Source organism: Ambystoma mexicanum, chromosome 4q (assembly GCF_040938575.1).
Source record: "Ambystoma mexicanum isolate Mex_15411 chromosome 4q, UKY_AmexF1_1, whole genome shotgun sequence".
Taxonomy (NCBI): Eukaryota; Metazoa; Chordata; class Amphibia; order Caudata; family Ambystomatidae; genus Ambystoma; species Ambystoma mexicanum.
The window spans coordinates 1051392511-1051464599 of NC_090928.1; the positions used below are offsets into that span (position 1 = coordinate 1051392511).

The 72089-nt window shown below is 45.7% G+C and overlaps 1 protein-coding gene across 1 annotated transcript; it reads right to left on the reverse strand.

Moving 5' to 3' along the window:
* Positions 1–19113: 19113 nt before the first annotated feature.
* On the reverse strand, positions 19114–19890 carry LOC138467319 (ensconsin-like). Its single transcript, XM_069607299.1, has one exon. The coding sequence runs from the start codon at positions 19888–19890 to the stop codon at positions 19114–19116; it is 777 nt and encodes a 258-aa protein (XP_069463400.1).
* Positions 19891–72089: the final 52199 nt, after the last annotated feature.

Below are 72089 nucleotides of genomic sequence, written 5' to 3' on the forward strand. Positions count from 1 at the left end.
AGGTTCAGGGTGAGTGGTATCTAGTTAATATTAGCTCAGGCTCACTCTTGCAATGATTCAGGAATGATTAGCAGGTTAAACGAATTTCTGGCAAATGGAAGGCAAGCAGCAGCTGAGTTTTACACGTGAAGAAATTTGCAAATCGCGGTAAAATTCGCGAATGCGTTTTTCACGATTGCGGCAAAATTAAAGGGGGAAGGAATGCGGTTCTAGGTTCGTAGGAAAGCCACGATTCTAAGCTTTCATATGAAAGTTATTGCAAGTCTCTAAGACAAACGGTCGCGGAGATATGAGCGATTTTGTGAAGGTCGTTTTTCAGATTTGAAATTTTAAAAGCTCAAAATGACAAGTGACAGATTTTGCAGCTAGAATGACAAGTGACAGCTATGCAAATGACAGGTGACAGTTAGGAGACAGTTTTACTTAGATTAAGCTAGATTGAATTATATTATTTTAACTAGGAGATTGGTTCTGCACAGTTTTCTAGGTACTCACACTATATTCTTGAGTGAAATGGGCCTCGCCATGGATCTGGTCAGGTTTTAAACTCGCCTCTGGTCTCTGCACTTCACAGTGATCTGGGTCTGCTCTCTCTCTGGATTCTGAAGATTGAGGGATTTAAAGTCTGGATCTTTCTGCACAGCTTTCTCTGGAGATTGATGGAGGTAAAGTATGGATTTTCCCGGCAGAGCTTCCAGCTGCAAATGGATTTGAAGGTCTCTACCTAAGTTTCAGTGGTCCATTTATATGTTCTGCAAGTGGGTGTGTGTGTTGGTCATAACTAAACTTGCCCCTCTCACTTGTCATTGGTCCAGCTTTCATTCCTCACTTGATTGGGGAAGGAACTGTGAGTCAGAGTGATGTCATCCATTTATGATCTCTTGAAAAACCTCCCCTGTCATCTGTGCACCCAAATCTATATATGATCAAAATCCATATTTCACAGTTACACAGTTGTTTGAAATTACATATACATGGTGTGGCTGAATTTAGCCATGTCTCTGTCCAAATCTGCTGTTTCTAAGAGCTTGCATTCAGAAATGGCAGATAATTGACTTTTTAACTGATTTTTCAATTTCTGACATTGACCCAACTTTACATACATGTGCGCAGGGAGTATGGACATTAACTGATGAAGTTTCAGATTTTTAACATGCATACATTTAGAGTAATATCCACTTTTCCGCTAACACCCCCCTGAACATACCACCGGTTCTAAAAACCTCTTAAACTGTGGGCAGAAAAATCACAAGAATTATGGTATCATTTATAAAATTTTCACATGTCCGCACCATGAGTTATTCATCTTTTTCTAAACAATATTCTGGCTACAAAGGGGTGTGGTTTCCCAGGTCACATGGTGGAAATACTGGTTTATCCAGTTCTGCCAAGCCAGCTTGCTCTCACAGGCAGTGCCCCTCCTAGCTTCTGCCAAGAGGAAGCTACATTTTACGACCGCTGTAATAAAACCTTTGCCTGAGTCAAGACAGGCTTTGTTCAGAGCTCCTTTATTCTGTGGGGCTCCCCTTAATTCAATTATCAGAGAGATGGCATATCCTTAGTGTGGCCAGCAAAAGGCAGATGGGCCTGGGAACACAGTTGTGACTCAAGTTTCACTCCTGATGGGGGTAGCTGTCAAGCAAAATCAAGTTCCTTAAGCCAGACTTTCAGCTAACTGTCATGTTTTTTTTTGTTGCTTTTTAAATTAACTTGCAATTTTACACATGCAGCTAGAATGCTGATTCTAAGTGCAAAACTATGACATTTCAACAGTTACAAAGGCATGTGACAACAAACATAGGTCACTCATTTATCTAAACATTTTCGATTTTAGTGTCTTTAAATCCAGTGCAACTTAAACTGCTGACTCCATAGCAGTTTTGTTATAAGCATTGTTTTGGGCTCTTCATTTCCCAGATTTTGTAAGCACACAAAACTCCATTCTGCCAAATGTCTGCTGGTGTTCAGTGAATATTTTGCACATGTTGCAATGTTTGAAAATAGGCATTTTGAGCCTGCCTTCAGAGAAACACAGGGTGGTTTTAAAACGCCGGCTTTTGGATAGTGGTGAGTACTGGTACTGCACCCATTTTTGGGATTTAAGAAATGAATTCCCCACAATTCTAGGTTGCATTTGGCAATCAGCATTGCCATTCCCAATGGTTTCAGATTACTGTGCGGGTAGTCCAATGGTGGTTTTAAAGCGCTTTGAAGCTAACCGGCGCTACTGTTTTTCCTTTGGCAACCCATTTCCCTCATGGCAACCCGGCCTTTCATTCTCGCACTGGTGGGTGGCAAGTGAGGCAACCATTTTGGTGTGCGCACAAACTGCGCAGCTTTCCTGGATTTCGCCGCACATGTGGGTTTTCCGCCATCTTGAATTTTCTAAGCCCACAGCACCAAATGTTGTGGCATGATAGCTTAAACGTGGGTCAGGACACCCAACAAGCCCCCCCACGTGACTGCACTTTGAATTTGAGTCGATGGGGAGTCGCGTGCCCAAGGGTTTTGACCCACGCACCGGTCTGTCCGCATAATCTTCTTCCTACTCTGTAGATGGCATAGTTCAGCATCTTCTTCTCCATCCGGTACTGATCGATCGGTTCTCCTCGCCGGTCCTGATGGGAATATTGGGCGGTCCACTGGGCCCATTGGATCTTCGTTCCCGGTCTCCGGATCGCCCTCCTTGGCCCGTCTTCAGGTTTTCTTTCTCCTAGGACGACAAAGGAAGAGCGGCAATACCTACTCATAGACGTTTTTCCACCACTGTTGAGATAGTGGGGCAGCATATGCATTTCATCATGACGAAACATTACATTCTTATTTTGATAAAAAAACAGTATAACTAAGAGACAGTTTCATGCAAATCACAATATTTAGAGACTAGATGTGGTATGTTTTATGATTGGAACTGAATTAGTCTGAGACAGTACCCGCTAGGATTCCAGGGGATTCCTCCAGTTGTTGCAGAGTGTGCCTGGGATGGCAACATTTCAACTGGTTTATGTGGACCCACTTGTCTTCCCCCGCTGCCAAAGGACCTTTGGGGATGTGGATTTTGTAGGCCACAGGGGAGATCTTGTCGATGATCTCCAAGGGTCCTTTCCATGTAGGCAAAAATTTGCGCTGCTTGGCCTGGTTCCTTTGGAAGTTGTATAGATAGACCCGGTCTCCCACCTGATATTCCTTCCTGGAAGTTTTCAGGTCATAATGGGTCTTCATGCTATCAGCTGATCTTTCTAGATTCCGCTGAGCATAAGCAAAAGCATGTTGGAGGTGTTTCCTTAAATTCTCTACATACTCATGAGTAGTGGAGGCATTTATCAGTGTCTGCTCTTGGGTCCTGTAGAGCAAATGCTGAGGAAGCACCATCTTGCGCCCAGTCATCAACTCAAATGGTGACATTTTGGTTGCAGATGAAGGGGTAGATCTGATGGCCATTAGGACCAGAGGTAATCGGATATCCCAACTTGGCCCAGAATCTGCCACAAACTTCTTTAATATGCTCACAATGGTTCGGTTATATCTCTCTACTGCCCCAGAAGAAGCTGGTCTATAAGCAATATGCAGCTTTCTCTTGACCCCCAGTATCTCCCACATCTTTGTCATTACTTCACTGGTGAAGTGGCTACCTCTGTCTGACTCAATCCTTTGAGGTAGACCAAAACGGGAAAAGATGTGGTTAATCATCAAGGCAGCTGCAGTTTCTGCCTTGCAATTTGGGGCTGGGAGACATTCCACCCACTTGGTAAACAAGCATGTCACGGTCAACATGTACTTATTCCCCCTAGCCGAGCGAATCACAGGGCCTACAAAGTCGATTTGTAAATCTGACCATGGCAGGGTCATCCCCCTCTTTTGTAAAGGCGCCCGGTGTGTGAGGGATGTCGGCTGAAATTGTGCACACACAAGACAACCCTTCAAATATTGGTTGAGGTCCTGGCCCATGTGTGGCCAGTATGCAACCTCTCTTAAGATTTCCAGTGTTGTGTGAAACCCCCTATGACCGGCAGTGGCCGCATCATGGGCGTGACTTAACATCAGGCTTCGGAATGAGGTAGGAACCACCCACTGATCGTGGCCAGCTTTGGATTTCCTTACCAACACCCGTCTTGGATTCGGAACATTTTTGGACATTTCATCAACACTCTTAGGTCCTCTTTCCCATTGTAATCGGTATCCGTCAGGGGAAAGTTCTCTGGGTCCTCAAGATGCTGGTAAAATTTACCAATTATTGGATCCCCCTTCTGAGCAGTAATCAAATCAGCATCAGGGGTCTCCTTACTCCATTGTGCAATTGAAAGGTCGTTGTGAGCATTTGTCTGGGACCTAGTGATTGCAGTGACCTGGATTTCCCCCAACAGGGACTCAATCTCAATTAGATCCCCTTGGATGGCCCCGGTTTTGGCCAGCTGATCAGCTAAGTCATTTCCAGTTTTGTCTGGTCCCTCTACTTTGGAATGACCCTTGATCTTTTTCCAATAGATGGTCATCCCATTCGATGTGACCAGATCATCAATGTTTTGGATCAACTTCCCATGTTTCAAGGGTTTGTTGTTAGCACATAACATGCCTCTGGTTTTCCAATTAACCAGGTGCTCCACGAACCCGTTCCGTACATAATCCGAATCTGTGATTATGACCAGTTCGTGGAGTTGATGCTGGACAGCAGTGAGGATGGCCTGATGCACAGCCATCAATTCTGCCACCTGACTACTTCGGGGACCAATTTTGTATCCAGCGGAGGGTTCTGGGGACTCATTCACCCATGCATTCCCTACGCCAGCCACCAGTTCTTTCTCCCCGTTGTTGTCAACATGGTAAGAGCATCCATCCACATACACAGTGGGCATTCCCTCACACTTGTCTTCTTCAAAGACTTTGTGGGGGGAATTAAGGTATGCCTCCATGTTGTCCTTTATTTTTAGACTTTCGTCCTCGAGACAGTTTTCTCTGGCACAATCATGCAAGTCAGCCAGACCTTGCGCGAGGGGACTCTTCTTGTTTTGGCCATATCGGACCTCCACAGGAAAGCCTTGCATTGACAGAATCCAGGAAGTAATTTGGGAATTACTCACATTTCCGGCCCGGATTCGGTCCCTTTGGAGATATTGCAGAGGCTGGTGTGGAGTCTCCACTATGATGTGTTCCCCCTGGATAAACGGGCGGTAATTCTTCAATGCCCACACCGTTGCCAGGAGTGCCTTCTCACAATCGTTGAATTTTTCCTCCACAGAGGATAAAGTTTTGCTCGCATAGGAGATTACTTTATTGACCTTGTCATGCTTTTGATATAATACTGCCGTCAAGCACGTATTAGAGAACCCCGTCTCCAGAAAGAACTCCTTGTTTCTGACAGGGTAAGCTAGGCAAGGCGCTTGTGAGAGGCTTCTCTTGAGTTGTTTTACCGCCTCGGCTTGTTCTGGACCCCATTCCCACTTGACCCCCCCCTTCAGGAGATGAATCAGGGGTCTGGTGATCTCTGCGTAGCCCTCAATGAACTTTCTGCTGTAATTAGTCAGTCCAAGGAGGCTCCTTAGTTCCCGCAGAGTTGTGGGGTCTTTCAGTTTCTGAAGTGCTTCCACTTTCTTTTCCTGGGGACAGAGACCCTGAGGAGTAATCTCATGCCCCAAGAAATTAACACGGGTTCTACTCCACTGTGCTTTCTGAAAGGAAAGTTTTGCTCTGGCGGCCCTCAACTGTGTCAGAACATAACGGATCTCCGCTATGTGTTCCTCCACAGATGAAATTTTGATGAGGACATCATCTACATAAGCCAGGTTACCCCTCGCACCCAGGTCGGGCATGGCCTTATGTAGGAAAATGTTGAATTCATTGCCGGAGTTGAGGTATCCGAAGGGAGTCCGGGTCCATGTATACTGCTGGCCCCCAAAGGTAAAAGCCAGTTTGTATTGGTCCTCCCTACTGACAGGCACGGTCCAGTATCCATTGGTCAGGTCTATTGCAGTGAATACCTGTGACCCCTGGATCTGGGCCAGCCCTTGGTCAATGTAGGGCAGAGGCCATCGGGAAGTATGGACCCGTTTGTTGAGCTCCCTGAGGTCGGCGCAGAGTCTCCACTGGCCGTTTGGCTTCAATATTCCCAGCACCGGATTATTGAAGGTGCTGTGGACTGGACGGATTATTCCCCTGGACTCAAGGTTCTTAATTATTTCAGTAAGGGACTCCATTGATGCGAGAGGCAAGCGATATTGCTTCACAAACACAGGAGTCATGCCAGGGTCCGTGGGGATTGTTGTGGTGTGGATGTCGGTGCGACCACAGTCATATGAGTCTACCGCAAAGAGATCTTGGAAATCCAAGAAAACTTGTTTCAACTTTTGCTTTTGTTCCAGAGTCACACAGGCATCAGCTAGGTTGACTCTCTCTTCCACCATCTGCCTGAAGCCTGGAAAGACTTCTGGTTTGGCTATTTCAGCGGCCTCCTCCAGCTGGGTGGAGAAGTCCCTGGTCAGAGTGCTGATTTGGACTGGAGGCTTCAGGTGGGAAAGGCAGCCCTCATGGACCTGGAAAATCACCTCATCCCTCCTGAAGTCACAAGTCACATCTTCCTTACCATAGGGGCAGGAAGTGTACACCAGGAAGTTCCCCCCATGCCGGGTAAAAATCCTGTCTGGTGTTGTATTGTCCTCACTGTCACTGTCAAAACAGTCCTTGGGGATTGGTCCTAACAGTACATTTACTAAGTCGATGGAAAAATGTCGGTCATCAACCGCCATTCCAATAATGGTGCCTGCGGCTAGGGTAATACTCTTCAAGTCGCTGTTATCCACCTCTATTGGAATGGTGTCATGTTCTATGTTGACTAATGGTGTTGGGTTTACCCCTAACCCTTGCTGTTGGAGAGAAGCATTTAGATGTATGTAAGCATCAGGGTTTTGCAAATATTGTCCTCTTTTAACTTTCACTTCCAGGGAGAATTGTCGGGTCCTTTCTGGGATGGTGATTTCCTCTTTGATCTGAATTTCAACTGCATAAGGTAGCAATTGAGCTGACCTAAATGCTTTTTCTGGATCATCAAAGCCCATGGGATTATCCGCTAATCGGGACCAAGCTTTGAAGTTTATTAGGTCCAAACTAATGGCAAAGCGATTGAGAATGTCACTGCCTAAGTAAAAGGCGGCAGGGACGTCTCGCACGACCCAACAATTGTGGACTATGCTCTTGTTGCCAATGGAGATTTTGAGCATGCACCTGCTTGGCAGGAGATGTTTGGAATTAGGTGCTTCCAGGTCCATTTCCCATTTGTCTATCAGTTTGAAGGTGGGAATGGCTGGATCCTTTGGGAGTTGGCGAAACATGGCTTCGCTGATGAAGCTCTTACCATTGTTCACGCACACTCGAGCGAGAACAGAGTCCTTCCCATCATTTAACTGAACAGGGATGAACAACTGCTCTCCAATTTGCTGAATATCAGCCAGGCTCTGAGCTGATTTCACATCTTTCTGGACTATAGGAGTGGGAGTTTCTGATTGTGGATTAGTATAGAATTTCAGAGTGTTTCCTTCCAGTGTGGAATACCACCTTAAACTGGAAGGAAGGTTGATTTTCAGAAATAGAGAGGACCCCCCATCACCAGTCTGTTGTCCTACTGCTATTACTGTCACATCTGGAATCTGGTTGTTCTGGAAGTGAAATTCTACTTGGTCAGATTTTTGTTCAACCATGTGGCATGTGCCGTTTAAACTAACATGGTTGACACTCTGTTTTAATTTTATTGGTCAGCTAGTCTGGGTCCAGAGGACCTTGTTTACGCAATCTATTAGGGGTGACAACCTTCTTAGGAGGTCATTCTCTTGTAAACAAGGGGTGCCCTCTGGGGTCACAACTATGACCGGGTGTTTCAACTTGTGTCGCCCGATCTTAATGTCCAAGTCTGCAGTCCCCTCAACGGGAATTTCCTTCCCGTCAAAGTTCTGTAGTTGTCCAGGAAGAGAGGTGAGAGGAATTTGGTAATTCTCTCCCCTTCCTGCATTCAGTTCGTCAAAAGCCCTTCTGGACAGAAGGGTAGCTTGAGATCCAGTGTCCACCAGTGCCAAGATTGTACCCTGCCCCTGTACTTGTACCGGGGCATAATATCTTCCCTCCTTCTCCTCAAGGGGGCACAGATAATGTACATTTTTGGACAACTGGTGGGCTAATTTTCTGGTTTTGGACATCGCGAGAGAAGAATTTTGGGCAGAATTCTGTGGAGAGCCTTGGGAATCTGAAAGAAAAATTTGGCAACTGGAGATCAGAGCCATTGTGGGTTCCCCTGGTTCCGGTTCTGGGCCGCCCCCCGCCCTTTTTGGAGGCAGTTCCCAGGATGGGTTTGAACCAGGGGATTTTCTTGCTGTTGGTTCTGGGATGAGATGGTGGGCGGCGGTAGCTCAGTCTCCACATCTCCCCAGTCTGGATTTGCATCCCTAGGGACCCATTTTTCTTTGGGAGGAGTTCCCCCCTCTCTGAAGGAGAAGATCCTTTTCCCAGGATCCTCTGAGGATCCCTCTCCCTCAAATTGGAAGATCTGTACCTCCTCATCAAACTGAGTCTGTTTGGGTCTTTTGTTTCTCCTACCACCCCTCTGCTCCTTAGGAGGCAGACTTTCAGGGGCAGGAGATTTTGTTTCCGGTTCCTGGGTTTCCAGGGGCTGTTTACAAGTGAGGAAGGAAGCTTCCTCCAAGGCTTTACACCCCCCTTCCCTTTGTGCCTCCTCCCTGGGAACCGGTGAGTTATCGGGGTGCTGCCCCCGTCATTGTTCTGGAGCACCAGGTCCAGAGTTGGGTGCGTTCTGCGCCGGCACGCCCATCTGAGGGTTCTGCTGAGCCCTCAGTATGTGACCCAGATCCCGCGCCATGTTTTGAACCTGGCGCTCTAACTGGGAAACCCGCTCAGGCTGATACGGGGCCCTGTTTTCTCCCCTGGGCTGATCCCGGGAAGGGTAGCTGTCCCTCCTCTGGTAATACCCCGGGTTGGAAAGATTTGGGTACCCCTCCACCCTTGGCCTCCCCTCTCCCGGATTCAGTGGTCTGGGCTCAGGGAATTGGGGAAAGAAGGATGGATGGTTTTGGGGCTGAAAGTCGGGTGGATATCTTGGGAAAAAGTTCTGCCCAGGGTTTGGTAAATTTCTGCCCTCCTGTGGGAAGTTTGGAGGGAAGTTCCCTGGGTTAGGTGCTTGGCTGGATCCCCCCCCTTGGGCTGGAGGAGTCCACACATAACCCAGGATGGGTCGATTTCCCTTGTAACGGGGACTTACATAATCAGGAGAGCGAGGGACCCCATTTGTGGGGCTGCCTCCTTGGCTCCCTGTCTGTGACTGACCCGAGGACCTCCTGGGCCTAGCATTATTAGGTGCAGGTAGGTTTTTAGGGCCCCCCATCTCCAAATCCAAAACGGGGGTGACCTTTACCTCTGCCACCTTGGCAGCAGCAGGGGTGCTGTTGGCTTTGGGGTTTTTCTGGGCATTACTTTTGCTATCTACCGGTTTCTGCACCTCATAGATCCGGGTAGCCTGTTCAATGACCCAGTCTAAAGATCTTTTCTCGTGAAAATCCCTCACGAGCTGGGTCATTATGTATTTGGGCAAGGCATGAAAAAATGTATTGATGTATTCTCTGCTATCCGTGCGCACTCTTCTTGTGGTCTGTGCAAAAGCACGCTTTAACTCCTGCACTAATTCTTGTGGGGCCTGATCCTCCCCACATTGCAAATTGTAGGCTGCCTTGCGAGCCTCTTGAGGATTTCTGTGAACAGAAAAATGTTTCAGGATGGCCGCCTTATAGGTGGACCATCTTAAATGATTTTGGTCCTCCAGCCCCGCAAAGAAACTGGAGTATTCCGGGGAGAAGGTCCACTTTACATATTGAATACAGCTTTGGCTGTCCTTCAAATGGAAAGTCTCCATCATTTGCTCAAACAACTCTAAGTGCTCCCAAACAGAATACTTAGCGTTCTTATGGTAAGGCGTGATGACGCTCCTGAACGCCTTAATCTGCTTTAAGGGGTCCTTAAGCAAGGCCCTTTTTGCCTTATTGGCCTTTTTGGTTCGGGTAACCCTTGTCCATTCGTCCTCGGACTCGGAGGCACTGCTCCCAGAGGTTCCCGTCTGTTCTTCCAGGTTTTCCCGGATTCTGCGAGCCTGGGAATGGCTGGCAGAATGTGGTGACCTGGTCTCCTGTGTCCTGCGCAGTTCAGAGGAGTCTTCAGATTCCTCCTTGCTGCCAGGATTTGATGGGTACCCCCCCACTGACCTAACTGGGCAGAGGTTTTCAGGATGCCCTTAAGGGGCCTACTCTCCTGGGGTTCCCCACTGAACTGTACTGTACTTGGGTGCCAATACCCGGATGCCCAGCCCTCCATTCCTGGGTGGTACTGGCCTATGAGCCCCATACTCTTAGCTGGATAGTAATCTGCCATCCCTGTGGCCCTGTGCTCACGTGCGCCAGGGGACATGGGGGTGGCAGAGTCCAGGGACTGAGAGGTATGAGGGCCTCTGGTACTAGGGCTCCTGAGGTTATGCTCCGGAGTTTCCATTTCCCAGTGAACCTCATCTCTATCCGCCCCTGCTCCCTGTTGCAATGCAAGAGCCTGCATTTGTGCCTTCAGTTCCTCAGTTAAGGCCTTACTAGACTCTATCAGTCTCTCCTGCATCGCTACCTGTTGTTGGAGCCTATCATTGTGTTGACAGAGGGCCTCATTTTCCCTCTGTGCTTCCTGGTTGGTCCTGGAGAACTGGGCCAGTCTTTGCTGCAGGAGGTTTACCTCCTGAGCTGTGTCCCTATTGGCCTGCTCCTTTCTTGCTAGAGCATCCTCCACCCTCCTGGTGTGCTCTAACAAGTTCTGGTTTTCTTTTTGGAGGTCACCCAGCCCCTGGAGGGCCAGGTGATTTTCTTCCATTTTCCTTTTTAAATGGCAGACTTCCTGGCCTATGGCGTCTCTTTCCTGACTAAGAGCCTGCATTTGTGCCGCCAGGTCGTCCCTCTGCCTTTGGAAGGCACCAGCTTTCTGGCGCTCCTGATCAAACTCTGCCTGGGTATCCAGGTCTTTCAGAATCAGTTTATTGCTCTCCTCTTTCTCTCTATCTAGCTGGCTTTGCAGGGTGACTACCTGCTCCGCGCATGCCCTGTTGAAATTGATCTGTTGCTCCAACTTTTTCTGGTTCTGCAGTAAGGAGTCCAAACTGTCTTGGTGCTCCTTCTGCAGGGCCAGAAATCTGGTATCCTGGTCTGTCTTTTCCTGTTGTAGGATGCCCATATCCTCTTTTATTTTAATGATGTACTGCCTACTATCATTTTCTGACTCCTGGCTCCCCTGCAGCCTCTGCTCAGAAGAGACCAGGTCAGATTGGACCTTCTCTAACACCACCTGTTGCCTATTTGCCAGATTTTGGCTTTCAGCACATCTATCCTGCATGTCTCCCATATATAGGTACAGGTATGCTGCTATCCTGGCAATCTTATTGTGTTCCTCTTTGGCTTTAGGAGCCATATATAGTTCACTCAGGGCCACATGTAATGGACCCTGATCTCTCCATAAGTCTGACCCTGTTTCAGTGACCTGTCGCGTGATGGCCTGCAACCAGGCATCCTGGCCCTGCTCAGCCCATTCACCTCTCACAAATAGTTTATGTAAGAAGTGCTCTCTGGCTATTTTCATATCTACCAAGGTCGTCATTCTAGAGATTGGTCTCTGTCCTGACTTACAGAAGTTTGTATTTTATTTTTGCAGAACAGAACTTTTCTTGGAGTGTCCCTTTTGAGGAATGCTTCACAGCGTAATGCAGCGTGGTGGTCCGACCGGATGTATGTATCCCGTCAGTTAGCACACTGTATTAAGCTGCACAAGTGGTATTCTAACCCAAACGTCCGGCCGAGCCCCCAGTTTGTAAGAGGATTCAATTCAACACTACAGCTAAGTCAACGCCTAGTCTAGAATACTGAATGAAAACCCTTATTGATATACCTTTATGTCCAGTTCATGCGTTCTGGATGACTACCCCTATATAACACCCCTCCCTTGGAATCCCCCTGACCCCACTGAGCCAAGAAGTAGTTCTGGTTTGCAAATTAAAAGGTTTATTCGATAATTTAAACAATAGATATGTATATCACACTTTATAATAAATTAATAATTGAATATCACACTTAATCTGATATGATAAATATTAACAACAGAGAATCTGGCACTAACACGCTTCTCTATAATCAATAAGGAGTTGACATAAAATGGATAAGGTAGCACACAGGTGAATAGGAACAAAAGAAGAAGGTGGTACAGAATGCTTTATGTAAGCTCAGGTGGATGCAATATTCAATGAATGCAGTACAGAAAATACTCAATATGACTTCAACCAAACAATGTAATCACTTTTCTCTGGCTATTCCCTCCCCCCCTCTTTATGCAATGCAAGGAAATGGAAGGAAAACACACAGTTCTCAGAAATGCAATCAAATGTGATTCAGTTCACCCCAGCAAGCTTAGACTACAGAAGTTTGAAAACACAGGCAAAATGCTTTGATATGTGCTGGCAATTCAGTGAAAAGTATGCTAAAATGCTTTTGATTCCCTCTCAGAGGTTCAGGGTGAGTGGTATCTAGTTAATATTAGCTCAGGCTCACTCTTGCAATGATTCAGGAATGATTAGCAGGTTAAACGAATTTCTGGCAAATGGAAGGCAAGCAGCAGCTGAGTTTTACACGTGAAGAAATTTGCAAATCACGGTAAAATGCGCGATTGCGGCAAAACTAAAGGGGGTAGGAATGCGGTTCTAGGTTCATAGGAAAGCCACGATTCTAAGCTTTCATATGAAAGTTATTGCAAGTCTCTAAGACAAACGGTCGCGGAGATATGAGCGATTTTGTGAAGGTCATTTTTCAGATTTGAAATTTTAAAAGCTCAAAATGACAAGTGACAGATTTTGCAGCTAGAATGACAAGTGACAGCTATGCAAATGACAGGTGACAGTTAGGAGACAGTTTTACTTAGATTAAGCTAGATTGAATTATATTATTTTAACTAGGAGATTGGTTCTGCACAGTTTTCTAGGTACTCACACTATATTCTTGAGTGAAATGGGCCTCGCCATGGATCTGGTCAGGTTTTAAACTCGCCTCTGGTCTCTGCACTTCACAGTGATCTGGGTCTGCTCTCTCTCTGGATTCTGAAGATTGAGGGATTTAAAGTCTGGATCTTTCTGCACAGCTTTCTCTGGAGATTGATGGAGGTAAAGTATGGATTTTCCCGGCAGAGCTTCCAGCTGCAAATGGATTTGAAGGTCTCTACCTAAGTTTCAGTGGTCCATTTATATGTTCTGCAAGTGGGTGTGTGTGTTGGTCATAACTAAACTTGCCCCTCTCACTTGTCATTGGTCCAGCTTTCATTCCTCACTTGATTGGGGAAGGAACTGTGAGTCAGAGTGATGTCATCCATTTATGATCTCTTGAAAAACCTCCCCTGTCATCTGTGCACCCAAATCTATATATGATCAAAATCCATATTTCACAGTTACACAGTTGTTTGAAATTACATATACATGGTGTGGCTGAATTTAGCCATGTCTCTGTCCAAATCTGCTGTTTCTAAGAGCTTGCATTCAGAAATGGCAGATAATTGACTTTTTAACTGATTTTTCAATTTCTGACATTGACCCAACTTTACATACATGTGCGCAGGGAGTATGGACATTAACTGATGAAGTTTCAGATTTTTAACATGCATACATTTAGAGTAATATCCACTTTTCCGCTAACACCCCCCTGAACATACCACCGGTTCTAAAAACCTCTTAAACTGTGGGCAGAAAAATCACAAGAATTATGGTATCATTTATAAAATTTTCACATGTCCGCACCATGAGTTATTCATCTTTTTCTAAACAATATTCTGGCTACAAAGGGGTGTGGTTTCCCAGGTCACATGGTGGAAATACTGGTTTATCCAGTTCTGCCAAGCCAGCTTGCTCTCACAGGCAGTGCCCCTCCCAGCTTCTGCCAAGAGGAAGCTACATTTTACGACCGCTGTAATAAAACCTTTGCCTGAGTCAAGACAGGCTTTGTTCAGAGCTCCTGTATTCTGAGGGGCTCCCCTTAATTCAATTATCAGAGAGATGGCATATCCTTAGTGTGGCCAGCAAAAGGCAGATGGGCCTGGGAACACAGTTGTGACTCAAGTTTCACTCCTGATGGGGGTAGCTGTCAAGCAAAATCAAGTTCCTTAAGCCAGACTTTCAGCTAACTGTCATGTTTTTTTTTGTTGCTTTTTAAATTAACTTGCAATTTTACACATGCAGCTAGAATGCTGATTCTAAGTGCAAAACTATGACATTTCAACAGTTACAAAGGCATGTGACACCAAACATAGGTCACTCATTTATCTAAACATTTTCGATTTTAGTGTCTTTAAATCCAGTGCAACTTAAACTGCTGACTCCATAGCAGTTTTGTTATAAGCATTGTTTTGGGCTCTTCATTTCCCAGATTTTGTAAGCACACAAAACTCCATTCTGCCAAATGTCTGCTGGTGTTCAGTGAATATTTTGCACATGTTGCAATGTTTGAAAATAGGCATTTTGAGCCTGCCTTCAGAGAAACACAGGGTGGTTTTAAAACGCCGGCTTTTGGATAGTGGTGAGTACTGGTACTGCACCCATTTTTGGGATTTAAGAAATGAATTCCCCACAATTCTAGGTTGCATTTGGCAATCAGCATTGCCATTCCCAATGGTTTCAGATTACTGTGCGGGTAGTCCAATGGTGGTTTTAAAGCGCTTTGAAGCTAACCGGCGCTACTGTTTTTCCTTTGGCAACCCATTTCCCTCATGGCAACCCGGCCTTTCATTCTCGCACTGGTGGGTGGCAAGTGAGGCAACCATTTTGGTGTGCGCACAAACTGCGCAGCTTTCCTGGATTTCGGCGCACATGTGGGTTTTCCGCCATCTTGAATTTTCTAAGCCCACAGCACCAAATGTTGTGGCATGATAGCTTAAACGTGGGTCAGGACACCCAACAATACTCTCCATCTCTATATTTCCTAGATCCATTTGTATTACTCTGTTAAAGATGGATGGTGACTTCCAGTACCCTTGTGGCAATCTAGTGTGTTTCCACTTTGTGTTGCGGTATGTGAAACTTGTTAAGTATTGTGAATCAGGGTGGAGAGGTATTGAGAAAAAAGCGTTTTTGAGGTCGATCACAGTGAATCGTGACGCCTCTGCTGGTATTCCACACAGTATTGTTGCTGGGGTAGCTGCTAATATGGTACTCTGTATCTACAATGTTGTTGAGGGGCCTGATATCTTGTATGAAACACCAGGAACCTCCCTTCGCCTTGCGCACAGGATACACCACAGTGTTGCATGGTGACTCTGATGGTATCAGTATTCATCTATTCACTAGGGCAGTTATTGTTTCGTAGATCCCCTCATCAGCTTCTTTGGATAGTGGGTACTGTTTCACTCTGGGCAGCATTGCACCTTTCTTTAGCTTTATTTTTACTCCTCCAATGCTCTTTATGCAGCCTACGTCATATGGACTAGTGGTCCATACAGAGGCGGGCACTGCTGCTAAATCTTCTTCGTAGAAGGGTACCTGGGTAGGGGTTGGTGCTTCTAGTGCCATTGCCATTTTTGTGCTACCTCTTTGTATGTCACTCTCAACCAAATATAGACATTCATCTGGAACACCATCTCCCCATCTCCTGCTTCATCTGAAAATAGCTCCTCATCTGACATCTGTGTTAGCCTGCATCCTTCTGCCCGTGCTATTACTGCGCTGCATGCTTTCCCCTCCCCATCTTGTGCATGGACTACTATGTAGTCTGTGGTTACCACAATGTTTTCTATGTCAACTGATATGATAGCCCATTCCCTTTCACTTGTTGGTGTTTCTGGTCTGAAAAAGTAAGCTGCTGGTCTCCTCCACACCTTAGCCTCAATTCCTGGTAACCATGCTAGTGCCATGTCTGTCCCATATTGGAAGAGGCCCCCATCTACCGACTCTGCCCTCGCTACTGTTTTGCCACAGTAAGCCTGAAGTATGTGTCGTGCTGTGAGCATGTTGATGCCTGGTGTGGAGCACACTATTCCCTCGTCAGTAAAGGATATAGGGCCTCATTACACGGTAGGTGCTGGTGCTATTAGCACCATGGTTCATGCCGGTAATTTACCAATTCCGCCATGGCAAAATGGGGAATTACCACTCCATTCCGAGGTTGGCGGGCAGTAATTCCCCATGCCGCCATGACCCATTCCATTTTTGCCCCATAGGGCATAATGGGAGTGGGGAAGGCGCTAATTACGGTACTGCAAATTGCGGTACCGTAATTAGCACCAAGGTCCCTTTGCGGGTCCCTACTTTAACGGCTGATCTACACCAGCCGTTAAGGTCGGGTCCCGCAAAGGGACCTCGTAGTAAGGCGGTAAGGGTTACCGTTAACCCTTACCGCCTTCCGTGTAATGATCCCATAGTCATGCTCAACCTGCTCATAATGTCTCTCCCAAGTATGTTTACTGGCGATTGCTTTGAGTATAGCAGTGGTAGATGCAGGCCGTGATCTCCAACAGATAAGGAGATTTTATCAGTAAAAGGAACCAGCCCTCGAGCCCCAGAGAATCCTTGAGTGTGCATAGCTTCGCCTGACAAATTGAACTTCCCTTCCCTAATGCAGGACCTAGTGGCCACTGTGTCAAATAGGAATGAGAATGTTTTGTCACCTATCGCCACCTTTATGCGTGGTTCCTCCTCAGGGTTAGGTGTTACCGATAGGATGGGACACATCAAGGACATCTGTGAGCTGTCCTATTGTGGGTATAGTGACTGTCCACTCCCTGTGTATGGGTTGTGACCTAGTATTGTCACCCTCCCCAATTGTGTCTGTTGTATTTGTGTGTCCACGCGTAGTGATTTGTCGTCCTGTATTTGTGTGAGCTTTTCTACTGTCTTGACGTGTTGTTGAGCTGTTGCCACTTGCTGTTGTGCTTGTGGTTGTGGTTGTTGGTACTGTACTTGCTGTTGTTGTGTTGTGTATATTTGTAATTGTTGCTGAGGATGTGGTAGTGGTGCTTACTGTTGTATGAGTGCTCCTGTCCCTTGTTGCTGTTGTTGCTGTTGGTAATATGTAAAATTGTTGTCCCTCATTGTAACCCTGTTGCCCTTGTTCTCCCCAGCCTGCCTGTGCCTGTCTTGCTCTTCATGTGCATGACATGTGTCCACCAGCCCACATGTCCAACAAGTTGGTGTCTCCCGTGCTTGCCATGGGTACCCTCCCGTGTTGTCTGAATATCCCTGTTGCCGATATTGGTTCAGCCCCCCAGGACCCTCCCCCTTGCTGTGGTGCTGCTGGGCCAAATCCCCTCTCTCTCGTGTGCCCACACCTCCCCCAGTAGTTGTTTGTGTATCCATTCCCCATTTGAGGGCATCCACCTCCCATCTGTGTTGTGTATTGTGCTGTGTATGGTGGAGGTGGTGGCATGTGTTGTGTCGTCATCTGTGCTTGCTGTAGTGATGTTGTTTGTTATTGTGTATTGTTTGGTGTCGGTGTGGCCTGGGTGGGGCCTGTTATCAGTGCACCTTCCATGGCATACTTGGACAGTTTCCTTTGGACCAATTTCGCTTCTTCTGCCTTCCTGTTTTCCTCTTTCTGTTTCATCTTTTCTTGCCATAGTCTACAATGGTGTACTATTGTGAGCTGTATCTCGGGCTATGCCTTTGATTCCATCCCTTCCAATTTCTTTAATTGTCTCTGTACTGGCTCTGGGAGCCCTTGGATCATTATGTGATAAAGAATTGCTAGTGTTTTGTCCCACGGTTCTCGTGTTTCCAGGCGCCACTTCTCTTGAATCTCCTGGATGGAATCAACAGGATCTTCATTCTCAAGCATTTTGCGTGACGTTATTGCTCCTATGTCTGAAGTGTCTGGGTACTGCACCCTCGGTGCCTGCCATAGCGTGTGTCTACAATTTGCGAATGGTGCCCCATCATGTGAGGTGTCGTTTATAGTTACCCCTGGGAATCCCGCCCTCTTCCAAATGTCATCTGCTGCATCACCTAATATTGATATTAACAACCCCTTTACATCACCTACGGCTAGGTTTTGCCCTGCAGTGTGTTTTTCCATTTCATATATCCATTTCCCGGCCCCTCCGCTCAGTGATGGGAGTCTGCATTTAATATTTTCCTTGTCTGCATGTTTCCATGGGACATATTGTGGCCTTGCTCCCCCTCTCTCTAGTAATGGCATTAGAGTGTACTCCTTCACTTCCCCTGGCATTCGCCTGTGCGGGGATGTGTGAGTGTATTCGCTATCGTCTTCCATGTCAGAAAGTTCTTCAATTAAGTCAGTAATGTGTTGTGTTACTCTATCACCCCTTATGCTCTTGCTCCTCCTATGTTCGCCCACTTTACTCTTCCTGTGTGTATCATCTAATTCTTCCATTCTGCGTCTAGGGAGGTCTCTGAGTCTGCTAACATATGGCGTGTGTTGCGCTGGTGGTGTCAGTGGATGTGGCGTTCTTCCTCTTAGTTGCCTTTTTTCTTTCCTTCCATGGGTCTTCTTCTTCCCGCATCTCGCATTCCCACGATGACCCACAGTCTGTGCGGGTTATGTATAATTTGCTTAATCCCTCCCTGCTTCCATCACTTCATCCTGCACACGATCCTTCCTCCTCCTCACTGCAAAATCCATCTGAAAATGTCAATCCTGGGCCGGGCGCTTTCCTCCCACTGTAACGGTCCCTAAGTCTATGTCTGTGTACTCACCTTTCTTCTCCGTGCCCTCCTCCTGTGGTGCTGTCGCTACCTCCTTATTGCTACACATGTACATGACTGCCTCCTTATTGCTACATGCGTACGTCTTGGCCCAGCATTCCCTGTGCATTTCTCCTTGCGCTGTATTGTTTTTACTTGCCCACTCCACCACCTACTTCCGTTCATACTCTGCAAAGCTCATTCATTATTGCGTCAATTACCTGTTCTAGTATATTTTCTTCTTCCTCTTTGTTGCCCCATATTCCGCCCTCCTTTTCAAGTATACTCTCTATAACCTTCCCCTCTTCATATTTTCGTGCCCTGTCTGATTTAATCTTTTTCCTCCATAGTCCCATTTCTCTGTCATTTTCTTCTCATTCCTCCTCCCTTTTCCTAACCTCCTGCTGCTCCATACGTGCCACCCTTTCTAAGATGGCCCTTATGTGTTCCTCTTCCCATTTCCTCTCTACTTCCTCTTGCTGTTTTAACTCCACCTTGTCCCCTTGTTTCCCTTCTTCCTCTCCTTCCTTTCCCGTTCTTCCGGCTCGAACTGTTTGATCAGCTCGTGCTTCCCTCAATTCTGCTAGCCTTACCTCTAACATCTCCTCTTCCTCCTGTGTCATTCTCCCTTCCTCCACGCTCCCTTTCTGTGTGTATTCAGTCTCTTCTTTACGTACCTTCTTTACCGCCTCTTCCTCCTCCCCTGTTAATGTCCCTCGAAGCTTCAGTAGCACCTGTGCTGCTATCCATTCATCTGGTCCTATACTTGCTAATTGTACACTTTTTTCGCCCCCGGTGCTTACCTGTGTTTGTTTCGTCTCTGCTGCACTCCTTGCGCCCACCCCCTTTTGGTAGCTGTCTGCTGGCGCGCATGGTGGTGGGCTGTACGCAGGGTTAGAATATCCCTCGGCAGCTGTTAATTGTGACCGGGTAGCTTCTCTCAATTCCCTCATTGGATACAGCCCTTCTGCCTCCTTCTTCACTTCTTTAGTTATGGGTACCTTTTCTTCACCTTCCTTTCTTACCTCTGCAACTGTGAATGATCCTTCTGATTCTTCCTCGCTTTCCTCAGCACTGCGTGTATTCTGGGGTGCCTTGCACCCGCTCTCTCCGCTCACCTTTTCCTCTTTTACTCCCTGCACGGTGAACATCCCTGGTACCCCAGGTGCGCACCCCTGGAACATTTTCCAGAGATTGAAAACTTCCAAGTGGCCTGCCCATTTCTTCCCCTTGTATGTGTTATGGAGATATGCTAACAGCGAGTGTTGGGTGCACATATCAAAACTGCTGTTGGGCGGCCATGGTATCCTTATTTTATTGTCTGTGCCTTGTGTCCAGATGTGCTGGAGTTGTGTTGTTAAGGCGCTGGCCCTGAGCCCCAGCCCTGCTCCTGCCCCTATCCCGTAGTATGTGGACATGTTATGACTTCAATTTCTTAATACCACCGTTACCTGGCCCCGTAAATTGGGATCTTCCGACTTTACACTGCAAAGAAAAGCAATTTTTAATACAATAACTCGTGCTCAATGCCACCGCCCTCTCTATCTTTACAACAATGTCTCCGTCTCTTGTGCTTCTCCTTCTGGAGTTAGGGCACCCTTTGACCCGTGGCACACGGAGCCCACTGCGGCTGCATTCCCCGTGTGCGTGCTTTAAGCTGCCCCTCCTTTCCTGTGCCACCGCTACTTGGCGCACCTGCAACATCCTTCTAGCTCCTCCTCCTTCTCCTTTGCCCTCACTGCCTGCACAGTGTAGGCCCTTCTGATCCCCCTCCCACAGGCTGCACCACCTCTTTGAGTAGCCCCCGTTGAGGAGCACGTGCTAGCGTTCTCCGTGCGCGGCCGCCTCTCCCCCTTCACCTCTCCTTTACCGCCGGTCCACGTCCCCCTTACTCTCGGAGGAAAAGAAAAAGACTGCAGCGTCCTATGCAAGTCCTATGGGTGATGTCACCAACCACTACAAAGAACTTTTACCCGTACATACAATTTCAGCAATTAATCAATGCGTGCCACATTTAACACCCTTGTTCCCCGTTAACTCTACAGCTGTCTTCCCACCATGTCTGGAGTGTAGTATTCATGAATTACTTTGTTATTACAATCGTACTGTGCACGCTGCATCGCCTTGCGTGTGATACGCCCCTCTCTAGGGGAGCTTAACCAGCCAACTGTCTTCCGCACTGAGAAACAATCTAGCTACCTCCTGCGGGAATACGTCATCTATTCATAGAGTTAAAACACTCAATCAATAGGAATCTCTATCTGTTTATTTATCTACAATGCCAACTCATAGGAAAGCCACATCCCTTTACACAGGTGCCCGCGATCTAGACCAATCAGTGCGATCCGTCAATCACACATGGATGCCTAAAGCTCCACCCAGTCTGCTCTGTAGCCCTGGAAGGGACGGCCCTCGTGCCGGTCCCTGCTACAACTTACACACTAATCGCTGCTCAATTGCCAAAATCTCTCTTTAACACCCTTTAAAAACCACCCGCCACCCAAATTACACTGCCTCCCCCCTCCCGCACAACATTGTATTGCTGGTTGTGTGTGCCATACTCACATTGAGCTCTCGCCTGCCGGTGCCGCTCGACTGCAGACACCCCTCCCAAACAGCTTGCCGCCTCCCCTCATCTGGACCACGCCTGGACACTCGCCAACCGCGGGCGGGATACTTCTCAATTCGCCTCCCGACGGCTAATCTCCGGATTGCCCTGTCCAGTCGTCTCGCAGTTCCGCGATGATCCTGTAGCCCTCCAAAGGGGACAACGGCGGAGGGGGCGGCGTTGCCGGGCCACCTTGACGCAAGCGGCCTCGCTGCGATATCGCTCAACCTCAGTAGATCTCAGCAGTGCCTCCAACTTGTTGAGGTAATTTCCCGGGGCCGGTAGGGCCGTCCACGGACCTCTGGGGTTGGGGAGGCCCCAACTCTTCCCGCGTCCCAACAGAGTATGAGACACACACAAGAGCAAAGAGTTACTGCTGTTTATTACATGAAACAAGCAGGGACGGGCTCACAGGTCATGGGCATCCGAGAGACCTCTCACCCCTGGTGGGCTCGCAGGCCCTTTTTCTAACTGTATGACGGGGCTACGTGCGTCACCTGGGAGAACTAGCCCCCAAACCTAACACCACCTCGGATTGACTCCCTGAGTGGTGGGGTTAGTATAGACACATATAGGAAAGATAGTTAGTGGTGGATAAAGAGTCAGGTGGTACGCTAGGGCCATCCCTAATAATTTCTACAAGGGAATTGTTACAAGGGGACAATTAGTGATTGGCTAAACTATAATGGCGTCAGTGGTGGGCCCCTCGTATTCTGATTGGTTCACCCGCGAGCCCCCAAGCCTGGGACCATCGTTGTTCCCAGCTCGCGGTGTACCTGGTGCTGGCAACAAAGTATGACTATGTGCCAGTGGCAGACAATGGACAGGTCTGACTATTAGCTGGTGTGCGTGTCTATCCCATTGCTGTCCAATTTGTCACTTCATTGTTGCAGTCTGTGTCCCAGACGTGAGACCCCAGCGCTTCTCTGGTCCATGGAATTTGGCATTGTATCAGGTCGGCCTGGTCACGTGTTGCAAGACCGTGGCTGGATCAGAATTATGAGCATTTGTATTTCAGCTCGGGGAGCATTTAGCAGTGGCAGGTGTAACCTTGGTGCGGGGAGCGCGGCATGTAGTTTGCGACATTGCGGCCTTGGCTGTGGGCTCTTGTCGGGTCTCGTTCTGCGCGATCAGCACCTTGCAGTTTTGTCTGAGCTGCTCAGGCCTGGATACTCTGGCTTTGCGGCTTACCTTGGCCTGGCTTATGGGTGGTGGTACATCATCCATAAGATGTGGGTCACGAGGGGAGACAGAGATTTATATGCATTAGTCCATATACAGGGTTACATCTTCATGGTTTTAGTGGCGAGGAAGCATCTGCAAGCATGTACACGGGCTCTTCTGGCATCTTGCGTTTCTGCGAAAATAACAATGATGCATGTGTGAGTGCAAGTGGTCCTCTACGTCATAGCACTGAGTATGTTCTTCGTGTGGATTGGTGTGCATGACCAAAGTGCTTGGTGGCACGTTTTTTCTTGTCCGCTGGCTTTGTCATCATGGCATCTCTAATGATGATGGTATTTGTGTTTGCTATCTAATAGAGTTGATCCATATGGCTGATGTCGGCTCCATCTGAGGTTCCAGCACGTGGTTTGATTGACGGGCAGCTTCCCTGGCTGGTGGGGCGTGGCCACAGTGGATCTTCACGTCTGGGGTGGCTGTGAGTGGGTCGAATTCCTCTCACGGTGGGTGCTTGGGTCGTGACATACTAGGCCATGGTCTGGATAAAAATCGGGGGAAGGGATCATCCCATTTTCCCTCTTCAATAGGCATTTAACGTAAGAGCTTGAAATAGGGGCATTGAATGTAGGTTTGTAATGCTTTTCAATGCATATGATATATGAGGATGGATTTTTGCAGGTGAAGCATAATATACATTATATCTTGTCAATGCACTGCACACTAAGTGTTTTCCTCAACAATTTTATGTTGGTAGGCAAACATGTTTCTGTTGTCTTGCTTTCGGGAAGATAGGACACATCGCAAGATAAGCTCAGGGGCAACATGCTCGCCTTGGAAGCAAGACACGGAGCAACTGTGGGGTACATTTACCAGCCCAACAGAAATCCCCTGCATCGCAAGACTGCATTTAGGCAGTTACAAAAAGAATGGCTGTACTGTGTTTGCTGGACACATATGGGGTGAGATGGAACATAGACACCATGAGAATATCTGCATTTATTTTCTTCATGTGAATCCAAAGAGAAGAATTCAAAGGCAGAATGGCTCAGCGCTGCTATGCTGTCATCTCAAAACTCAAAATTGCACAAGAAAATGTCCTGTATTTAAAACGACCTTGCACTGTTGCTACTTTCATCTTTAAACATGACACCGTTTTGTTCTAGTAAAGCACACCCATGTCCATCTATTTCAGGTTGAACACCATCAAATGAGGGCCATACCTCATGAACAGCATTGTTTTGTAAAATAAAGTCTGTGAAGAGCAGGGAATTTCATTTCAGTCCGCACGGCTAGCATTCACTTTGGAAACAAATGAACACACGCAAAGCACTACAAAAGAAGCTCTCTCTCTCTCCTTTGCCTGGTGTCAGTTTCAAATAATCTATTTCCCAAGCATATCCTTGTGCATAGAAATTGACCAGAGCTATGAAAGACTTCAGAAAATAAAATGTTAGAAAAACCTCATTTTGTAAAATGTACATGAGCTAAGAAGCACACTTGTTAACCCACTTTTGCAAAGCAGTAAAATGACACTTTGAAAGCTAAATGTGAAATCATCCCAAATACTCACACAGAAACAGTATGTATGTGTGGGACTGGGGTGGTTTAAATGTATATTATATTTATTTACAAAAAGACTTGTGTTCTGGGGAAGAAAGAGAGAAAAAGAAAATGGGGTTGAAGACTCCAGAACCAGTTTGGCAAGGTAGGCACTTTGAAGGTACCCAGCCCCCTTGGGAAAGGAAGCCCCTTTACAAATGTGAAAGGACCAAGGTGTGGAAATTTGCGACCTTGTCAAACTGACCAGCGTTTCTGCTGCAAGGAACAATGGACCAAGGGGAACTAGCCCTGTCACAGAAGAGTGAATTCCTTTGACACCTCCCCCCAGATTCAACTGCCTAGGATCAAAGGGTGTTATGGTAACCATGTTGTTCAGAACTGACACAAAGGGGGAGGCTGGCTGTGGAGATTTAAATTACTGCCCTACAGTGACAGATGCCATACATTTGATTAAAACATCGTTTTACATTAAGACATTTATTTCAGTAATCTAAAGAAGCAGTAATGTGAAATCATGACAGTTTTAATGTAATTTTTGCACAAGTAAAATAAGACCATGTGGGTCTTCCTGACATGTGGTGGACGTGAACGGCAGTTAAAAGGCATTCATGCAGAAAGATACATGACACAGATGTAAAATTTGAAGAGAATATGCCGGACATTATTAGGTGTATGTGTAGCCATTTGTAGAATTTTAGTTAAAATGTTTCCCGTGAACAACTGTGAAATGGTGCCAGAAGGGCAAAGCAGCATCTCACAGACTTGGCAATTGAAATGGCATATTCCTTGTAAACTATGGGATCTGCCTAGCTGATTTTTATGATGATAACAATGGTAAATATAAGGGTTTTTGTCCCATAATTTATTTTGTCAAAAGGAACTGTGGTGAAACAAAGCACATCATAAAACACACACACTAAAACTGATGTCACTTACTTCAGTCCAATCAGCTCAGAGGGAGGTGGCGATAGGAATAGCTTGATCTATCCCATAAAAGAGATAGGTCCAGGTTACTTCCTCCCACATAGTAAAAATTATCTGATGTCATCCTGCTTATATAAGACAGAGGCATAAGGAATTCCAGAGATTCATCATTCAAAATTCAACCTGTAACTAGATCCAGGCAGAACCACCTATCCAGAACCTTCTATGTAGGCAGAACCACCTATCCAGAACTAAACCCTACAAAAATCCCAATAATTCAGGGAGAAAGGAGGTAAGGCTGCTGATCCCTTTGGGAGAATCCAGTGACTAGACCTGTCTTTGCCCAGCTGATGCATCCCACTATCCACAGTCACCAGACTCCTGTTGCCTTGCTGTTCCCTTAAAGGAGAGCCCAGCCACTGCCCAGTGACCAGATTCTTGTCCTGCTGTCCAGAGACCCGGCTAAGCCATCCCAATTACCCAAATCAAGTGCATTTTGTAAGTATCACCCTCCCCAGTTACAAAAACTGCATACCCCCCTCAGTTTCCTTGCATTCTGTCTAAACCCTATAAAAATCCTATAAGTACCCTAGTAACTTCCCAAATCATTAGACTCCTTTGTTTATCCTGTTCTTAGAAGAATCTGTGTTAGTCTCCATGTGTTAGCATAATTCTTTTCAAATCATTTCAGTCCTTTGTTTAAGTCAGTAGTTCCATTTTTAAATAAATTAATTTCCCATAAGGATGAACGTGGCGCAAATAGGTTAACATTGCAAATTAACCTCCTTGCGTGCAGTGTCTTTCTTTAATAATCCAGCGACTAAAAAATTGCCTCAGTAAAACGGATCATTTTGCTAACAAATCTGAGTTTGCCCGTGAAATAGTTTCCATTCTAAAACCCGATTTTTCTTTCTTATAAAGAAGCTCAAGTAACCCATACACTTCAGTATCCTATTTGTTATGTGCATTTATACCCCATCAGAAAAAACGATTTCCGATTTTGACTGTTTAGCCAATTTCCTTAGCTGCATACTTGTTTGAACCTGTGAAAAATAAAAATAAATTGCAATTCCGCCATGTGTGATTTTTGCTGCACTGCTTTCCTTCCCATAGTCCATTTCTCATCTGTATTCATGTTGTTTAGTACCTTGCCTTGTAGCTTGTAAGCTTTCTTGTCTCTTTTGACCAGCCACATAAATTCCTGTCTTATTCATTCTACCGCACATGTAAACTGATCTCTAACAATTCAGTGAATTCCGAGTGGCATTTTGCTCATTTTTCAAGGGTTTTTCATTTTCATTTTGGCCTTCCATTCTGGGGTGGTAGGTCGGAATTAAAATCAGATTTTTGCCTCCTATTTCGGACTCCTTGCTGTTCCTTTCCACCCACACAGAACCTGGTCAGCGGGTGTTTGGGGGAGTTTTGCAGGGAAAGTACATAACCTCAGTGCAATCTAAAAGTATGACAAAGAGTGATCTTGCTTCCACCTCCACTTCTGTAACTGATGTTAGAAAGTGAAAGTAATTGTATCATAAACATGTTCTGTGTATTATCACTAAACTGGTGATTGCTGCCCTAAATTTGATTTTTTGAGTTTGCAATTGAATTTTAAAAATAAATAAATATTTCATTATTACACATTGGCCTGGTTCATGGCCCATTGCGACACTGGGTGTTTGTCAATGGGGGGGTGAGACGGGTTGGCTGCCTTCTCAAAGCAAAATTTGAAATTAATACATTTAAAAGCGTTTTTGTTGTGTGCCACATCCCTTACCAGTGGAAAGAGTCCTGGTCTGGAGTGTGCCATGTCTTTAAATTCATTACACAACACAGGTTCGATCCCCCGGTCCGCGCTTAGAAAACTCTAGGTTTTAAGTGCATTATAAATAACCAATCAAATCATATTAAACTGCAAACACCTATGCAGTAATGTTGGTGTTAGTGTTTGAAAATCCTGCTTTTCATGCGAAAGGGGCCTTTGGATTTCTTCTGCCACTGTGAATTATAAAGGCTGTTTTCCCTTTTGAAATGCTAGGAAAGCCTTTTTTTACATAGCACATCTTTGTGTTACATGCAGAAAGCACCACAGTCTGCCTTAATAGGTCCAGTTTCTGTGTGAAGGTTTTTCTTATTTTCTCTCATGAAAGCTGGCAGGTCATGCTTCCTGTGGCCCTTCAGTTTCATATATTTGGGGGCTTTGATTAATTCCCACATGTCCCCCGCCCCCTGGTTCTTCCATGATTCTTTCATGGGGAGGAGCACGGCAGAGTGGGGTTTTCATCCAAAGAACCATTTTATTTTTATTTGTCCTTATGTTGGAGCCATTCTCTGGTTTGGGGGTGTTGCACAGCACTCCCTTTCTTTCTTCTTCCTGGGGTCCTTGGGGTTTTCACTCGACTCCCCTCTGGCCTCCAGATTGGAGGTTAATGAAGTTAATTATTTAGCACTAGAAAGAAAAAGAGTTTCAGTACCTTTTACGCAACATATTTCCCTGAAAGATGGAAATTGCATTTGAGATAAAATATTGACATAGAAATATACATCACATTTCAACAGATCCATTCAAAAGAGGACAGCATTACATACAACTAGACACATTTGAGAACATCAATTCAGCAAATTGTTTTAACATTTCCAAAGAATATTATTTAAAATACTTACCTGTTATAATTTCCCATCCAGGGTTTTCACTCATCAGATCATTCCATTGCTCGACTTTCAATTGTCTCCTCAGTTTTTTAAGGCATATCTGGGATGACAGCTTTTCAACTGATTGATGTGAACACATTTTTCCACTTTCTGCTCTCCTTGTGGGATCCAGAGATGGGAGAAACTTCTGCTCCTTGGTCTAATTACTTTGAAAACTGTACAAGTAAACCTTGTCACCTACTTCATACTCTTTTCTTGGTGGTGTTTAGATCATAACAGGTCTTCAGTCCTTCAGCTGAAGTTTCTAAATTGCACTGACCATAAACAAAAGCGTGCTCGATGTGCTTTCTTAGAGGTTCAATTTACACATGAGTGGTTGACGCATATATCAGTGTCTGATCTTGAGTTCTGTAGAGCAGATGCTGATGCAACACCAATTTTCATCCGATCAAGAACTCAAATGAAGACATTTTTGTTGCAGCAGATGGTATAGACCTAATAACCATCAAGAAAAGCAGTAATCGGATGTCCCAACTGGGTCCAGTGTCTGCCACGAACCTCTTTAAAATACTCACTATTGTTTTGTTGTATTTCTCTACCCTCCTGCTTGAGGCGGTAGGCAATGTGGAGTTTTCTTTTTAACCCTGGAATCTCCCACATCTTCGCCATCACCTCACTGGTAAAATAGCTTCCTCGGTCTGACTCAGTCCTTTGCAGGAGGCTGAAATAAGAGAAGATGTGATTGATCATTAGAGCAGCAACTGTATCTGCCTTACAATTCGGGGCTGGAAGACATTCTACCCACTTTATGAGCAAGCATGTCACAGTCCACATGCACTTGTTTCCTCTAGAGGAGCAAATCACTGGGATGATGAAATCAACTTGTAAATCTGACCCAGACAGTGTCATTGCCTTTTCTGTAGGGGAGCTATATGTGTGAGTGAACTGGGTAGAAATTGAGCATGCTCAAGACACCCCTTTAGGTAAATATCGAGGTCCTGGCCCATGTGTGGCCAGTAGGCAACTTTTTGCAAAATGTATAATGTCATGTGAAACCCCCTATGACCCGCAGTGGCTCTGTCACAGGCGTTGTTCAACATCAGGCTTCAGAATGAGGTAGGTACCACCCACTGGTCACAGCCAGATAGAGATCTCCTTACGGACAAACCGTCTTGGATCCAGAACATCTTAAAAAACTTGCTCAACACCCAGAGATCCTCTTTACCGGTACACTCCGACTCTCTCAGAAGAAAACTCATAGGGTCCTCAAGGTTTCGATAACATTATCCAATGATCGAGTCCTCTTTCTGTGCATTGATCAAAACTGCATCTGGGGTATCATTACTCCACTGTGCTGTCGAGAGATTGCTGTTAGCACGAGTTTGTGACTCAGTGAAAGCAGCAACTTGGATTTCCCCCAGCAGGGATTCCATTTCTATGAAATCCCCCTGCAGGGCTCTGGTATTAGCCAGTTGGTCATCCAGGCCTTTCTCAGTCTTATCTGGCCCCTCTATTTTCAAATGAACTCTTAACTTTTTCCAATAGATGGTCATTTCATTGGAGGTCTCCAGATCGTCAATTGACTGGATCAGTTTTGCATGCTTTAAGGGTTTATTGTTGGCACAAAACATGCCTCGATTCTTCCAGTTAATCGGGTGCTCCACGAACCCATTCCTGATATAATCAGAGTCAGTGATAATGACCAGTTCATTGAGTTAGTGGTGCATTGCAGTTAGGATGGCTTCAACTCTGCAACCTCACTACTTTGGGGGTCCTCTTTTGTAACCAGCAATGGGGTGTGGGGTATCATTCAACCAGGCAGTCACAATGGCAGACACTAGTTCTTTTTCCCCTTGGTTTTGAACATGGTAGGAACACCCAACCACATGAACTGTGGGTTTCACCTGACACGCATCTTCTTCATAGACCTTGTGTGGGGAAGTTAGGTATTCCCCCCTATTGTTGTTGGTCATTAGACTTTCAACCTAGAGACAGTTTTCTTGAGCGCAATCATGCAAGCCCACCAACCCTTGTGCTAGGAGACTCTTCTTAATTTGGCCATCTCTGACCTCCACAGGAAAACCTTGCATGGATAGAATTGAAGGAAGTAATTCTGGAAGTACTAACATTCCTCACCTGGATTCTGTCACTATGGAGATATTGCAAAGGCTTGTGAGCAGTCTTGACAATGTTGTGCTCCCCCTTGGCTGAATGGGTGATAATTCTTCAATGCAAACACCGTTGCCAGTAGTGCCTTCTCGCAGTTATTGAATCTTTCTTCCACGGAGGGCAAGGTCTTGCTCGAGTGCGAGATGACATTGTTGACCTTGTCATGCTTTTGATACAACACTGATGTTAGGAAAGTGTCTGAGAACTCTTGTCTCCAAGAACAACTCCTTTTTCATGGGGTAAGCCAAACAAGGAGCCTGTTGTTTAACTGCCTTGGCTTGTGCCGTACCCCACTCCCACTTGATTCCGGCCTTAAATAAAAGCACCAAGGGGTGAGTCACCTCTGTGTAGTCTTCAATCAGCTGAATTAGTGAGTCCAAGAAGGCATTGTAATTCTCGCAGTGTAGGGTCTTTTAATTTCAATAAGGCATCCACCTCCTTTGCCTGGGGATTAAGACCCTCAGGGGTGATCACGTGCCATAAGACGTTGACTCGGGTCTTACACCACTGTGCCTTGTGAAAGGACAGTTTTGCTCTGGCTTTCTGCAACTGGGTCAGAACATAGCGGATTTCTGCTACATGTTCCTCCACCTCTCTTGATGAGTACATCATCCACAAAGGCTAACATCTCCCTTTCGCCCAAGTCAGGCATGGCCTTATGTAGAAAGATGTTGAACTCATTGTCAGAGTTGATGTATCAAAAGAGGGTTCAGGTCCATGTGTACTGCTGCCCCCCAAAGGAAAAAGCAAGCTTGTACTGGTCTTTTCTACTGACAGTTATGCCCCGTAGCCGTTGGTCACGTCAATAATGCTGTACACCTTTGACCCTTGGATCTGTGCCTGCCCCTGATTGATGTACGTAAGTGGCCATCTTGACATGTTGACACAATTGTTCAGCTCCCTCAGGTGTGTACATAGTCTCCATTGACCGTTTGGTTTGAGTATCCCCAGTACCCGGTTGTTGAAGGTATTGTGGATGAGACGAATTATCCCATGGGATTCTAAATTCTTAATAATCTCCCTGAGTGACTCCATGGACGCGAGAGCTAACCGGCATTGTTTCACAAATACTGAAGCCATCTTGGGGTCCGTCGGTATGGTGGGTGAATGAGTGGATGTGCGTCCACTGTCGTATGAGTTCATTGAAAAGATATCTTGGAATTCCAGGAACACATGCTTCAATTTTTGTTTTTGCTACTCAGTCTCACAGGCGTTAGCAAGATTGATACTTTCCTCGACCATGTGCTTGAAACCTGGAAAGACCTCTGCTTAGCAATTTCAGCTGTATCCTCCAGTTGGTTGGAGAGAACCCTTTTGAGGGTGTTGATGGTGTTGACCTGGACAGTAGGTTTAATTTAATTGGGGGCTTTAATTAATCCCCACAATAGGGAGCATTATATCCAAGATCTAGTTGACACTTAGGCATTGTCTCCACTCAATGCTTTGTTCACACCAAAATATGTCCATCACAACTATTGTATTTATCATCAAGAACACAACCCGTTATTGTACATTTCACTCAAAGCTTCTGAGAACAGCTTGGCCCTGCAACAATTAATAATCTGTGTGGCACACCTCACCCTTCTTCCAAGGACCTTGACACGCTGAATGCTCACTGGAGGAAGAAGGACTACGTTTTAATTAAATGCAAGTACATAGGCCCATAATGGCAGAAATCTACAACTGTGACGGGGCTTAGTTCAAAATGGCAGGACTCTGGCTAATGTGCAAGAGGCCCTCATGCTAAAAGAAACCAGTAATAATAGTCTTTGCTGCTCTTCATTCCACCACGTACTTGCAAGTCTAGTGCTCTCTAGAATGTGGCGAAACTAATTCCCAGGACCTGAAATGCGGCAACAAATGACACAAATATTGACACTAAAAATAACCAAATCTTCATGCAAAAAAAATATCTGCAGCGTGTACTTCCTTTCATGTTTAGGGAGTTGCACCTGCAACCAAACAATATTCTTCAGTGATATAATGTTGTTCGGACCTTTACTGTTAAATAGAATACTCAGTTTTGTTTCTAGTTTACTTAATGGTGATTGCCTGTTGACTTTTCATGGTAGGGGAAACTAACCTATTTTCAAACATTTCTATCTGGTTATGTGGCTCACAAAAATTGGTGGCTTTTGAGTAGTTAGTACCTGCATTATTTATAGCTTGAATATGTTTAATAATGCATATTTTACTGTGCTAACAGTGCTGACAATATATAATTTATGTACGGACACACAAGTCCATACACAACAAAATCAGAATTACTGACAATTCAGTCCCTGATATCTTTCCAATGAACATGCTCTATCTCAAATTTAGTGGTTTTGATATTTCCAGTGAGCATGGCAACGTACAATACAACCACCGAACTCTGATATATGATCTCATCAGTGACATCACTAATGATGTAAGTTGCGTTTTGACGTGTGTCGATATTAGCAGCGCGTGTTGTGTGTGAGCGTTATGTTTGGTTCATTTACAATAACTGGTGCATTCAAATGTTTTTTAGATTTTGCACTGCAACCATAATATCACTCCACTAAGGTTTCAATAATGGATACATTCTATAATGGGTAACAATGAAAATGGAATGTAAATTTATATTTTTTAAACATGCACAAAAGCCAATAGATTTTTTGGCAACCATGAACACAGGTTTCCATAGCCCGATTAACATAAATAGTTGTCTTGTTCATTCGTTTGTTTCCGGTTAGCATAGTGATACGTTTTGGTTTGACAAACAAAGCTGCTCTGTCTTGGTATTCACAGCTCAGGGGAGGGGCTGTCAGGGAGTGTTCTACTGGTGCAGTTCACCAGCGATGTGAAGCAACATGGCAACCGAAAACAAGGGACCACACAACACTCCATAACCATAAATACATTTGCCTAACACACTTCGCTCTGTGCACTTTATAAAACAAAAAGTGAATCTTGGATTGCATTTCTTTTGGCCTGAATAGTACATGTGATTTGCCTATTTATCTGTTACGTATTCTAAACTTAAAATCATTAAAAAGGGAATTATCCATTCATGAATTTTAAGATACTTGATTTAGAATGGAGACAATTCCTACGGTGGGTATGTCCTGTAGGAAGTAACATCTCTTTAAACGTTTTCTTTTGTCCCGGGTGGTGCACTTGGGAAAGGAAGAACATTTCCAAACGAGGCAATTTCTTCAAAGCAAGTTAAGAAAGCAGATGTTAAAGCAGCAAAGGTTGAGGAAGTACATGAGTGTAAGCACCTGCTATAGTCTTTGATGAGTTAATGTATGGCGAAGTGATTTGACGAGACTCAGGTTCCAGGGCTCGGCAAGTTTTGGTTTTCTCCTCTGAGGCAATTTTAATCGTTTCATTGGAAGTGTATCCTACTGCTGTACACAGATGAAACAAAAAGGGTGGCTGGGAAGGGGGCGCTGAATCTTTTTTTCATTTGCGTTAGCATGTGAAAATAAAAAATGCACATCCCTGGGTGTAGGTGTCGTCCCAATTTTGTGCTCATCCCACATAAACAGAATTCATGCATACATGTGCACTGACATTCTGGTGTGCTTTTCATAGCAGGCACTGTGCAAGGCACAATTCATCCAATGCTCCTTCCTGACCTGTATGTACTCTTCTGTAGCTTCTGTAGTTTGGGATTGGCATTGTACTTGCTTTCCAATGTTGTTATTTTGTCTCCACTGTGTATGATTTGGCTCTGGAAAATGAACACTAATTGTAAATAAGCTAGAGGAATGTCATTTTCTCGTTCTTGTGTATTTACAATGACATAAGCAGCCACTGCTCCTCGTTCAAGGACAGCAAAGTAGTGAGGGCATTATCCTCAAAGGGGTGTTTACTTATCATACTAAAGTAATAACATGGGGTGCGAAATTGACTTAATTATTTGCCTCAGTAATTATGATAGACTGCACTGAAACTATGGGTGCTTTGTTGAAACTGCTTGGCCACAATTATGCAGATATAGGGCCTCATTACAACCTGCCAGTTTGGGACCGTGCAAAATCCGTGACGGCGGTAAAAACGTTTCCGTGTCCGCAAGGTTGCGGAAAAACCGTCCGATTACACGCTGTCGGTCGCGCGCATCACACGGACTCGGAAACGTTGTTACCGCCATCACGGAAATGGAAATAACGCAGCCACAAGTGGCGCTAAACCCGTGTCCGCCTCCGCCGCCACGGACACGGAACCGGAAATACCATGATCGCCAAAACAGGAAACAGAGAGGCGGCCATCATATAAAAGCACAATCCATTCCCATCCAGAACAAGCACAATCCTAACTCTGAGAAGCCAAAAGGGACCACCAGCATGTCTGCCAGGATTCCTGCTCAGAGGCAGCGCAAACAGCGCTTCAGCGAGGCGGAGCTAACCGTCTTGGTGGAGCACATTGTGGACAATGCGGAGATGCTGTTCAGCGCCGACCAACGGCGTGCCACACAGCAGCGGAGGAAGGAGGTGTGGGCCAAAGCTGCACGCAAGTGCACCGCTGTGGGCGTGACAGCGAGGAGCGTGAAGGACTGCCACAAGCGGTGGGACGACCTGAGGCTGAGGGTACGCAACCTCATTTCCACGCACTGCCAACGCAGCAGTGGGACAGGCGGAGGACCCCCTTCCCCACTGAGGCTGCAAGCATGGGAGGAGCGTTGCAGCAGCGTCCTCCACCTAGAGGGAATCCATGGGATCGGGGAGGCTGAGGCAGGAGTGAGCCCACCTGCAGATGCCGGTAAGTGCCCAAACATGAATGCCACATGAAAATATGCCAAAGGACCCATTAACAACCCCCCCCCGACCCCCCAGGCAGTGCATGTGTGGGCCAAAGGACCCATTAACAACCCCCCCCAGGAAGTGCATGTGTGGGCCAAAGGACCCATTAACAACCCCCCCAGGCAGTGCATGTGTGGGCCAAAGGACCCATTAACAACCCCCCCAGGCAGTGCATGTGTGGGCCAAAGGACCCATTAACAACCCCCCCCAGGCAGTGCATGAGTGGACCAAAGGACCCATTAACAACCCCCCCAGGCAGTGCATGTGTGGGCCAAAGGACCCATTAACAACCCCCCCCCAGGCAGTGCATGTGTGGGCCAAAGGACCCATTAACAACCCCCCCCCCAGGCAGTGCATGTGTGGGCCAAAGGACCCATTAACAACCCCCCCCAGGCAGTGCATGTGTGGGCCAAAGGAACCATCATGATCCGTATGGCGAAACAATATCACAGAATGAATACACCAGCAATCAGATGCATGTGACTAACACTGTTCAACGTACAATCTTAATGACGCATGTGATGCACCCATCTGCCACCACAACAACACTAATTGCATGCCCTTTGTGTCCCCACAGCCATTTCAAGTGACAGTGATACTGCACAACTGGCCAGCCAATCTGCACCGGCAAGTACACAAGCCACCACCACCATACAGGAGGATGCTGCCGGCAGTTCTGCACCTCTGGCCACATTACCAGCCACCTCAGATGTGCGGCCCACCACCACCACCGACATCCCCACCGTCTCCACACTGCCTGAGTCTAGACAGGTGCCACGGGAACCTATCATGGCCACCCAACACAACACCGAAGGCAGCAGCACTGCAGAGGGGGCGGCCTGCAGTGATAACAGTGCCCCGCAAGAGCACTCGGAAATGGGGCCACAGGGGGAGATGCCCACATTGGAAGACCTGGGCTCCTTCCATGAGCTGGAGTTCAGCCCCACATCACTGGGGAGTCCCATGAGGTCGCCCACCCCATCCATGGCCGAACTGAATGCCTGCATGCAGCGGATGGAGGACCAGCAGGCTGCCCTCACCCAGCTGGTGGAGAGGCAGCTAGAGGAATCCAGGCTGCAGAGGGAGAGCTACAGCGCCTCAGTGCGTCGCCTGTCGAGGTCCATCGGACGCTTTGCGAGCACTATAGTGACACTTGCACGCCATGTGCGGGAGGGCAACAACCACACCTCCAGGCTTGTAGAGGCCATGTTGGTTGGCCAACAGGCAAATCTGGCACGGATGCCCTCAATCCCAGATTCTGCCCAATCAAACACAACCACCCCATCCAGCTCCACTACTGCCAGTCCAAGGAGGCGCTCGAGTAGGCTAACGGGTCCCTCGGGCAAGGTTGCACAGGCACAGAAGCGCACACGGAAGTGATGGCATGTGTGTGGGGCAGTGCAGAACACATGTGGACTACAAGGGTGTGAGAGGGGTGGGCACATTTGGGTGGTGGGGTAGGTAGTTTTGGGGGTTTGAACAATGGGGTCTGGGTGGGGGTGGGCACGTTTGGGTGGTGGGGTCGGTAGTTTTGGGGGTTTGAACAATGGGGTCTGGATGGGGGTGGGCACGTTTGGGTGGTGGGTGGCCCCGGGTGTACAGCTTCCCTAACCAATGCACCTCCTTCCCTGTTGTTATTACATCAATGCATCACCATTTTGAATCAAGACATACATGTGTGGACATTGATCATTTATTTTGCAGTGCAACTATTAATTCATTGTCGTCACCATGTTCGTGCATTTCTGGGAATGTGCTGTGACTCAAAAGTAAATGCGAATCAGGGCATCCCGTGCTCTCTGGCCATCATGTGGACCCCCAGGGGGAGGCGGTGCCATCCCATCTCCATCCCCATCCCCATCTCCATCCCCATCTCCATCCCCATCCCCATCCCCATCCCCATCTTCCTCATCTGCGTCTGGTGGCATCGGGATGTTCCTGCGCAGGCATATATTGTGCAGCATGGCACATACGAGCGTGATTTTACCCGTCTTCACTGGGCTGTACAGCAGTGATCCCCCAGATCTGCTCAGACAGCGGAAACGGGCCTTCAGCAGTCCAAAAGTCCTCTCAATCATTCCACTTGTGCGGATATGTGCCCTACTGTATGCCTCTTCATGCCTGTTCCTTGGTCTCCGTACAGGTGTCATCATCCATGGCGTGAGTGCATATCCCGCATCACCTACATGGGATGTAGATGGGGGAACATGTCAGTGTTTGTGGCATCATGTCCTCATCTGCTGCTGTGCATTCTTGTATCATCATTCATTCATGCATATCTACCATGCAGTGTATGGAGGTATGTTTTGGGCATCACGATGTATGTCGCTAACTGGATATGGGCCTACACATTAACTTGCATGTTTACTGTACCCTGTGGGTGACATTTGATTGTGTGCATGTCACGGTGCAGTGCTGTCCACACATGGCAGAGTGACTCCACTGTACGGAAGTAGTAAATACACGTCGTCTCATTTACATGCCTCTCGTGCCTTTTGAGGCAGTGTTTCAATTGAGGGTGGGTGTCTGCAGTGGCACAAGGTTCATGGGACAGTGACGGGACTGGCTGTGCCAGCGTGTGCACGGGCACATTGTGGTGCCCTGTCATGTCTTCCTTCATGATGTTTGGCATCCGCTGTGTATTTGGTAGATGGAAGGGGGGTGATGCATGTGCGGTCACAGCGGCACACTCACAATGCTCATTGGCCTGGACACACACACACCACTTCGACAGGGTTGTAGCATCGTCAGCTGTACTCACCCAATAGCCATGTGCTTTGTCCGGCATAGCGTTCCATGTACCGTTGCAACGTGGAATTCCGCAGTACCATTGAGTCATGTGATGAGCCTGGGAAACGTGCGCAGCAGTGTGTAATCAGTTGCATGGCATCACAAACCATCTGGACATTCAAAGAGTGATACTGTTTCCTATTGCGGAACACCGCCTCAATTGCACGTGGTACTGTCAGCTCAACGTGGGTGCAGTCAACTGCTCCTATGCAATTTGGCATGCCTGCAATGGCATGAAAGGCCAACTTGGTGGCAATGACCTCGGGGAGGGTGCGGGGTAGGGCTATGTGTTCCGACACATGGCGCAACAGGGCATCCAGTACCTGTACCATGATTTTGGAGAAACAGGGTTGTGATATGCCGTGCAGCTCACCGACCGTGTGTTGATAGGTGCCAGTGCCAAGGAAATGCAGTACTGAGACAACCTTCAAGAGCGGGGGGGTGGCGGTGGGGGTGTCAATTAGGCTGCTGATGATGTCCTCAATCATGGCGGTGATGTGCAGGATTGTTGCACGGTCCAGCCGGTATAGTGTGTGGATCTGTCCTGGGATGAGGTTCCAGGGTGAGGCCCGGATGCGTGGTATTGCTGGCTGGCGGCGGGGTCGGGCTGGCTGGGCAATGGGGTTTGCCATAGCTGCAGGGTTGGCTGGATGCCACCTGCGCCTCCTCCGCCTACGCCTCCTCCTTTGCGCCATTACTGCCACCATGTGCAGTGCTGCCTGTTGGTTGAGTAGGCCCAGTCCCAGTGCTACTAGACCTGCTGCCTGCATGGTTCTGTGTTGTGTTAGGCTGGGTGTGGCCCTTTTGTAGGCTCCCAGTGGCCTGCTAGGTCCAGCGGGGCTGATTTGGTGCAACTGTGCCCTGATTCAGCTCAGCAGGCAGTGTATAACGCCATGTTCGCGGTGGCGGCGGTTCCGCCACCGTGATCACGGTATTTACGCCATTTTTTTGCCGGTATTTCTGTGTCCGCGCTAGTTGTGATGCTCACGGTGTTTCGTGTTGATGGTAACGGAGGGGTTTCCGTGCAGACGGACTTAACTGGACCCCTATTTCCGCGGTGGCGGTTTAGGGTGGTGCTATTACCGGGGCCGCGGGTCATGATTGGGCAGACATGGAAACGGTGCCGGTATGGTTTTACCGGAAGTGTTAATTCCGGACCGGAGTACTTGTAATGAGGCCCATAGTCTTAAAAGTATGTCTGTGAAGTTAGGACTGGGCATACACCCAGTCCCACAAGCAAACACATCCTTATCATTAGTCCTGGCTTACCCTCTCACCCACATTATTTCTGGAAGAGAGAAGCAGGACCGACCTCAATGGAGTGAATCCTGAGTGCAAATGGTTCATGGTTACAACCTGTTACTGTTAGTGTTCTGAAAAAGAAAATGATGACACAGCTGATTTAAGCTTACACACCTTTTATCACAGGCATATTTGTCAAAATATAAAGATGTGGGGTCTTTCTTATGTTCCCAAAATGCTTTTGGATTTCATGCAAAAGCAGCCAGGAGTCCTCATTGGTGCTATTTAGCCGGTTTGCCTTTCTCCTGTGGGAGTTCTAAGGAGTATGATAGTAGCATTATAACCTTCTATCGGAGAAAATGGATATGGTTAGTCGATGCTAATGTGCTTTGCTCAATATGGCAAGTTGGAATGTTACTATTGTATCTGTATGTTTTGTATTTGTATCATTTTTAAGAACAAGAATGTCAAATTTAATAGGAAATGACTTGCAACAATGCATTCATAGGTGGCAAGGACTTATCCATGAAGGGAGCCTATAAAATAGTACAGAGATGTGAACAAGTAATGAGCCAATTTATCAGGGTGTGAAAACAAAAGGGGGACATAGACTAGGCACAAAACGAAACAAACAAAATTATATAAAAAACAGGTGACTAACAAAGGTAATATTAACCTAAGTGGGTGCATGCTTCAAACTTAAGAAGAGTGGTATATAAATATAATGTGAGGAACCAGGACTGTGACTCGGACACAGAGGATGTATGTTTGTGGTTACAAAATGTATTAAAATAATAAAGGGAATTGGGAAATCCCTCACTGTCCCTACCTCCACTATGGATCTGTCATGTGTAAAGATGTCCAAAGCAAACAAGATATGTGTGCAAAATCCTATTCTAGCCCTCTCATTCTAAAAATAACTATACACTGCTATGGTTATTGTCTTTGGCTCGAAAAGTGCACAAATGTTCAAGTTCAACAAAAAGGTATATATCCAACAGAGATTTCAAATATATAGTGATCAGAGTTTCAGGGAATGGCTCCCATAGCCAGGTTTCTCTCCACCAAAACAAAAGTTCGAAAAGAATAGCAAAGTTCTTTATAGCCCAAGAGGATAAGCGTATCCGCTAGGTGTTGCAATTCACTCCCGGGGAAAAGACTCCCTTCCTGAGGTTCTTTTCACATGCAATGAAGTTGAAAATCCTAAGGGTATACATCTTCCGTGGGATTCTCTTTTCAAAATGTTATAAATACAATTAAAAATCGTAAGTGCATGAACCTTCCTTGGAATTATCTTTTGACAGTTCTGTAAGTGATTTCAATCTAGCACACACCCAAGTCACGCCCAGCATGTAGTGCGCAAATGAAACCTGTATTTATTTTTATCTATAAGTTCAATATTCTGAACGATATAACACTCATATCACACCCTTCTCCTGAGACCCCCATGGTCACACTGAACCAGGAATCAGGCTAGTTTGCAAAGGTAAATATTTATTTATGTATTTAGAATTTAAATCACAATATATTTTAATAGGTAACAAAAATCTCCAATCGGGTGTCAGAACACTTTAGATATTAATATCTTTAATACACTAGGAATCAATTAACGGACACAAACACAAATGCAGCACAGAAAAGAATACCTTTGGGTTGGTTTGGGACAGATAGCACTATGGTTAGAGGTTCCCCCTGCAAGACCCCTCAACCCACCAATAGGCAATTAAATAGATGTGAGGAGAGAGCAGGTACTCAGGAATAACACAAATCAAACAGAATATCACTCCCACCTTCCCCCTTTAAACACAAGAGAAAAACAGAATTGACTTTTCACCTGTCAGGATGGCTTTGAAATGAACTGAGCAAAAACACCAAATGTGGTCAAAAATGCTTAAATGATTATAAATTCCTACGGGAGCTGATTTGCACAGATGAAAACAATCACCAGCAATGATTTAGTCAACAGAAAACATTTGAAATCCCAAAATCAAAATGGGAAACAATTTAAAGCTAACTCACACGTGTAAAACCTTTCAAAATGTCGAATCGCGGCAAACCTTTCTTTCCCGATTTTTGATATAGCGGGTCCATCACACTGTTTCACACTGTTTTGGGTTCTTTAGATAGGAAAGGAAGTTAGGTACAAGTGGGAGTTGAAATTCCGCCTCTATCATAAACATGGAGGGAGTTATAGAGGTTTTAGTAAGAGGCGTTTTTCCAAAATAGGCGCGAGAATGGAAAACAGGAATTCGGGTTTAAAAATGACAGATAGGTTTCCTTATGCTATATTAAGGACTACGAAAAAGAGAATGCCACACAGGAATCAGTTATTTACGGCCGCTCATACCCATTCATGTGTGATACTCTAGTTTCCGTTTGGTTTAGGAATTACTTTTCTTAATCAAGTCAATTGGAAGTTAGGGTTTAGTAACACAGATGAGAGAAAGTCAGTGCAATGATAGTTCTAGCAATACTATGGTTCTGAGTTAAAGATGGGATGGATCTGAGATTGGGATCATACAATGCAGATATATTAGGGGTCACTGTTCTTCCTGTTCATACTTACAGTCCTTTGTAATTAAATTGGACTGTCGTTCTGGTCATTGGATTGGGTCTGTCAAGGAAGGATAGCACATCAGGCGCGGGACTGGTTCAGCTAGGCCGGTCACCGGATTTGCACAGGATCTGCCCTTCTTGTTTCTGGGTATTTCAAATCAGTGGGATAGCGAGTTCACCAGGGAAGCCTTGTGGTAGCAAGCCAGATAATTTCAGGATGCTAGTTCAGAAGGCTTTCCCACACCACAGCACTCCACTGGGTTGTGAGAATAAGTTTGAGGATTTAGGCCTTGCTGAAAATCAATAGTTCTTTACTGCTTGGCAAGATTCTTGGCATCTGGATATGGGAGGATGTTAAAGGCTGGATGTTGAATGCTGGAACAAAGTGCTTCGCCGGAATCAGGAAAGTGAGTGAATCAGTGAGTTCCTATGTGTTGTCAGCTGTCTCTATTTATCCTTTCAAATGACATCACAAAATGGGTGTATTTGCCAGCTTAACCAAGCTGCCCCTGTGAGCTGGGATTGGATCAAGACCTCATCTCCACCTTGAATCTGAGTGATTGGATCAAGGACGGATGATGTCACATTTTATGGTTTGGCTTTACAATCCTTAGAAACCTCCCCTTAGCCACTAGTATCAAAATCGGATTTTATCATAAATACATATTTCTACATTGGTAACCTCTACACAAATCACACACAAAGATTCCATATTTTATGTAGTATCTGTTCATCGAAATCCCACAGCTGTGGGATCTTGTTTCACCTTTCTACATAATTTAGGACTTTTTGCCATGAACACATTTTCCAAACGTTCTGCAAATTTCCACAAATGTGTGTGTTTACCATAGGGAGGTGTGTGTACATCTTAACAATTCTAGCATTAACACAGTTCACATAAAACCACATATATTGCCATTCTTGTCCAGAATATGTTACACAGTTCCACCGCCTCTTGAAACATGCAGCCAAAAAGTAGACTAACAACTCTGCCTTTTTATATTGTTCACCCCTTTGGATAATAAGATATGAGTCTCTAAAAATTGTTCATTGTTCATTCTTAACAGCGAACGGTCCGCCCTTTTGTCTCTCCCTGGAGTCCAGGAGCAGCCCCCTCCCTTGGGGAATTCCTTCCAGGAGCAGTTTAAGACCCCTTCACACGTCCATTTCCTGGGCTGGAGGATCTGCCATTGTTCATTGTCTTTCTGTAGACAAAAGTCTGGCCTAACCCACAATTATCATCTATCAGTGAGTTTCTGCTGAGAGGATTTCCCTCCCCTTGGGAGAAACCTGTTTTTCCATTTCTTGCTGCTCAACCAGGCTAATTTATTCTTAATGTCTTAAAATCCAGCAAAACCCGAACTTGTTGCATCAAATAACATACATACATTACTTTCTTAGATTTAAATCTGTGGGATCAAAAACACAACTGAGAGCTGTATTCCTTTTAGCCACAATCCTTTTATGTTTGCTAATCCGGCAGACTTTTAGTTTAGATACTTTGAAGTTTCATCAGGAGCTCATCTGACAGAGCTGTCATTCACACGTAGCCCAGTGTGCTGCACACAGGTTCTGACAGGAGCTGTCAGTCACAGGCAATCCAATTCTTGTGAGAAAATGTTTTGCTCTTCACATTTAGGACTTTGTATGTTTGCAATGCTTCATTAGATTACATGAATTTTAGCACCAAGCAAGATTTTGAATGTTGAGAAGTGTTGTGTATAGGCCTTTTGGAGTTTTAGCAGCAAAATAAGTGTCATTTACAGGCACATTTTTGAGTTTCATTTGCAAAGCGCTGCTTCTCTCTCTGCACTCTGTTTGCTTGTCATGCAGCCCACTGGTGCCTTTTCTGCAGCGTGTGCTCTATTCCACCACACATGCACCATGGGTGGCAGGTTGTGCATCCATCTTTTTGTGTGTTGAAACACACGGTTTTTGTAGATTTTTGGCATGCACCAGAGTTTTGCCGCCATTGTTGCTGTTTCTTGCACCATAACTAGCAGAGTGATGCTGCATAGGTTAGCACAGTGGGACAATGCATGCCACAGATCCACTACTTGGGTGCAGGTCCCAGACTCACACAACACCTGGTATACTCACCTGCCGACAAGTTCTTTCTTATAGTTCCTTTACACATTTGGGTATGATTCTGAGTCTCACACAACACCTGTTATGCTACCCTGCCATGTTTTTCAAATAGTTCCTTTACATACATTGGGTGTGGGTCTCAGACTCACAAATGCCTGATATTCTCTCCTGCCAGGACTTTTCTTCCCCAAAGACTCACAGGTGGCTGGTTTAATATCCACAAACATAGACCAGTCTCTCAACTTGCATTGCACATTTTAGACTTGCACCGTACTTCAGTCTTCAGCTTTTGCCATGCTTTTAATGTCCAATAGGTCAGCAACACTTCTATTAATAGCTTGTTACTTTTTACCACCTCTATCAGACTTTCTGCCTTCTCCCAAGGTGTATGGTATCTGCCATAAAAAAGACGGCATCCCACCTACCCCAGCTCGGCTCACCGATTGTGTCTGCGTGCTTTGGCATCCCGCACACACCACTGTACCTGTATGTCGCTGGGCGGTCGGAAAAGCATCCTGTCCTTTTCTCCGCTCTTCGTCTGGATTGTGAGCTCTGGGGGCAGTGTTCCACTGTTACTGCCCTTGCAACGTGAGAACTTTGTTTATCCTGCTTCTCATTCTCTGTGGAATTAACAGTACTTCAGCATTGGGCAGCACATCGTCTGCTCCTTCCTCTTCCACAGGCTTGGTGTGCAGCTGGGCTCTCTCTGAGCTGTTCCTGCTCCTCTTAGTTTCTCTCTCTTCTGTAACAGCTGTTAGGGATTTAAAGCTCCTGCCAAAGTGGGCCCAACAAGCCATCATTCTATATAAGAAAAATGGAAAATGTTCCCCGCGCCTAGTTCTAACTTTCTATCGGCAGAAAAGTGGTCCCGATATTGAAATTTGGCACTGAAGCAGCATTTAATTTAACATGGTGCACTTGGGATCTATTGGAAGGTCTATTTTGGAGGAAAGTCCTGTCACTTCATAAATCTTTTCCAGTACCATGGATAACATATGAAATAGCCACCCAATCAATGTTATTGTGGAGGCAGTCAATCGTACTGTGGAAATTCCTAGGATTTCTACCGCAAAACCATTGCAGAAGATATTATTCTACCAATCGATATTTTGAGATCAACATCGACCACTGCTCAAAATGCGATACTTAATGGTTGGAAACTCAAATGTATCCAATGGATGGAAGCTTTGGGATGTTCAGAAAGAACTCTGAGGTTCAATCCCATGCTAATTAAGAAAAAAATCCAATGCAATGACTGGATTGATACTCAAGAAGCCAAAGTGAGATATAAACTTTCCATCAATTGTCTAGATGAAATTCGAGCTCTGAATCAACTACATAGTTACCTGCAGCAATTTCCTTGGCCAAAGTTTCGAAACCTTTTTCTGCATTTGAGGTTACATTTGTTACCCATGAGGGAGGTGTTAGTGCAGAGGAAAAAAGCGAATGAGCTTCCAAAGACCTGTTGTTTCTGTGACGACTGCACTTGTCAAGAAATGATATACCATCTTCTAATGGACTGTGTCGCGCTATCAACATTAAGAACAAAATATCGAGATATGTTGACAACAGACACTATGCCTCTTACCACAAAGGAAATATGGACATCTTTGATAATGGGGGACCAAAAGTCTCTGATTTATAGAGTGCTACAATTTTGGATGGGATGGAAATTGCTACTTCAAAGAAATGTTTAAACATATGAGGCGGAAATGATGTAATTATGTAACACTGATCTGATATAATGAAAAGTTTGTAATCAAAGTCATTAACAAAAAAGTATAACAAAACAAGTGCCACTCCTTCAAACCTTATAGCGTGTTTTTGGCTTTTCGGCTTTATGTATCTTTATCCTTCTTCCTCATCCCAGTCGTGTAGCCTGATTCGTAAACATGCAGAAACAGTTGTTTTTGCTAACTTCTTTTCTGCAGTACAATGTCATAAATGGATGAGGATTGGAGAGGATATCTCTAAAAAGGAAAGATGGATACCATGTCTCACCTGACAATATCTCACTCCCCCCATGAGGTTTGCCTACCTCATGTGATCCTCCCTCGCATCGCCACCCCCATGATCAGGATCAGGAGCGGCTGCCGTCCCCTGGCTACATGAGCAGAGGCTACCTCTGGGAAAGGGGTTATGACATCATCAGATTCATCACAATACAAAATTATTTTATTAAGTGTCACTGGACGGAGCAGTGTGGCTAGTTGTGGCAGGTGGGGAGATAGCATGCTGAGCTCCCTCTTTATTAAATAAGTGAACTTTAAGTTGTAGTTTGAAGGGATCCACAGTTGGGCTGGCTTTGATTGTGATGGGCAGTGGGCCCCAGTGGAGCGGGGGGATTAGAGTGAAAGAGCAGAAGTGAGAGGAGGAACAGGGGGGCATGGGATACTAATGAGTGCAGTGGATTGAACGAGTGCGGATGGAATGAGATGATGAGTAAAGAGATCCTATCAAACCTGTACAGAGAATCAAGGACAGCATTATATTTGTAGACTAGTAGAAGAAACTTAAAAAGGGAGCAGTTGTGCATGGAGAACAAACCAAACCAGTATGTTGTCAGTATGTATAAGTGAGAGAGGATCTGTATAGGTTTTAGAACGTGTGGGGAGCAAATCTGAGGACTTTGTCTATAGGGATGACTGTGTAGAAAGGAATGCCAAAGAGGTGACCTGATCCATAGTCGGGTTTGCTTAGCACAAGAGTGGAGATTAGAGTTGTCACAATTTAGTACAAGCAACTATAGTGGTAATGAGGAATTGTTGCAGTCAGAGGGTACTAGCAAAGGGGATCCCAAGTTTGCAAACCTTGGGAAACGCAGCAAGAAGGTCTGGCAAGAATGATATAGGAGAGCGGAGACATGGAATTGGAAACCAGGAAAAAGATGACTTTCATTTTTGAAGGGTTCATCCTGAGGTAACAGATAGTGATCCAGTGGGCCAGACTGTTCATCCATTCCAAGAGCCTGGGGTAAAAGAGTGAAAGGAAGCAATGTATTATCAACAAATTGATGATAGTTTCAGATATGGTCTCACAAACTCCAGACTTGAAATATGATATGGCATTTATAACGCGTCTGTACACAAGTGTTTCTAGGCGTGACAAGACAAGGAGTGGGAAACAAAGGGAGGACAAAATAACGATTTTACTAGGCCTTGTGTCATTCAGATCGTGCAAGTGTGGGAAAGAGGGAAAAGGAGAAGTGTCATGGGGGAGCAGAAAGGGGAGGTGCAGTTAACTTGCACGTGCAGCCAGCGGGTAGCTCATAAGTGCAGAGAGAAGGGACTGTAGGGTTGCAGAAACAGACCCTTATGTGCTGGGAATCCCGGAGTCCATGCAAGGGCAACTGGACCTGTAGGAGCTTGGGCCTGAGTTCAGAAGGTGACCAGGTGACCAGTGCACATGTGCATCAGCCGGGGAGAGGACGAGAGAAAGCGGAAGCAGAAGCGATAATGAAGGTCTTGAGTTGCTTCCGGAACCAGAGGTGGTTCTGCTCTAGTTTGAGAGGGCAGGGAGCATGTTCCAGAGAGGCCCCAGATGAGGAGATACATCAGCCCCCAACTATCTGCTTGGAGAAGCGTCTGACCCTCAGAGAGGTGGATGAGCATAGAGCTCGAGAAGGAAGATGTTTTGGAAGAGGAATTTAGAGGTAGAACGGTCCCAGGCCCCAGAAAGCCTTGTGGATGATGCAGAGGGTCTTGCAGTTGATCCTTGCAGCCACAGGGAGCCAGTGAAGAGATTTCATAGCTGGAGATATATGATCCCTGGGCTTGAGGCCAAGGGCAAGTCTTGCAGTCCTGTTCCGGATAAGTTGTAAAGATTGAAGAGTAGAGGCAGGAAGATTTAGAAAGAGGCTTTTGCAATAGTCCAGCCTAGAGAGAACCAGGCTTCTAATTATGATTCAAGGGATTGTGTTGAATGCCAAATCAGGAATTCAGACTTGCAACAGATGCTCTTGGGATGGAGATCTACTAATGGGTGTCCCTTTCTTGTCCTCTCATGGGCTCCAATCTCCTAGCCCTGGTGCCCCTAAATCCCAGATTGTCAACCAATAACCAATAACCACTCCTGTCTAAAAACTAAATAAGGACAGGGCCATTGTATTCTTTATATGTCTTCCACTGGGATCCTTCTAAGGGTTCCCTGACTTAACACTCCCCAGCTCAGATTATGAAATAATGTTTCATCACTACTGTGCCTTCACAGGTGCTAGGTTCTTTTCTGTCTCTCCTCTCACTCGCTTCCAAATCTTTCCCTAAAGTTCCATTTGTCTATGCTACCATCTGCTCTATTCTTGCTTCCCCCTCTCTATCTACTCTTCTTTATTCTCATGGCTTTTTAAATTCAACAGAATAACAGTTATAACCAAGTATCCTTGTAACCCGGGTCGGATACCCTTCCCCATGATTAATGGAGGATATCCCAAATAAAAGTTCCAATTAATAAAGTTAATTTCAATACTCAATTTCTGCTTTAAATGCACAATAAATTCCTTTTAATAGTCACATTTGGTTTTAACACAAAGTTCTTGTCAATAGGCATGGTTTCACTTGGCACTTGCATGGTCTTGTGATTACCCAAAGTTCATCACTCTTCAGAATACATTTTCGTCAAGCTCTTGCTTGTCAAACCAGCCAGTCTTTGTCTTTACACTTCCAGTGAATAGTTCAATATAACTTCCCTTTGGAAAAGTCAACTACTTCACATGTCATCTTTATAAACAGTAATGTTTTCATCAGCATGGTTTTACCACAGTCTAGGATTCACATTAGAGGCCTTGCCACTTTCTTTCAACAACAATCCTTCACAGCAATAGCAATGCAGTACTTCAATATTGTCTTCCTGGTCCACTAGCTTGCCAGGACTACCACTAAGATCCATTCCTAGTATACTCGCCTGCTCGGCCAAACCCCCTACTACTACAACAAGTAGTCTGTGGTGAGGCTTACTTCAAAGCTTTATCAAAGTCTTTGGCTTTCCACCACATTGAGATTCACAACCTTGTCCAGAGGGATACAACACCTATTGATGCTGTTTGTTGCCCTGATTTGTTTGTCATATGCAATGCAAAGGTAACTGCTGGTAATGTTTCTCTCCTCCTTGATACCTACCACAAGGAGGCTTTCTCTCCTGCCATCTTTTATTTACAATGGCCCTTCTTTGACTTAGGCAATGCTGGTTGTTATCTAGCTTAAATATTGCTTCCTCTTTACTTTGGAAATCTTTGTTATTACTTTACTTTATTACATTTATAAGGCGCACCACAAGATCCGAAGGCTTAATGGTGCAGACAAACACAACCATAAAATAACAAAACAAACTTATAATATTGAGCACAAAGCCTACTAAGCATCAGATCCAGTTTGAGACAAAGGTATACACTATCCACGGTCTCGATGAGTTTAAATTCAGATGAAATATTCATAAAACAATTACAGTTAGCTAAAAAGCTGGGAAGATTGAAACAAACACAACCAATAATTATTGTCCCCATTCGCTTGAGTACACCATGCATCAATGCTCTTCCTCAACAAAACCTTTAGGTCGGTGCTTCTATTAATCCCTGGTCCTGTTCTTTGTTGCAATCAGACCAGTACATTATTCCTAAGGGCATCCCCAGGTTCATGCCCAGCTGGAGCGGTAACGTTGGTGATAACAAGGTTTCTTCGGTCTAAGACCAGTTCTCGCGGAGACTTATCTGCAATAAATGGTAACTGTAATTTACTCAGACGTGAGACATTAGATGAGATGGATTTAGATTTTGCAGAAGATCGGAGATCAACATGGGAAACACTAAGTCCCAATTCAGCATCATAAATAGGAGGCCCAATATGAGCTTGCCTTGCGGTCGCTCCAAATGAAGATAAATCCAGGTTGTTAGGGTGGGATTGGATAGAATTTTCTGATTTCAATAACTCCCGCATATTAACTAAATTCAGCTCATTCAGACCAGCTTTCTCCTTGGACCATGTACTTTGTTCTAGCAGCTCAGCCACTTTCAATATATTAAAGGGATGAGATTTCAAAGGGCTGCAATGGGCTTTGAGTGATATTGTTAGAAGCTTCTGTATGCAAAGGTGGATCAACTTGACATGAATTGTCCAACATAAGCGGATGCACCAGCGTCGCAACTTTACTCGCCAGGTCAACCCACAGGCCAAAGTCATACAAAATGTCTGCACTTAAGTAGGTCAGCAATAATGGCATCCCTTACTTGCTGCCATTCGGTACAACAGAGCTGTTCCATCTCGCTGGATTGATCAGCATTTGGCACTGGAATATCTGCAGGCAATGTTGCAGCAGTCTCTCCCTGATCAGCCCCAGGGTGTAAGCAAATAGGCACTAACAGAGCTACAGGTTTAATACGAGGTGCCCGACCACTAGGGTCATCATCCCATAAGTGGTCATGAAATTTCCTGATTAGCAGCATCTTCAGTTCTTACACTTCCATTTTTGTCCTCAAAAGTACATGTCTCTTGCTGGTGTCTCCTCCCACTAGCCCTAGAAGCTCCCACTGCAAATAATTGATTTGTATGAGGCAATAAAGTACTGCTCTGTCTAGTAATCACCATCTTGATAGTAGGACTTGGTACAGAATATGAGCACAACAGCCGACACTCAATAGCCTCCACACTAGCAACCGTGACCGAGCTTATATCGCTACGTAATCTTATTATTGCCCCTCTTTACTTTGGCCATGTTGATTACAGTCTTGGTTCAATATTGCCCCCTCCTTACTTTGGCAATTATGGTTCCCGTCTTTCTTAAATGTTGCCCCCTCTTTACTTTGGCAATGATAGTTGCAAGCTTTCTCTTCACATTTCCTCTCAATTCGAGTATTGCACCAAAAATACCTTCTTTCATTTGTTCGGTATTCAAAATATTTGTAAGCAGCCAGCGGTCTATCGTAGAGCACACCTAAGTCATCCATCAACCGCCAACTGACTGGTGTGTCCTTGAGTGTCTGTTTAACCTACTTCTGCTGTACATTGTTCTTCCTTCATCGAGTCTCGAGCTTCTAACCTCTCCGCTCGTATTCCTGTGGTCTGCGGCTTTCAAAACAAGAGCCTGTGTTGCTCCTCGTGTACTCAGGTGCTCACCAGCCACCAGAACAAGGCACAGGATGGGAAGAGGTTCCTCCTCTCATGGGGCAGCCTGTCACAGTGCTGCTTCATGATGTCTGCACTTTGGGCTTCCAGCTCCTATGACTCTCTCGGCACCATCATTCGCTATAAACACAGCAGCCATCCCGGCGTCTTTGTCGTTCTGCCTCTGATGCATACATGGCTGCTGGCTTCTCCTTCTACTGCTTCCAATGGCCTATACCTTAAAGGGCTTTAAACATTAAGTCCACTCAGGTGTGGGCCATTACAAATAGTAGACGGCCCACTGCAGTTCTGCGCCACTGTGCCCCTCTTCCTCGTCCCATAATCTAGGTTTTGAAGTCGCTAATGTTCTTGTTGCTCTCATTAAAGGCTTTAATTTTAATCTCCTCTAACTCACTCTTTTTATAAAATATACCTCTAGAGAAGGGTTTTAGGGAACTTAATGGTTGTTTCATGATTTCACAGCTCAAATCAAAGGGGGAATCACACTTATCAAAAGCATTGGTATTGATGTTCTGATCGTTACATGTTCCATTCTCATGCTGACCATAAGGGTTTTTACTACTAAACTTCTGTGTACTTTTGGGAAGGGGAGCCTTACTCTGACATCGTGCCATTAGGTATTCCGGTATTATGGGAAACTCACCTGTAATGATTTATTGGATGGCCACCCTCAATACAGGGAGTTCCTTCCCTCTCCAATCAAGGTGTCTCTGAACAAGCCACTGAATGGATTCCTATTTGAGTCGATTCCCGACCTGTATAATGCCGCCCAGATCTCTCCCCCTGTGCTACCAATGAGCCAGGAACAAATCCAGTGTATAGAAGAATATATATAGATGTATTTAAATTATGGGATTAATAAAAATGACACCAAAAATAAAACACGCCACCAACCCAGTGGCACACACAACACAATAACTTCAGCACTCAGGTAACCTCCTTGTGATCATAAACTAACAGGTATTTCTGAATGACATTTCAATTGCAATAAACACAGGTTTGTTTTAAAATGAAATCACACATTTCATGTCCAGTGCTTTACACATGGGGTTTCTCTGCACATTACCACATAGGAATTTTGAAAACACGCAGCCAGTTAGAATGCCCCCTGTATTCAGCACCCTGGTTTCTTCTTTACCCCAAAGCAGTCAAAAACCTTTCTGCTATGAGCGTCACTTGATCACTCCCAGGAGAGACTGTATACCCTTTAACGGGAGAATCACGCTTGGTTTAATTTACGTGGCAAAGCACTCTTTTCTCCCAGCACCCCAGCCAGGCATCAGTTATATGTGACATCCCTTGGTTTAAAGGCACAATTTAGGGAGCAGGAATATCTTGGGAATTTTGTTTGGGGATAAAAAATTATTTGGAAAGGCAGGGTTGGGCACCATGGAATGGATGGGGATTTTCGTTTGGCACTTTCAAATGGAATGCAGGGTTATGGGAAATTGAATCAATTGGAACTTTTGTTTTGCGACAGAGTACATTCAAATCAAAGACTGGGTATTGGGATTTTTGTTTTGGAACCACGGGAACCCCTCTTCTGTCCAGAGGTCTGGGGTTACAGTAAAAATAGGGTTACTCAATTACTTTATAGGCTATAGTGGTTGAAGTACACTGGGAATGAGATTGGTTATTTCGAATTTTAACAAGAATCATCCCACCATCTTTTCTCTAGGGGAATTCATTATTTTTAATCAAATGTGCTAAGTGTCTACCCAGTTTTGCCCACAACCCACAGTTAAGGAAAGGATTAAGGCATGTAGTTTCCCCTCACACATTTAATAGCATGGGGCTATATTTACTTACATGTGAGATCTCTACTAATAGATCAGGAGTCCAGCCAGGTGTTAGGACTCTCTTTTGGGAACAAGTAGGAGTCAGTTCACACCTCAGACAAGGATAACTTGGTTATTCACAGCAGGGCCCAGTCAAGTTTTGAGATGTCTCCCTCAGATGGTACTCCTAGCCTTCCCAGCAAAAGTCTCCAGCAAAAGAGTTCCACAAACTCTAACAAGTGTCCAGTGTCATAGGGTATTGACCTTATATAGGACCTATGACACCATCAATATTGTGAATATTTTGTGGTGCCAACCCATTTTCCCGCACATCGGATTGGACATTTGTTTTCCTCTCCCCAAAGAAGGCTGGCTTCTGCCAACCGACAGCGCAAGGAAGTTATGAGATCTGGATTATGGATAATGAGGAGAGGAGGGAAAGGATTGTCTAAAATGACTATTTTAAACTTGCCCAGCAGAAACTCAAAAAGTCACAATCTGGCAACCTTTTGTAATTTACAACTAAACACAATAATATATATATTTTCTGATTCAGCTCCTCATGCCATAACTCGAGAAATTATTTTGGTCTTGGCAAAACCTTCCTGGAGCACGATATCATTTTTCACCCTTTATACCAAAACTAACATAATTGGCACTATAAAACTCCATAATCCAAACATTAATTTCACGTTCTATTATCTCTCCAACTTTCAGCTTTCTATAATTTATAGGAACATCACAAACACATTTGTATCGATAACTCAAATTCCACACCTTACATGGAGTTTATATTTAAATAGAACTGACAGGCTTGCTGTGATCCTCAAAATGACCCCTGGAGGAGCTCAGTGCGACACACGGTTCTCTTTTTTTTATTAAGGACAATTAATTGTCCAATGTTACTCAATAGCAATGCATTAATATATGAAGCCTTTTCATTTCTTGAAAGTCACATGGTATGGGGCAACTGCTTCTCAAGCTGGCATTGCTGTTTATGTGACATACATTTAAGTCAATTAGGAGCTCTCTGTTTGAAGCTAAGTCTCAGTTTATTGGGGTTGTAAATACCTCGTATGCATAAGCCACAGTCTTCAAAGATAAGGCCTACCTTTGGTATCTGCAGTGACCACAAATTTGATAGAAAAACTGTATATGTCTTTGGATTTTGCAGTCCCAGGCCAGCTCTGTGACCCTCCAGCCAGGCTGCATTCCTGGTATGCATTGGCCAAAGGTCTTTGAGGTCAGGGATAGATAAGAGTCCAGCAGTCCAAATGGGTATGCTGAAAAACAAGCTACATGAACAATCTGAAAGAAGCAACCTTTTAAATTGGTAACATGAAATCTTCATGTAAAGTCTTGTATTCATTTTATCATATTGCATCTTATCCTTTAGTTCATGTCTAATTCTTTGTCTTAGCTCTATTATTTATTTTTCCACAAACATGATGAAAGATGGGGATGTTCATTCTGAGTGATTCACAACAGGCAGTTCCATTTAACATGACCAGTGTCCACATGGAAAAGTTAGGCCCTTTCATTTTACATAATGTCACTTTGTATGTTGGAAAGTAAGTGTTTATATTAATGTCAAATGATATGTCTCGCATGGCTTTGCCTTTTCTTATAAGGCACACTGTCTCCATTATTATACAGATACATAGCCTTGTATTGCATAGGATTCAATGTAAAATGTTGATGTTTTGTTCCTCAGTCGCACTGTGCCTTTTTCCCTTTTACATGAATCAGTGTAATTTGCAGAAAAACATGTATTTAAAACTGTCAGGTAAATGTTGCTATATTAATGTTTTAAGGCATGTTTGCTTCACCTGTGTGCCTTTCAATTTGGGCAATGTTCAGTGAGGCACATGTTTCGCATTCACTAGGCCTCAGTGCTGTATCCAGGTCATAATTGGCTTATGGGTTCCAATGTGTCTTTTCTATTAGCGAGCTCAGATTTTGCATTTGAGGCCTTGCTTGTACTTTCAGTTCATGCCATTCTGGGGCTGAATTTACACCCCACACAGCCTCTGAAGAATAAGAATACCATGTCTCTCCTAACAGATTAACCCAGTTCCCTTGGTGGCCTTCTCCTCCCAGGTGATTCAGACGGCAAATCCCAACCCCAGGGTAAAATCAGGTAGCAGATGCCTTCCCCTGGCCACCTGGGAGGAGACCTTTGGATGGATTCTGTGAGGACTCGACAGGATTCATCACACCACCGCCATCACTTGTCTGTCGCTCTTATGTAGATGCATTCATCACTCCACTCCCATCCTACTCAACCCTCTCACCCCCAGAGCTAGCTTCTCTCTCACACACACAATCAAACATTCACTCATTCACAGGCAACATCTCAGTATTTGGTACCACTCTCTTGCACTACCAACAATCTCAATGCTCTGCACGGCTGTATGCCTTCCACCTTGTCTATCGGTTCACCTCCTCTCCCCGCGAGCTCTTCCAAACACCCTTAACTCTGTCTTTTCTTTACCAGACTTTTATAACTGTCCCTTCCTGTTACTGCCCTCTGCTCCAATCATCAGCCACCTCACCTGACCCTAGGGGCCATTTGATATCTGGCTTTTTCTCCCGGGATGAGATTTGTCACTGCAAGCACTAATAAATCACTTTAGGCCCTGTCCCTTTTCTTGTCCGATATTTGAGTCTGGGGTTTGACTCAGGCTAATTCAGTGTTCACTTGGCCCTGCTGTCTTTATGCTCCACAGTGAAATATTGTTGACTCTGCACGATATGCAGATCCTTGAACATGGATGTTTTAGAGAGTCCATTCAGACTGTTGGTTTAATTCTTCGTTTTGCTGCTGTCTGATGGCCTCTAGCCCTACTGGCATGGTTAGTTCTGAAATGAGACAAAAACTAACTCGACAGGCAGCATTACAACAGGTTATGGAATGATTGAGAACAGCACCATATTCATTCAACATGGCACAAGCAGGGGACATAAAGACTGGGACTCTCCAAACTCCCTCACTCCACCTCTGGGGCAGGACTGGCTCTGGTAAAAATCTTGGTATGCCTCTTTCCCCTGCCTTGCAGGGGTCCCTAATCCCCCCAGATGTGGTCAAGCCCCTGACCATGTCGCAATAGTGAAAGCCAAAGGAAGAGATAAGACTTCCTAGGTCAGAGGCATAGATGGTCAAGAGTACAGATCCAAGGACTGCGCCTTGGGGGATGCCTACATGGTGGAGGTGGGATCAGAGTTTTGTGAGTTACAGGAGATTTTAAATAATTGACCTTCCAGATTTGGAGCTGTGAACATTGGAGAGAAAGGTGAAGAAATGCATAAGTGCAGTCTTGGTGGAGTGTTCACTGTGAAAGCCACATTTAAGTGCATCTCCATGGTAATTATCCTCATTGTACCTAGTGACCCAGATGAAGACCACCTGCTCAAGGACTTTTGAATTTAGAGAAAGTAGGGAATGTAGACCCATTTTTACTGGGTCCATTGCATCAACAGAGGGTTTCTTCAATAGGGTTGGGACAGTTGCAATTTGTAGGAAGCAGGGAAGAGTCCAGCTTAGACGGAGTGGTTAAAGAGCTCACAGATATAAGGCAGGTGATTGAGCTTAGGGCCTCGTTATAAGCTTGCCGGTCGGGAAACAAGGGTGTTGGTAAGTTCACTGGCACCCTTGTTTCTGGGCTGGCAAACTTTGAGTCTGCCTGGCAGAGCCGCTGTGCCCAACAGGTCTGACCCTGCTGGGCACAGCGGCCACAGTAGGCATACTCTTCACGGGAGCACTGGCACTGTTGCTAACGGTGCAGGTGCTCCCGTGTCCCCACTCCCATAGAGTCCTATAGGACTCTATTAGAATGGGGATTAACAGATATACCAGCACCTGACTTCACAGCCGCCGGACTCGTAATGAGCCGGTGGCACCGGGAGGTCAGGCACCAGTAAATTATTACGAGTCTGGCGGTAATCCTGCCGGTGCTACCCGCAGGTTGAAGCTGGACCCGTAATGAGGCCCTAAGTCTTTCACCAGTTAGGGGAGCAAACTGGTTGATGATAGTGCAAGATGGGTAGGTGCTGCCTGTTATGACTGTAATATATTCAGAAAGTGATCCATAGAAATGATCAATGTAAAACTTTAAGAAGAGCCTGTTTAGAATATTGGTAACATGAATTTCTTTAGTATGGGAATCACAGTGGCTATTTGATGGCAGGTAGGGAAGATTCATTTATATAAGCATAGGTTTTTACGAAGGGGTCAATGACGGGGATCGTTGACTGAGTAGAGGATGGGTAGAAGTTCAGTTGGGACATGTGGAGGGATGTGGGATAGAGAGGAATGTGCTGGAGGTCGGAGATATAGGCAAGGAGGGAGGAGTGGAAGAGCGAGGATGGTATCTCATGTTTGCAAACTTTGTGGAGTAGTCAGATTCCAAGAGCCTCATTACAAGTTTTCCTGTAAAGTTCTGGTGATTCTGTGATGACGGTTGCAACGTTTCCATCATCCACTATAATAGAATCACTGGTGCATCACAAGTGCACAAGCACGTGCATTCCTGTATGACGGAAATGTTGACACCGGGACCAGGGAAGCACTGTGAAAAAGGCATTACCGACGTAGACAACGTGATCCAAAGTGCCGGTTGCACCACTATAGGCCAGTCCATACGGGAAACTCTGGTGACTGAAACACTGTCACTGGAAACAGCGTCATCACAGGAACTTTAAGTACAGAGGCGGCCATTTTGGAAAACACAGTCTATATAAAATCCACCACTTCCTGTTGCCATCGGGATCCATGAACACCGGCAACATGTCTGGAGGAGGAAAATCAAGGGTGCCGCAAGTCTGCATGTGGAAACCCTGATTCACTTAGGCTGAACTCACCATACTCATGGACACAGTACTGGAGAAGGCCGGGAGCAGTTTTCTGCAGATGCACCAGCCAGCGATGCAAGGCAGCCATATTGGAGGAGGTGGCAAGAAAAGTTTCTGCTGTGGGCCCATCTGCCGCAGTCACTGTGACAGCCACAAGCAGCAGGACGGCCTCTGCCTCTGAGTCTGAAACCTGCCGGCAGCGTACTGAAGGGAATGCAATGCGACAGGTGGTGGAACGACATTGCCCTGCGAGGACAGTGAAGCCCCGTTCAGCACCTTGAAGGAATAGAAGGAGTCGGGTCGGCAGAGACAGGAGCTGGAGGTGAAGCAGAGGGCGGTGTTTCAAACGTGCATGAACAGTAATGTAACAGAGTGCATGCCAATGTAGCACACAACACTTAGAGACAGGTCCAACTGCCCGTGGATAGGCAACTGCCTATCCAGTCCCACCATCCATGCTTGGCAGCCAAGTGGGCACACGCATAAACACACCACTCGGCACATGCGCACTGGCCCTGCATTGAGAATGGACACAGGAGGACAAACAAATATTTCATGCCCCCCCAGGCATCACGCATGCACTACAGTTGATGACACATAGCCCACCCTCAGGCCCACCTCCTCACAGCTGCCCCACCCCCTCCACACATTACTGCCTGACTGCACATCACAGGACATGGACTGCTGACCATCCCCTGGCCTGATCCATGGAATGTGGTATGGGGAAGGCCCAAATCCTGATGGCAGTGCCCTGCCAACCAACAATTCCCTGCCCATCCTCCATGACCCACCACCCCAGAGGCAATGCCCGTGGAGCCCTGGTTAGCACTGGGCCTGACAACAGGCCACACTCAAGTAACCTCCCACTTCCCTTTTCCCCCATCTTGCAAATCCTGATCATTAATCCTGTCATTCGAATTGGAGTCTCTGCCCCATGATGGTTCACTTCCCGGTCTGGGAACCCTTACTGGCGCACTCTGATGACACAGACCCACACCATGATCACTGGACACACACACTAGGACGTCTGCGCACCCAACCCCCATGAGTCACACTGGGATGGGGACATGGAGGCCTCATCCACACCAACACACCACGCAGGCACCTGCGCATAGACACCATGCCCTGTAATGGGCAGTGACTAGCACACCCCATCACCTGCAGAACACACTCCTTCTCTTGCCCCCATGCACCTGCCCCATTGCTTTCATTAATATGTTAACAGCCCCTTGTGACATCCTGTACTACGGCCACTACCATATCCATATCGACAGCCTGCCCTCCAGAGCATAGATGCGCGTCCTGCACATGCATGTTGTGCATTACACAAGGCCCAGTATCACTGCCTTCGGTTGAAAACACAGCCGATGCCCAATGAAATCCAGTTGGTGTTGACCTGTCACACCAGCGTGTATGCCCCATACCACATATGAATGCAAGAACTGTATGCCCCATGCCCAGACTTTGCATGTAACACCAACTGCACAGCATGACGCAAGAACATCAGCCATCACATACTCCACTGACTTCATGCCCAACCACTGCCCTGGATACATAACAGGGATACGCCCCAAGCCAGGCAAGCACAGCATCCACACCAAGCCAGGCAAGCACAGCATCCGCACTAAACCAGCCAAGCACAGCAGCTGCCCCAAGACAGGCAAGCACAGCAGCAGATCCTCTGGGGGGACGGGGACAATCCTCACCTCCATGCCAGGCACCCATGAACATGGGTGCATCCAGCAAAGAAGATGCTGGCCATGACACTGGTGACACCACAGACGGCACATCTGAACCTATGGGCTATGATCATCCTACCTTCATCCCCCATGCCTTGCACAGCCCGACATCACCCGCCTTCCCTTGCATCAGGGATATGGATTCCCAGCTCTGCAGCATCGAGTAAAGCGACATGCTGAGATGGCCGGGCTCATTCGCAGCACCTCCAGGAGTCCACCCTCATGCGGGAGGAGATGCAACACATGCGTGAGACTATGCAGGCCAGTGCCCAGCAGAGTTGCCGTGCCCATGGCCGAACTGCCTCTGCAGTCTTCTTCCTGTCACACAGGGTCTGGCAGGGCAATCGGGCCATCTCCGCCATGACAGAGAATCCTGCACTGGCCCTGCATGCGGCACTTGAGAACAGGCAGGCAGACAGTTCATACCCACCATCCTCCAGCACAACCCCTGCAGGATCCCAGCAGAGCAGCCCAAGGTGCTGGTCCTTGCACCTGTCAGCTCCACCGCAGAAGGGTGGCCCATGTGGCAAGAAGCCACTAAATAACACTTTTCCACATGTAGATTGAGAAAATTGTGCACTAGGGTGTTTGCATAGTTCCACAAGGTGGAGAGGGGGTGTGGGGATGGGTAGTTGGGGAGTTGAAAAACCTGTGATCGTGCGGTTCCCTCATTTTCCTTGAATTTGATTGACTCGCTCACCCCTTGTTGTGCCCATGCATTCCTCGATCATGTGGCTCCCTCGCTATCCCTGATCGCGTGCACTCACTCGCCTCCTATGCTGTTTGTTCTCCCACACGTCCCTATATCGCATGGTTCTCTTGTTATCCTTGATCGTGGGCGTTCGCTCGCCCCTAGGTTGCGTGCACTCCTGCACTCCATCGATTATTTGGTTCTCTCGCTTCCTCAGTCTTGGGCATTATAGCCCCTTGGGCTGCATGCATTCCAGCGCATCCCTTGATCGCGTGCACTCACTTTCAATCCTACACCAGCTGTGCCTCCTTGCTCCCGTGTGGGCCCTTACCATCGCTTTCCCCTGCCCTGTCCCTCCCCCAGCTATTCCCTGTCCTTTTGTGTATTGCTCAGTGTTCTGTTGTGCTCTTCCTTCTTCTAGGTTTCATTCGTCGATTGACTTGTTTTTGATGCCCTGTTATCCCGATTGCCCTGTGTTGTGTTATGCTCTTTCTTCTTCTAGGTTTCCTTTTCTATCGACTGCTCTCCCGGATACTGTTCACATTGTATTGCCGGAATTCATGTTGTTCTCATCCTTTCCTCTAGGTGCCCTCATTTGGTTGTTCTTTAACATGTTCTACTTCTTGGTGGTCTCCTCACATTGTACTGCCTGAATCCATGTTGCGCACTTCTTTCTTCTAGGTTGCCTTAGTCTTCTGCTCAATTTGGTTTTGTTATCGATTGCTGTGTCCACTCCTCCATCTAGGTCCCACATGAACTTAATTGTCTATTATTTCTTCTGAATTGTCATTGTCTGTCTGCTTTCTTCCCTCCTCCTTGTGTCCCAACACTAGTGTTCCCCTTCACTCTCCAAACCCCATCTTCTCTGTTGCCACCTCTATGGTGCTCTCTATCTCACCTATCTTCCCTAACTGCTTTTCTATTGACTATCCAGTACTTCTCACTAAGTCTGGGAGGAAGAAGTTCAAAAGGGATATCCTGGTCTCCAACCCATGCCTCCCTAACACTGATACCTACACCAGCGCGTCCTCCAGACAGACCCTCACCAACATCCTCTTTGTCGTTCCCTCTCCAGGCCTATGGACCCTCCATATGGTCTCTGTGCTATCTCCTTTTTCCTCTTCACCCATTAATGGTGGCACCTGGTGGGAGGCCCTCTTGGTCCCCTTCCACTTCTCCAAGACCATCATAAATGTTTATCTAAATGGCACTGTCTTCGTCCAAGTCCCTCAGGCCAAACTCCTAATTTTTGATAGATGCCTCCTGTGCCTTATCAAATTCCTTTCTTCTCCTTCTGTCCCTTATTTCCCTTCTCTGGCTCCTCTGGCTCCTCTGCCTATGCCACCTCTTTGTCACCCTCTCCTCCTTCTCTGGCCATCCTGTTGCCTCCGTCTTCCGCCACCTCTCTGGCATCCTCCTCCTCCTCCTTGGCTACCCTGCCCCCACCTCCTTCCTCCACAGACCATCCTTTGGCTCTTCCTACACTTCCTCAGGGGGACTCCAGACCGGTACCGCCCACAGAAGACTTTCAAAGATGGCAAACTGCTCCACATTGCCACTCTCAACTCTCGCTCAGCTGTCAAACACTCCTCTGACATCTGTCATCTCGTTTAAGAACTCAACCTGGATGTTCTCGGTCTGGCCAAGACATGGTTCACGGCCAGATTTCACGAGTTTTGACACTCTCCTGCCTGATGGCTACAAGATCTTCTCCATGCCCAGAACCAACTGTCCTGATGGGGGGGGGTGTAGCCTTGATCTTCCCAGATTGGATCCCTGCCTGCCTCTCATTCCTATGCAGGACTACTCCTTTGGATGCCTGGTCTGCAGGCTCTCTCTCTCTCTCTCTCTCTCTCTCCAGGCCTCTCTCTCATTATGGCCACTATCTACCAGTAGCCTGGCCAGGTAACCTCCTTCCTCTCCTAGTGGGCGGAGCTTGCCTCCTCCCTCCTTGCCTCTACCTCTCAACTTCTCCATCTCAGAGACTTTAACATCCACCTGGATGCTTCTTGTCCTTCTTCTGGACTCATTTGCAACCCCTCTGTCTCTCTATTCACCCCTCTGGCCCGACTCTCTCTGCAGTGCACATCGTGGATGTTCTGATCTCCCCAGGCCTCCCCCTCTCAAACCCTCTCACCACTCCTCTCTCCTGGAGTGATCACGTTCTCCTTTACACTCATCTCTGGCACCCACCTTCTTGGTCATATGACCCATGAAGTGTGTGTCATTTGAGGCTTTCACCGCTACTTTCTCTCCTACTTCTGTACCTTTGGCGAACTCACACCCTGACACAGCCCTTTCTAACCTTCACTCCTCTATCTCTGCCACTCCTGATGTACTTGCCCGTAATGGGGATCCCCCTGAAGCCCAAATCCAAGTGCAACTGGTACGACTCAGACCTTGTCACTCTTAAACGCAAGCGTTGGGTGGCTGAGATGAAGTGGAGGGCAACAGGTACACCCTCTGATAAATTGGCCTGTCACCTTCTCCAAAGGCAATTCAGACTCTCTGTCCTTGCTAAGAAGAGAGAGCACATCCAAGCCCACGTCTCTGCAACATATTACAACTCGGCTGAACTCTTTAAAATATGCAAGGGGCTTTCCAATCATGCTGCAGTCTCTGTTTCTCTTGTCCCCTCCTAGGCCCTCTGCTTCTCATTTTATCACTAAAACCCAGGAACTCCAGTTCCCCAGGGGTCTAATCTTTCTCCCTTGTTTTTCAACCCATACCTGGCACCTCTTTCCAACCGCATAGCCACCCTCTGTTGCAACTTCCAGTGCTATGCATATGACACTCGGCTCTTGTTCAGGCTCCCCTCAGCCACCTCTACTCCTTCTCTCATTCCCGACTGTCTTTCTGCAATTCAGAAGTGGTGTGCCACCAATGTTCTCTGCCTTAATGGCCGCCCACTCTGGGCCCTCTTCCTTCTACTTAGTGAGGCTAAGAACCTCGGGTCAAATTCATCTGCACACTCTCCATATCTCCTCACATCTCTGACGTCTCTAAGAAGTCAAACTACCAGCTGCACTTCCTCAGAGGTATTCTTCCCGTCCTTACTTTGCCCCAGAAGCTCACTGTCTCCAGAGCTCTGGTTCTCTCTAGACTGGACTACTGCAAAACCCCCTTTCTCAATCTTCCAGCCTCTACATCTCATCCAGAACAGGACTGCAAGACTTGTTCTTGGCCTCAAGCCCAGTGATCGTATTTCTCCAGCCCTGAAATCCCTTCACTGGCTCCCAGTGGTGGCAATGATCAAGTTCAAGACCCTTTGCATTGTTCACAAGGCTTTCTGGGGCCTGGGACCACACTATATCCAACTCTCTCTTCCTAAATATGACTACTTGAGCTCTCCGCTCTTACACCACCAACTCTTTGAGGGTCAGTTGCTTTTCTAACCAAAGAGTTGGGGGCAGATCTCTTTCTTTGGTTGGGGCCTCCCTCTGGAGCAGCCTCCCTGCTTCTCTGAAACTTGAGCAGAATGATGTCTGGTTCCGGAAGCAACTTAAGACCTTTATCTTTGCTTCTGCCTTCTCTTTTCCTCTCCCTTGCTGATCACCTGCCTGTTCCATGTACTGATCACCCTCTGAATTTGGGTCCAGGCCCCTGCCTCTCCAGCTGCAGTCCTGCACTGCCTCTTGGCTCCCCTGCACTTGTCGTCTGTACCTGTTACCCTACAGTCATCTCTCTTGCACTTATTTTCCACCTTAGTAAGATCATTGTTTTGTCCTCTCTTTTGTTTCCCCTCTTTGTCTTGTCACACCTAGAAACACTTGTGTACAGGCGCGTTATAAATGTCATATCATGTCATATCATATATGTCTGTACATTGAACAATTTTTGGGTAATGTGCTTTATTATTTGTGCATTCTATCATACAGTGGTTGGCCTGTGCCACGTGCTCATGCTCTGTGCCTAGAAGTAATCGTTGATTAGTTGATAGCTGGATTCACGGCCATCGCTATCATCCCTATCATCCCTGCGATGGGGAAATAGTGTGTCTGCATCACTGTCTTCATAGCCCTCCGCTGGAGGCATGTCCATGTCTGGGGGCAGGGGAATATTATGCTTGACACACATGTTATATAACATGGCACAGGTCAGGACGATCTTGCCCACTTTCCAGGGCTGTACATTAGTGCCCCCCGCCCCCGATCGGCTCAGGCAGCGGAATCTTGACTTCAGGAGTCTGAAGGTCTGTTCAATGCTGCACCTTGTCATGATTTGTGCATGGTTGTACACATTCTCCTTGTGGTGCTGCAGATGCCTGACAGGTGTCATGAGCCCTGGCCGCAAGGGGTATCCAGAATCACCTGCATGGGAGGGACACAAGGGATACAAGGTCATTGGGGTAGTTGGGTCAAAGCAGCCATGTCTGGTTGTGGGTCTGTGACACAGCATATGGGTATGTGAGCTTGTGTGAGGACAGTCACCTTGCTGCATGCTGTGACACTCACTGCTGGTTGCGAGGTTTGTGTGATTGGACTGACGTGCTTGTGACACTGCTGATGAGGGATGGGCACAGTGCAGACATGCTGAAGTAGGTGACATGGGGGTGATGCATTGTGGTACTTGTGGAGCATGTAATGTGCCTGTCCATCTGTACCAAGATTGTGCTGGTGTGTCTTTACTTTTATACATGTGCGACCTGCCAACCATGGGCTATCACTCTTGCATGCTGTGAGTGACCATGCATGCACCTGTGTCAGCTGCACGTGCAATGGTGACAGTGGATTACCCCCCCCCATTTCCCAGTGCGCATGCTATGTGGTGTGTGTGTTGGGACTTTCACTCACCCAACAGCCAGTTTCGCGCTCTGCCATAACGCTCCATGTACCCTGGCAGTGTGCTGTCAGGCCGGACCATGGAGTCATGCGTGGATCCAGGGAAACGTGTGCAGCAGTGTGTGATGACAAGGTCCGCATCACAGACAAACTGGACATTCTTGGAGTGGTAGAGTTTCCAGTTGTGATAATTATTTATTTATTATTTGTAAAGCACCTAAACCATTGAGCATCAGGGGACTGCTGCAGACCAGTTACATTTATACAAAGCTTAATTCAATGCATGGTATCTCAATAGAAAAAGGGACACAAAATATCTCAGAGACGGGTTGCATCCAAGTGATTAACACAGTGGGCATTAGACAAACAGCCACATTTTTAGGGCTTTGCGGAAGGCCCAGTATGATTTCTCTGCTCTAAAGTCTGATGGGAGTGAATTTCAGTGGTTGACAGCAACTGATAAGAAGAAGACCCCGCCTCCTTTGGCTCTTTTCACTCTCAGGAAGGCTCATTTGTATGCATGGATTGATCTTACAGGTCTGTAGGGCTTCCATCTTTCCATTTTCTGAGACGCGTACTGTGGGGCAGTCTTCCGCAAACATTTATGTGTAATCGAAAGAATCTTGAATATAATCCTTTCCCTGAATGGTAGCCAGTGAGCCTGTTTCTTTGCAACTGTGATGTGGTCCTTTTGGGGGATGTGTAATGCTGCTCTGAGGTCGTTGTTGGATTACTTGTAGTTTGTTTAAGTTTTGTTTGCAGTTTCTGTAACTAGGACGGGGCAGTAATCCAGTTTTGCACACGCAATTGCTCTGGTAATGGTCATGCAGCTTTCAGCGCTGAGAAATTGTCTTGCTGCATTGATGAGCTCGGCTGTGTAGGCTGATGATGTCACAATAGCACTGACTTGCTTGTTGAGGGATAAAGAGGCATCCAGGTATACACCTTAGGTTTTTATCATATCAGATACTGGGATCTGAATTCCATCTATCGTGAAGGCTGTGAATTGTGGGCTGAGTTTTATTTAACATTGCCAGATAGCCCACTAGCAAGATATGTCTTGACGTCGTTTAGGGATATATAGTTGGTGGCCATCCATGACTGGATTGTAGCACATACTTTGTTAAGCATAAGCAAGTCTTTGTCATAAGAGTTTGACAAAGGTAGGAGGACTTGGGTGTCGTTGGCATAATTAGTGTATGATATGCCAAGGTCATCCAGGAGATCGAATAAGGGTTTTGTGAAGATGTTGTATGGGGAAGGGGATACACAGGAACCCTGGTGGGGTGGATGCCGCATGGGATGAGGATGGGCGCGGTGCTAGATGTGTTTGAGAAGACTCTCATGGATCTGCCTTCTAGGAAGGATGCAATCCATACAGAGGCTTCATTTGAGGAATTGGAGGCAGAGGTGAGGTGGTGGCATAGGGTTTTGTGGTCTATAAGGTCGAACCCTGCTGAGTGGTCTAACAGGAGGAGGAGCGCACATTTGCCCTCGTCTCTGAAGGAGGCCATTTGTACTTTCAAGTCTGATAGTGCTGACTCTGTGCCATGGCCCGGTTGGAAACCTGATTTCCGCATCTCTAGGATGTGATTCGATTCTAGGTAGCCTTGGATCTGGTTGTAGGCTGCCATATTTAAGATCTTAAGCAAGAAGGGTACTGTGGTGATGGGTTGGTACTTGTTGGGAACCAAAGAGTAAATGTATGTGTTTTTTAACAATCGCAGAACACATGATTATTTGAGGCATGTCTGTACCAGATTCATGGTGAATGAGACATTAATGAATTTCATGATGAACAGGACTCCGGCTGCTGAGCATTCTTTTATGATAGTTGCTGGGCATATGTCTCCTTTGCATTTGGATGGTTTTAGGTTTTTGACAATATTAGCTGTTTCTAGCTCTGAGATTTCTCTGAGTGGAAGGTAGGTACGGCATGTGAATTGGCGGTGGCACAGAGGTTACCAGGGCTGATCTTGGCTTTACCGACGGAAGAGGGAGATTTGGTTGGTGTATCGAGCTCTCTAAGTATGCTGAATAGTTCTTGCGAATTAGAGTTCACTTGAGCTATTCTGGCATTGTAGGTCTCTGCTTTTGCTAATGTAATGGCCTCTTATATTCTTTTGCAATCTTATTGAAGGCCAGATAGCTTCTGCTTGTCTTTTCTTGGAGCGCAGTGCTTGGATTGGGGCCACTAAATCTACTGCATTGGTCATGGTACTAGTGTAGATATCCACACATTTTTGGGGGTCTGCTGTGGCAAGATTCTACAAGGTTAGTCGCGCGACGTAGGGGGAGAAAGATTCTTTGGTCAGTTTCTTAGTACTACGGGCCCAAGTGGGTGGTAAAGTCGGTGGTGTAGTGGGTGCCTGTTTCAGCGAGGGGAGGCTAAAGGCAATGACGTGATGATCCGACCAAGGGAGAGGTTTGTTAGAGATGATGGTAATTTGGCTGTTCAGGTCAGCTATCCAGTCTAAGATTTTGCCTTTAATGTGCACAAGGGAAGAAACACAGTGATTGAAACCTAGTTCTGAGAGGGCATTAGCGACGCCCGTCGCTGTATGGTCTAGTGGATCATGGAGGCCAAGATTGAAGTCTCCTAGGAGTATCACTCTAGATGTGGATTTGATGAGGTGTTCCTCAAAATCCAATGACGGGGCTGGCTGGTGGTCGGAGATATGAATAGTGATGGAGTCGGAGGGTGCAGTGATAAGTTGATAGAGAGGCCTTTGCATTTGCCTTCTGTGGAGGAACTAATGGTTCTAAAAAGGAGGGAGTTTGCATGAATGAGGGCTACTCCACCCCCTCAGGAGTCTGTTCTATCACATCTGAGGATAGTGAAGCCTTCCAGCAAGCGCACGGCCTGAGGCTTCATGAAACCAAGTTTCCCTAACAGCTAGTAGGTCTAGCTTTAATGCTGAGATTAGGTCATTGATGTCCAAAGCATGAGTGGCTAGGGACCTAGCATTGATCATGATGCAGTTTATACCTCATCAATGGCATGTCTGGCCACTAGCTGGATTTGTGTGTGCAGTCGAGCACTCTGATTACATTGGGTGAGTTCACTAGAGTGGGTGATGGGAGGTGAGAGGGCAAGGAGAGAGGACTTGACCTAGTTGAGCTAGGGGGTTATGGAGTCATATCTGAATGTTCATTTCATAATTGCAGACATAGGGAGAAGTGAGAATGGAGAGGGATAGGAGAGAAGGATGTGGATATGAAAATGGTTGGAGAAAGGGGGGACTAATGAGCAGAGGAGTTAAGCCTCAAGGATAGAAAGATGGGATTGAAGGAGTTCCTATGGTTTGAGTTGGGATATAATTCATCTTAGTGAGATCGTCATCATAGAGAGTGCATTCCATTTGCATGAGCTAACCTAGTCATGTTGGAGTGGTTGACGTCACCCATTATGATGATAGACACATTAGTGTGAAGTGTTTCAAGTAGAAGTTTAAGATCAGAGACGTATAGATTAAGGCTGATGGGTGGTAGATGTGAAGAGTTATACAATAGGAGTGGGGAAGAAACTGGAAGAAATGTATTTGAATGAAGAGGGAGTAAAGTCAGAGGGAGGAGTGTGTGGATCATGAGTGCTTGTGGTTCATTAAGACAATGTAACTGCCTATTTTGTGGGGAGTGGGAGAAGGTGGCAAAGTCAGTGTGTGGGGCAATTGGAAAGGCAGTGTCATGTGGGTGAATAGATTCTGGTGTCACCTATCACTGAGAAATCAGGCTGATTGGAGTCAAAAAGGTCAGCGAGGAAACGCATTTTGTTGCAGAGGGATTGGGTATTTCAGAAGCCCAGAGGTCAGAGGAGAAGAGGGGTGTGACGATGTAGAGTGGAGAGATGTAGGAGGTTTCTTAGTAGGATAGATAAGGTTTGACTGGTAAGGGAATGAGGGGTTAGTGAGTAGTGTGCAAATTGGAGGGGCTCTATAGTATAAGGATGGTGAGAGTAAGCAGGTGGGTTAGGGGAAGGAAGAGACAAAGAGGGTATATGGAGACCTCATAGGAGGAGGAGAGAGAGGACAGGGAGGATAAGAAAGAAAGATGGTAGCATGTTGAAAGGTAGCAGAGCGGTATAGGTGATGGGAGAATGAGGATAAGCAGAGGTACAGGGAGTTGCAAATCTACTTGTCTACTTTAGTAGAATGGTAACAACCATACTGTATGTAGCATACCAGTGGTTGGAGCATTTAATGGGTTTGGTGATTGTAAGGAATAGGGACCTGCATGTCTCCAAATTACTGTCAATCAGCGGGCCACAGTCAAACCAAAGGGCAGTGGTGGAGATGTGAAACCAGGTCTTAGACAACCAAAATGCAATAATGTAATGAAGTGTAAACAGGTCCTTTGAAGAGTAATATGCATGTATGCAATGCAATGCAATTTAAAACAGTTACCTGGGTGGCCAAAATACAATGATATAATACAGTTAAAACAAGGCCATAGATGACAAAAATGCAAAGTAATGTACATTGAATTGTACCTTGATGGTAAGTAAAGAGAGCAAATAGAGGCAGGTCCAAGCAGATACTGCATTTCTCAGCACTTACGCAGCAGGGGATGTGATATGCTGGATTCATGCAGTGAATAGATCGGGGAGGGGTCCCTTGTCCTCACAGGCTTACCAGTTCCAAACAGAACTTGCCCTTTTCTGCACATTCACAAATGGCTGATTCAGATGGGACAAAGTCCAGACACAATGCTGGTCCAAATGCAGGGGTCTTCTGATGAACTTCACTGCTTTAGATGGCAATGTTGGTAAAACGATAACAACTTAAATAAAACAAAATAAAAAAAGATCTGCAGGATTGCAATCAAAATTGTGCACTAGAGTCAGCATGTTGAATATGTATGTTATAGACTCTAGCCATGATGTTGACGTAGCCTGATTGTGTAGACCCTTCAACTGACTCTGTTGTATAGTTTTGAGTAACTTTGCATAGATAGCCATCTAAAAAAGGGTCTCAAATCTTTGGTAGAGTGTGTAGAGAGTTGCAAGAATTATGAAAAGGGTTAAAACCTAAATGTTTGAATAAGCAATAGGAAACATTGTTTGGTGATGATTATCTATATATAAAAGTAAAAAATGGTCTGTGGCACAGGCATATGAGAGATGAAGGCATATAGGAGGCAAAGGCGAGGCGTAGCTTGGCAAAGCATTGGCATATGGGACACAAAGGCGTGTGAGAGGCAAAATGCAAAGGTGTTTGGAAGGGGAATAGCCCGGAGAGGCGACCTGAGAGGCAAAGGTGAAGGCAGGTGGCATTCCAGAGTTGGTGTATGGGAGGCAAAGGCGTATGAGAGGCAAAAGACAAAGGCATATGGGTGGTGAATGGACCTGAAAGGTGAAGCTGAAGGCATGTAGCATTCCAGAAGTTTCCAAATTGTTGCTATATAAAGAGGTGCGACAGGCATTTGTCAGTCTCTTACGAATAGTGCTAGCTGCCCAACTTAATTGAAGTGACAGTGTTGACCAGGAAGGGAAAAGGAGAAGATGTATTCAAACCCCATTCCACTCATTCCGACAGACATGCTGATCAGTTTCAAGCACCTATAGTTCCTGGTCAAGCTGGCATTCAGTATCATCATCAATCTGGCACAGGGCCAGTCCATCAAGTGCGCTGGTATCAAATTCACATTTCATGGGCACTCCAGTCCCTTGAACACCTATAGTTGCTGAAACAGATTTTCAGTCAATATTCTAAAGAGTCTATGTCTTATGTTCACAATTTTAGGATCAAGGGAAATAATGTTCCTCATCTAGAAAGAAATCTTTAACAATATTTGTAGTTTTTTTTATCGAATGTTTACTCAAGATATCTAACGCTAGACATCTACTTATATGGTAATGTGTATTTAACATACAGTAAATGGATACATTAACCATTTTTTTAAAATCATCTTGTTTAACATTTATTCAATCGACACAAACATTCTTTACAGGTATTTTAAAAATAATTTCAATCACATGTTTTTGGCTCTTGAGGTTCATCCTAACTTTATTTTTTTTCAATGGTTTATTTCGACAATTTGACATAAGAACTGTTCATATAGATACACATCTTTAAAACATAAAGAATAAAAATACGATATCTATTTCCAAAATTGCAATTAAATTCATCAACAACAGTGCATATACTCACTTAATTAAAGTAATGAATCAATTAAACGTCTCTTATAACTGATTCAATTCTCCCCATTGCATCTTGCGAAAACCAATACTCTCCTTTTGTACTTTGTGAAAGGATAAAATTGCATATTTAAACATTTGCAACACTGAAAAGATTAGCCACAATACTTCATTGTCCTTACTGGCCTCCAAAGACCTTAACATTTTTAACCTTTTAAGTCATTCTTTGAAAATAAATGTTGATGCAGCATAGATTGTACATACACCTATGGTTGATTTGCAGAGAACCATCGCCTCACGAGATGGGTATTACCACCTAGTCCTGGATTTTAATATTTTGAGCGTAACAACATGTAGCCTGTACAACTCAAAAGGAAATGTTGCAATTGTTTGGACATGGAGAGATATCTACATAAGTGTTATTCCATGCACAGGCATCGTACGCTACATATGTTCCTAAACAGAACCTAACAAATAAAGAACGAGCCACGTGGAGGGGGCGGCGGGTCAACTGAATCAAGATATTCCTCATATCCAATTATTTTCTAATTGGCCCAGTATTCCCTTTCAGGGTTGAGTTCTCGCAGGACCTACAGGCATTTGTCTCCATTGTCTGCTTATACATTTTTTTCACCATAATCTTCATCCCATGATTATTATTAGCTGAATTATCCCATAGCTGTGTCTTTGTGATTCCTCGTTATCAAGCCGAATGTATGCGACAAACAATTACTCTTGTTAAAAAAGTTTTCTTCAGATTCACAAAATGTGTTTCACATTGTACACAAATCAAGCAATACCTTAAGTGTTGTTTGTGTTCTGTTGCACATCATTATGAGTACAGAGAAAATGGTAAAAAACTGTGGGCGCTCAATCCGAGTTTGGTGGTACGGTAAAAAAGTGGCCACTTTCACCACCATGACAGATTACAACTTTACAAAACCTGTACCAATTCCCCTTGAACAATTAGCACTGGATGAATGACTGGAAAAACAGCAGTAGTAATTCCTCCAGTGCTAATTCCCCTGGACAAATGACCACCAAGAAATAAAACTGCTCTCTATGCTTAGTTATCTATTGTAGTCTAGGAGAGGTTTAACAGTAATTATATTTTTTTTTGTATTTTTTTTTATTTATTTTTTTATTGAATTATTATTTTATTTTTTGTTTTTTAAAAAAAGAAATTCTTCTTTTCTTCCTTTCTCTCTCATTTTAATTTCAATTCTTGATTGTTCTTTATAGATAAAGCGAATATGATGGAATTGCATAAGTATTCTTTGAACATTGTGTTATTGTATTACATTTTGTTGTCAATGTGTAATATTAAATGTACAAATAAAGTTTAAAAAAATTTAAAAAAGAAATGAAACTGATATTCCATCATATTACAAGTTGTAATACTGCCTAAATGACGCCAAACAAGGTGGCAATTCCTCCAAAATAGCAATGTAGTTATATCCACCTCAGAGGTGGAGGCAAATGGATGCAGGTGATAAAAATAAGCTACAGATGCATCCAAAAGAGTATTTAAGTACAACACATTTCACCAAACTCACTTTCAAGGAACTTGCAGCGGACATGGATTATGTGCAACAATTTGATATTGTAGATTGAGCTGCGGAGAAATGCAGTGCAGCAACTGCCAGGCAGTCCAGCCCTGCAAACGCATACCTTGTGTCAGACCTTCCCCCTTGGCTTTTACTTATGAGGAGATAACCACACTCT

Coding starts and splice junctions, on each gene's coding strand:
- LOC138467319 (XM_069607299.1), bottom strand. CDS start 19,890: ATGTTCACCGTGCAGGGAGTAAAAGAGGAAAAGGTGAGCGGAGAGAGC.